The 72,089-nt window shown below is 44.8% G+C and overlaps 2 protein-coding genes across 2 annotated transcripts; both read left to right on the top strand.

The window, feature by feature from the left end:
• Positions 1 to 39,477: 39,477 nt before the first annotated feature.
• On the top strand, positions 39,478 to 50,470 carry LOC125539087 (putative sphingolipid transporter spinster homolog 2). Its single transcript, XM_048702457.2, has 16 exons — positions 39,478 to 40,394; positions 41,444 to 41,572; positions 42,108 to 42,209; positions 42,422 to 42,526; positions 42,621 to 42,696; positions 43,618 to 43,692; positions 43,819 to 43,921; positions 44,058 to 44,126; positions 44,861 to 44,924; positions 45,181 to 45,278; positions 45,873 to 45,949; positions 46,146 to 46,259; positions 48,320 to 48,439; positions 48,773 to 48,901; positions 49,264 to 49,342; positions 50,119 to 50,470. Exons 1-16 carry the CDS (start codon positions 40,051 to 40,053, stop codon positions 50,241 to 50,243), a joined length of 1,809 nt encoding a protein of 602 aa, XP_048558414.1. The 5' UTR covers positions 39,478 to 40,050; the 3' UTR covers positions 50,244 to 50,470.
• Positions 50,471 to 51,986: 1,516 nt separating this feature from the next.
• On the top strand, positions 51,987 to 53,159 carry LOC125533747 (uncharacterized). The gene has a single exon (XM_048697107.2). It carries the CDS (start codon positions 52,108 to 52,110, stop codon positions 52,723 to 52,725), a length of 618 nt encoding a protein of 205 aa, XP_048553064.2. The 5' UTR covers positions 51,987 to 52,107; the 3' UTR covers positions 52,726 to 53,159.
• The last annotated feature ends 18,930 nt before the right edge of the window (positions 53,160 to 72,089 follow it).

Raw genomic sequence — 72,089 nt, 5'->3', positions numbered from 1 at the left:
ACGTACATACGGGAAGGGTCTCAAACGCCTACTCGCGCATACGTACGGCCAGGGCTCATGTACATGGCTGGGTCAGAACAGAGAAATTGCATCATCGTCGTGTTCATGGGGAGCCAACCGGCTGGGTCGGAACGGAATGAGTCATCGTGTTCATCGGGAGGGCTTGGACGGAACAACCCATGGAAACGAGGCTTAGCGTACCGCAGAACGGAGGAAACGGCCTTGTGTTTGACCGGCCACGTTCGAAACGGGATCCTGTTCATAGGGAGGGGTCTGGCGTACCACAAAATGGAGGAAACGGACCTCCTACGGTCGAAACGGGGGTCCTGTTGATCGGGAGGGGTGTGGCGTACCGCAAAACGGAGGAAACGGACTTGTGTTGGAGCGCTACGGTCGAAAACGGGGTCCTGTTCATCGGGAGGGGTGTGGCGTACCGCAAAATGGGACTCCATGGGATACAGTTCAGCTCCACCGTCAACCCCCTCCAGCCTCCACGGGCTACTGTTCATCCACCATCAACCTCCTCCAGCCTCCACCTGCTCCTGTTCATCCATGGGCTCCTGTTCATACAGCCTCCACCACGCGCTACTCCACCGGCTACTGTTCAACTAGCCCTCTCCACAGGCTCCCGTTCAACCACCCCTCCATAGGCTACTGTTCATCCAGCCCTCCACCGTCTACTGTTCATCCTGCCCTCCACAAGGTGGTCTTGTTCATCCTGCCCTCCACGGGGTCCTGTTCATCCAGCCCCAACCGGCTCGATCGATCGAGGTCCTGTTCATCCAGAGGCAACACCACGAGGGCTTGTTCATCCACCCCCACCAGGAACAGTTCATCCAACCCCCCCAGCAACGCTCACTGTTCATCCAGAGGCAGCATCGATCGGCTTCAGTTAGCAGCAGTAATGAAGGAATCGCTCGATCGGGAACAGTTAACAGCCATCGATCAATCGCTCGGGTTCAGTAACGCGTAGCCTGCAGTGCAATCGCTCGGGTTCAGTTAGAGCCCAACGCCTTGCACCCACGTGTGTGCGTGTACGAGAGAAACGCGCATCGCTCGGCCCCGACCACCCACCGTAACCGGGAACACCCCGATATTTTCCTTGCCCTCGCTTCTACCACGGTTTTTTCCGTCATGGACGGCCCAAAGAATGTCATGCAACTGCGTCTCCGGCCCGCCCAGGACAAAAAGCCCATTTTCTGTCATGATTTTTTGTCATAGAAGTAGGACCCCACCAAATCTATGATGATACCATGTTTTGTCACAATTATTGTCATAGAAGTGTCATAAGTATGACAGGAAAAAAATTCGTTCGGCCCAAAATGTCATGGATGTGGCTTTTTTGTAATGATATGAGCATCTAGGTTATTGACCGTAGATGTGTCTCAGTCATGTCTACATAGTTCTCGAACCCGTAGGGTCCGCACGCTTAACATTCGATGACGATTTGTATTATGAGTTATGTGATTTGATGATCGAAGGTTGTTTGGAGTCCCGGATGAGATCACGGACATGACGAGGAGTCTCAAAATGGTTGAGACATAAAGATTCATATATTGGAAGGTTACATTCATACACCGGAATGGTTCAGGTCGTTTCGGATGAGTTTCGGAGTACCGGGGATTACTGGAATCCCTCCGGGAAGTTATTGCGCCTCATGGGCCTAGTGGTGGAAGAGAGGAGGCCGGCCAAGGAGTGGCGCGCCCCCCAAGCCTGCTAGGAATAGGAAAGAGGAGGGGAATCCTACTTGGACTAGGGAGTCCTAGTAGGATTCCCCACACCTGGCGCGCCCCCCTTGGGCCGGCCACCTCTTCCCTCCCGTCCTTTATATACGTGGCCAGGTGGCACCCCATAGACACACAAGTTGAACTTTTAGCCGTGTGCGGTGCCCCCTCCATAGTTACACACCTCGTCATATCGTTGTAGTGCTTAGGCGAAGCCCTGCGTCGGTAACTTCATCATCACCGTCACCACGCCATCGTGCCGACGGAACTCTGCCTCGGCCTCAACTGGATCAAGAGTTCAAGGGACGTCATCGAGCTGAACGTGTGCGGATCACGGAGGTGCCGTGTGTTTGGTACTTGGATCAGTTGGATCGCGAAGACGTTCGACTACATCAACCGCGTTACTAAATGCTTCCGCTTTCGGTCTACGAGGGTACGTAGACACACTCTCCCCTCTCGTTTCTATGCATCTCCTAGATAGATATTGCATGATCGTAGGTAAATTTTTTGAAATACTGCGTTCCCCAACAGTGGCATCCGAGCCAGGTCTATGCGTAGATGTTATATGCACGAGTAGAACACAATGAGTTGTGGGGGATAATAGTCATACTGGTTACCAGCACGTCTTACTTTGATTCGGTGGTATTGTTGGATGAAGCGGCCCAGACCGACATTACATGACCGCGTTCATGAGACTGGTTCTACCGACGTGCTTCGCATACGGGTGGCTAGTGGGTGTCTGTTCCAGCCTTAGTTGAATCGAGTTTGACTATGCCCGGTCCTTGTTGAAGGTTAAAACAACACACTTGACGAAAAATCATTGTGGTTTTGATGCATAGGTAAGAACGGTTCTTGCTAGAAGCCCGTAGCAGCCATGTAAAACTTGCAACAACAAAGTGGAGGACGTCTAACTTGTTTTTGCAAGGCATGTTATGATGTGATATGGTCAAGATGTGATGAACTATAATATGCAAGGGATGGATAAGACAATTCCTGAGCTCTTCGCAATGCTAAAGGCTACGGAGGTAGAAATCAAGAGGGAGCATCAAGTGTTGATGCTCAACAAGACCACTAGTTTCAAGAAGAAGGGCAAAGGGAAGAAGGGGAACTTCAAGAAGAACGGCAAGCAAGTTGCTGCTCAAGTGAAGAAGCCCAAGTCTAGACCTAAGCCTGAGACTGAGTGCTTCTACTGCAAAGGGACTGGTCACTGGAAGCGGAACTGCCCCAAGTATTTGGCGGATAAGAAGGATGGAAAAGTGAAAGGTATATTTGATATACATGTTATTAATGTGTGCCTTACTAATGCTCGCAGTAGCGCCTGGGTATTTGATACTGGTTTTGTTGCCCATATTTGCAACACGAAACAGGGGCTACAGATTAAGCGAAGATTGGCTAAGGAGGAGGTGACGATGCGCGTGGGAAATGGTTCCAAAGTCGATGTGATCGCGGTCGGCACGCTACCTCTACATCTACCTTCGGGATTAGTTTTAGACCTGAATAATTGTTATTTGGTGCCAGCGTTAAGCATGAACATTATATCTGGATCTTGTTTGATGTGAGATGGTTATTCATTTAAATCAGAGAATAATGGTTGTTCTATTTATATGAGTAATATCTTTTATGCTCATGCACCCTTGATTAGTGGTCTATTTTTATTGAATCTCGATAGTAGTGATACACATATTCATAATATTGAAGCCAAAAGATATAAGTTTAATAATGATACTGCAACTTATTTGTGGCACTGCCATTTAGGTCATATTGGTGTAAAGCGCATGAAGAAACTCCATGTTGATGGGCTTTTGGAATCACTTGATGCTTGCGAACCATGCCTCATGGGCAAGATGACTAAGACTCTGTTCTCCGGAACAAGGGAGCGAGCAACAGACATATTGGAAATAATACATACTGATGTATGCAGTCTGATGAGTGTTGATGCTCGTGGCGGGTATCGTTATTTTCTGACCTTCACAAATGATTTGAGCAGATATGGGTATATCTACTTGATGAAACATAAGTCTGAAACATTTGAAAAGTTCAAAGAATTTCAGAGTGAAGTGGAAAATCATCTTAACAGGAAAATTAAGTTTCTACGATCTGATCGTGGAGGTGAATATTTGAGTTATGAGTTTGGTCTTCATTTGAAACAATGCGGAATAGTTTCGCAACTCACGCCACCTGGAACACCACAGCGTAATGGTGTGTTCGAATGTCATAACCGCACTTTATTATATATGGTGCGATCTATGATGTCTCTTACTGATTTACCGCTATCGTTTTGAGGTTATGCTTTAGAGACAGCTGCATTCACATTGAATAGGGCACCATCGAAATCCGTTGAGACGACACCATATGAACTGTGGTTTGGCAAGAAACCCAAGCTGTCATTTCTTCAAGTTTGGGGCTGCGATGCTTATGTGAAAAAGCTTCAACCTGATAAGCTCGAACCCAAATTGGAGAAATGTGTCTTCATAGGATACCCAAAGGAGACTGTTGGGTACACCTTCTATCACAGATCCGAAGGCAAGATATTCGTTGCTAATAATGGATCCTTTCTAGATAAGGAGTTTCTCTCAAAAGAAGTAAGTGGGAGGAAAGTAGAACTTGATGAAGTAACTATACCTTTCCCTTATTGGAAAGTAGTTTGTCACAGAAATCAGTTCCAGTGATTCCTACACCAATTAGTGAGGAAGATAAGGATGATGATCATGAAACTTCTGATCAAGTTACTACCGAACCTGTAGGTCAACTAGAGCAAGATCCGCACCAGAGTGGTACGGTAATCCTGTTCTGGACGTCATGTTACTTGACCATGATGAACCTACGAACTATGAGGAAGCGATGATGAGCCCAGATTCCGCAAAATGGCTTGAGGCCATGAAATCTGAGATGGGATCCATGCATGAGAACAAAGTGTGGACTTTGATTGACTTGACCGATGATCGGCAAGCCATAGAGAATGAATGGATCTTCAAGAAGAAGACTGACGCTGATGGTAATATTACTGTCTACAAAGCTTGACTTGTTGCGAAAGGTTTTTGACAAATTCAAGGAGTTGACTATGATGAGACCTTTTCACCCGTAGCGATGCTTAAGTCTGTCCGAATCATGTTAGCAATTGCTGCACTTTATGATTATGAAATTTGGCAAATGGATGTCAAAACTGCATTCCTTAATGGATATCTCAAAGAAGAGTTGTATATGATGCAACTAGAAGGTTTTGTCGATCCTAAAGGTGCTAACAAAGTGTGTAAGCTCTAGCGATCCATTTATGGACTGGTGCAAGCCTCTCGGAGTTGGAATATACGCTTCGATAGTGTGATCGAAGCATATGGTTTTATACATACTTTTGGAGAAGCCTGTATTTACAAGAAAGTGAGTGGGAGCTCCGTAGCATTTCTGATATTATATGTGGATGACATATTGTTGATCAGAATTGATACTGAATTTCTGAATAGCATAAAAGGGTACTTGAATAAGAATTTTTTTAATGAAAGACCTCGGTGAAGCTGCTTATATATTGGGCATCAAGATCTATAGAGATAGATCAAGACGCTTAATTGTACTTTCACAAAGCAGATACCTTGATAAAGTTTTGAAGAAGTTCAAAATGGACCAGTCAAAGAAAGGGTTCTTGCATGTGTTACAAGGTGTGAAGTTGAGTCAGACTCAATGCCCGAGCACTACAAAAGATATGGATAAAATGAAAGTCATTACCTATGCCTCAGCCATAGGTTCTATCATGTATGCAATGTTGTGTACCAAACCTGATGTGTGCCTTGCTATTAGTTTAGCAGTGAGGAACCAAAATAATCCAGGAGTGGATCACTGGACAGCGGTCAAGAACATCCTGAAATACCTGAAAAGGACTAAGGATATGTTTCTCGTTTATGGAGGTGACAAAGAGCTCGTCGTAAACGGTTACGTCGATGCAAGCTTTGACACTGATCTGGATGACTCTAAGTCACAAACCGGATACGTATTTTTATTGAATGGTGGAGCTGTCAGTTGGTGCAGTTCTAAGCAGAGCGTCGTGGCGGGATCTACGTGTGAAGAGGAATACATAGCTGCTTCAGAAGCAGCAAATGAAGGAGTTCATATCCGATCTAGGTGTAATATACCTAGTGCATCGGGTCCAATGAAAATCTTTTGTGACAATACTAGTGCAATTGCCTTGGCAATGGAATCCAGATTTCACAAGAGAACCAAGCACATCAAGAGACGCTTCAATTCCATCTGCGATCAAGTCAAGGAGGGAGACATAGAGATTTGCAAGATACATATGGATCTGAATATTGCAGACCCGTTGACTAAGCCTCTCTCACGAGCAAAACATGATCAGCACCAAGACTCCATGGGTGTTAGAATCATTACTATGTAATCTAGATTATTGACTCTAACGCAAGTGGGAGACTGCTAACTCTTGAGCATGCGTTGGTTTTCCCTTGAAGAGGAAAGGGTGATGCAGCAAAGTAGGGTAAGTATTTCCCTCAGTTTTTGAGAATCAAGGTATCAATCCAGTAGGAGACTACACGCAAATCGCCTAGTACCTGCACAAACAAATAAGAACCTTGCAACCAACGCGATAAAGGGGTTGTCAATCCCTTCGCGACCACTTGCAAAAGTGAGATCTGATAAAGATAATAAGATAAATATTTTTGGTATTTTTGTTGTATATATTGCAAAGTAAATAGTAAACTAGAATTGTAGATCAGAAACTTATATGATGTAAAGTAGACCCGGGGGGCATAGGTTTCACTAGTGGCTTCTCTCAAGATAGCATATATTACGGTGGGTGAACAAATTACTGTCGAGCAATTGATAGAAAAGCGCATAGTTATGATGATATCTAGGCATGATCATGAACATAGGCATCATGTCTGTGTCAAGTAGACCGAAACGATTCTACATCTACTACTATTACTCCACACATCGACCGATATCTAGAATGCATCTAGAGTATTAAGTTCATAAGAACAGAGTAACGCATTAGGCAAGATGACATCATGTAGAGGGATAAACTCAAGCAATATGATATAAACCCCATCTTTTTTTCCTCGATGGCAACAATACAATACGTGCCTTGTTGCCCCTACTGTCACTGGGAAAGGACACCAAGATTGAACTCAAAGCTAAGCACTTCTCCCATTGCAAGAAAGATCAATCTAGTAGGCCAAACCAAACTGATAATTCGAAGAGACTAGCAAAGGTATCAAATCATGCATATAAGAATTCAGAGAAGAATCAAATATTGTTCATAGATAATCTTGATCATAAACCCACAATTCATCGGATCTCGGCAAACACACCGCAAAAAGAATTACATCGAATAGATCTCCAAGAACAACGAGGAGAACTTTGTATTGAGAACCAAAGAGAGAGAAGAAGCCATCTAGCTAATAACTATGGACCCGAAGGTCTGTGGTAAACTACTCACACATCACCGGAGAGGCTATGGTGTTGATGTAGAAGCCCTCCGTGATCGAATCCCCATCCGCTAGATTGCCGGAAAAGGTCCCCAGATGGGATCTCACGGGTACAGAAGGTTGCGGCGGTGGAAAAGTGGTTTCGTGGCACCCCCGGATGTTTTCAGGGTATAAGAGTATATATAGGCGAAGGAAGTAGGTCGGTGGAGCTACGAGGGGCCCACGAGGGTGGGGGCGCGCCTGCCCCCCCCCCCTGGGCGCACTGCCCTACCTCTTGGCCACCTCGTTGCTTCCTTGACCTCCACTCCAAGTCTCATGGATTGCGTTTGTTCCAAAAAGATCCTCGCGAAGATTTTGTTCCGTTCGATATTCCTTTTCTGCGAAACACTGAAATAGGCAAAAAAATAGCAATTTGCACTAGGCATTCGGTTAATAGGTTAGTCCCAAAAATAATATAAAAGTGCATATTAAAGCCCATTAAACATCCAAAATAGATAATATAATAGCATGGAACAATAAAAAATTATAGATACGTTGGAGACGTATCAGAGACTGAAGGAAATATGCCCTAGAGGCAATAATAAAGTTGTTATTTATATTTCCTTATATCATGATAAATGTTTATTATTCATGATAGAATTGTATTAACCGAAAACTTAGTACATGTGTGTATACATAGAAAAACAGAGTGTCCCTAATATGCCTCTACTTGACTAGCTCGTTAATAAAAGATGGTTAAGTTTCCTAGCCATAGACATGTGTTGTCATTTAATGAACGGGATGACATCATTAGAGAATGATGTGATGGACAAGACCCATCCATTAGCTTAGCATAATGATCGTTTAGTTTTCTGCTGTTGCTTTCTTCATGACTTATACATGTTCCTCAGACTATGAGATTATGCAACTCCCGAATACCGGAGGAACACCTTGTGTGCTATCAAACATCACAAAGTAATTGGGTGATTATAAAGATGCTCTACAGGTGTCTCCGATGGTGTTTGTTGAGTTGGCATAGATCAAGATTAGGATTTGTCACTCCATGTATCAGAGAGGTATCTCTGGGCCCTCTCGGTAATGCACATCACTATGAGCCTTGCAAGCAATGTGTCTAATGAGTTAGCCACAGGATGATGCATTACGGAACAAGTAAAGAGACTTGCCGGTGACGAGATTGAACTAGGTATGATGATACTGACGATCGAATCTCGGGCAAGTAATATACCGATGACAAAGGGAACAACGTATGTTGTTATGCGGTTTGACCGATAAAGATCTGCGTACAATATGTAGGAACCAATATGAGCATCCAGGTTCCGCTATTGGTTATTGACCGGAGATGTGTCTCGGTCATGTCTACATAATTCTCGAACCCGTAGGCTCCGCACGCTTAACGTTTGATGACGATTTGTATTATGAGTTATGTGATTTGATGACAAAAGGTTGTTCGGAGTCCCGGATGAGATCACGGACATGACAAGGAGTCTCGAAATGGCCGAGACATAAATATTCATATATTGGAAGGTTACATTCGGACACCTGTAACGCCATCGATGCGGCTATATCTCCCACGTGTCGAAGCACGACTTAGAGGCATAACCGCATTGAAAGCAATGTCGCAAGTGAGGTAATATTCACACAACCCATGTAATACATAAGGGAAAGAGATACATAGTTGGCTTACAATTGCCACTTCACGCAATACATGAATAAAGCATTACAACATCCAAATACAATCAAGGTCCGACTACGGAACCAAAATAAAGAACAACCCCAAAAGCGACAAGGTCCCCGATCGCCCCAACTGGGCACCACTACTGATCATCTGGGAAAGACACATAGTAACGACGAGAGTCTTCATTGAACTCCCACTTGAGCTCGGTCATATCACCTGGAGCGGTATCAGCGGTCCCTGCATCTGGTTTTGGAAGTAATCTGTGAGTTACGGGGACTCAGCAATCTCACACCCTCGCGATCAAGACTATTTAAGCTTATATGTAAGGCAAAGGTTTGAGGTGGAGCTGCAGCAAGCGACTAGCATATATGGTGGCTAACATATGCAAATGAGAGCGAGAAGAGAAGGCAAAAGCACGGATGAACAACTATGGTCAAGAAGTGATCCTAGAACAACCTACGTCAAGCATTACTCCAACACCGTGTTCACTTCTCGGACTCCGCCGAGAAGAGATCATCACGGTTACACCCGTGGTCGATGTATTTTAATTAAGATCAACTTCAGGTTTTCTACAACCGGACATTAACAAATTCCCATCTGCCCATAACCGCGGGCACGGCTTTCGAAAGTTCAATCCCTGCGGGGGAGTCCCAACTTAGCCCATCACAAGCTCTCACGGTCAACGAAGGATATTCCTTCTCCCAAGACAATCCGATCAGACTCGGCATCCCGGTTACAAGACATCCTCGATGATGGTAAAACAAGTCCAGCAACACCGCCCGAATGTGCCGACAAATCCCGATAGGAGCTGCACATATCTCGTTCTCACGGCACACTCAGATAAGCAATCCGTACAGCTAAAACCAGCCCTCGAGTTTCCCCGAGGTGGCGCTGCAAGGGGCTCTAGTTTGGACCAACACTCAGAGGAGCATTGGCCCGGGGGGGTTAAAATAAAGATGACCCTTGGGCAGGCCTACCCAAGGGAAAGAAAAGGCTAGGTGGCGAATGGTAAAACCAATGTTGGGCATTGCTGGAGGAGTTTTATTCAAGGTGAACCGTCAAGGGGTTCCCATTATAACCCAACCGCGTAAGGAACGTAAAATCCGGGAATATAACACCGATATGACGGAAACTAGGGTGGTAAGAGTGGAACAAAACACCAGGCATAAGGCCGAGCCTTCCACCCTTTACCAAGTATATAGATGCATTAATTAAATAAGAGATATTGTGATATCCCAACAAAATATCCATGTTCCAACAAGGAACAAACTCCAATCTTCACCTGCAACTAACAACGCTATAAGAGGGGCTGAGCAAAGCGGTAACATAGCCAAACAACGGTTTGCTAGGACAAGGTGGGTTAGAGGCTTGGCTTAACAATATGGGAGGCATGATAAGCAAGTGGTAGGTATCGCAGCATAGGCATAGCAAAAGAGCGAGCAGGTAGCAAGCAAAGATAGAAGTGATTTCGAGGGTATGGTCATCTTGCCTGAGATCCCGCACGGAAGAAGAACGAGTCCAAGAAGAAGACAAACGGACATAGTCGAATGGATCCTCACAAATGCGACATTATCAGAACCAACCCGAAGAAGCAACACCGTAAAGAAGCACACAACATAGTAAACAACCAACACATGAACATGGCATGATATGCGGGATGCGATATGTGATGCATATGCATGATTTGGAAAGGAATGATTGAACCTGGACTCAACTTGGAAATCCAAGAGTGCCACTGGAAAGGGGAGTGGATTTCAGTTGAAATCGATATAAAGGTCACCGGAATCGGATGCACGGTTTGGAAATGGCAAGCAAAACAAATATGGCACCGGTCTGCGAATATCAGCACGAAGCCATATAAATGCATCAAGATAAATATGCTACATCACTCAAACATAGCAACAAAATACATGGCAGGATCCACTCATGATGCTTGACAAAATATGAACACTGAGCTACGGCTAATTCACTCCATAGCAAGCTCAAACAAGCATGGAAAAAGTGCAAAAGATAACAGGTTTCAGACTTAGTGAAATAACAAGACAGGAATTTATCATTAGGAAGCAATCTTTAGGGCATGAAAACTACATGCTACAGGAACATAACATGGAAAAGCAAGGCATGTCATAAAGCTACTCAAAGCATATAACAAAACTCCCTTAGCGACCATGAGCCAAAAGGGGTCAGAAAATACAATTGCAAGCATGTGAACATAGCAAAAACATAAACAGATTCAGACTTTGAAAAACTGGAGCATGCAAAACAGATTAACAAGTAGGCATGTTTATGAGCTCGATGCACTCACTACATAGCATTTCATGACAAGCTAAGCATACATCCATCAAGAAGACATGGCATAGGAGCTAGACATGGCAAGAACAACAACATAGCATGCACGGATCAACAACAACAAGCTTGGCAAAAATGCTAAACAAGTTAACAATCTGCCAGGAACATTTTATAGCGAAAGTAGAGCTCGATTGACTCAAGGTAGGTTGCTCCATAATTGCAAACAAATACATGGATGGATAGAGCAACACAATATTAACAAAACATCCTTACTGGTCATCCTCAAAAGAGGCACGGATCACTAGGAAACAACATGAACATATGACATAAAAACAATAACAGGACAAGGACAGTGAAATTCTAAGTCCCTGAAATCAGCATCATCGAGTAAGCTACTTTGCATGCTTGTGCTAGTCATCACAAAGATCACAAAAATACATGGCATATACCCCTGTAAAGATGGCATGGCATATAACAAAACATATGTAGAGCTTAGGATCATAGCATGCACACATTGATCATGGAAAAAATGAAAAAAGGCCATTTGCTGAAACAGATCTGCAACTTTCCTCACATAGCCCTCTTTCAACAGCATTTCGGGCATCAAGATGAGCTCAAATGAAAATGATGCAATGAGATCAAATGATGTACTCGTCGAGACGAATATTTTGATATGCTACACACACGAATCGGAGCTACGGATGCAAAGTTATGGCATGCGGAAATGTGCTAAAAATTAGGGTTACGGGATGAAAAAGTCAACCGAGGAGATGTCCCAGATCTAGATCTGGCCGGGCGGTACTGTAGCAGCGGCGTGCGAACCGAGGTTCACCGGGGACGGGGTTGACGCTGGAGCTGCAGGAGGTGGCCGGAGACGGAGGAGCCTCGCCGGAGGGGCTCGGTCGCCGAGGAGCGTCGCCGGACTTGGGCAGATCGAGGAGGCGGCGGCGCGGGGCACTGGAGGCGGCGCGCGGTGGATGGAGCTTTTCTAGGGTTTCGCCCGTGATTTCAAAAGGGGGGTCTATATATAGAGGTAGAGGGAGCTAGGAAGCTCCAAGTGAGGTGCGGTTTTCGGCCACGCGATCGTGATCGAACGCTCTAGACAATGGAGGGGTTTTTGGTGGGTTTTTGACGAAAATGGAAAGGTGTTGGGCTGCAACACACACGAGGCCTTTTCGGTCCCTCGGTTAACCGTTGGAGTATCAAACGAAGTCCAAATGATACGAAACTTGACAGGCGGTCTACCGGTAGTAAACCAAGGCCGCATGACAAGTCTCGGTCCAATCTGGAAACGTTTAACACCCGCACACGAAAAGAGGTAGAAAGGGACACTGTGTGACATAGGAGCGTCGGAATGCAAAACGGACAACGGGGAAAATGCTCGGATGCATGAGACGAACACGTATGAAAATGCAATGCACATGATGACATGATATGAGACGCATGACAAAGACAAAAACACACGAAGGCAAAAAACCCGACAACGATGAAATAAAATAACTTAATGCCGGAAACGGCAAGAGTTGGAATTCAAATAAGATAAATTACATCCGGGGTGTTACAACACCGCAAAGGTTCGGGTCGTTTCGGATGAGTTTCGGAGTATCGGGGGTTACCGGAATCCCCCCCCTCAGGAAGTTATTGGGCCTCATGGGCCTAGTGGTGGAAGAGAGGAGGCTGGCCAAGGAGTGGTGCGCGCCCCCCAAGCCCAATCCGAATTGGGTTAGGGTGGGGGGCCTTTCCTTCTCTCCTCCTTCTCCTTCCCTCCTTCTCCTACTAGGAACAGGAAAGAGGAGGAGAATCCTACTTGGACTAGGGAGTCCTAGTAGGATTCCCCACACCTGGCGCGCCCCCTTGGGCCAGCCACCTCTTCCCTCCCCTCCTTTATAAACGTGGCCAGGGGCACCCCATAGATACACAAGTTGATCTTTTAGCCATGTGCGGTGCCCCCCTCCATAGTTACACACCTCGGTCATATCGTTGTAGTGCTTAGGCGAAGCCCTGCGTCAGTAACTTCATCATCACCATCACCATGCGGTCGTGCTGACGGAAGTCTCCCTCGGCCTCAACTAGATTAAGAGTTCGAGGGACGTCATCGAGCTGAATGTGTGCTGATCGCGGAGGTGTCGTGCGTTCGGTACTTGGATCGCTTGGATCGCGAAGACGTTCGACTACATCAACTGTGTTACTAAACGCTTCCGCTTTCGGTCTACGAGGGTACATAGACACACTCTCCCCTCCCATTGCTATGCATCTCCTAGATAGATCTTGCATGATCTTAGGTAAAAAATTTGAAATACTGCGTTCCCCAACAAGAACAAGGTTGTATAGCACACGAACTTCAAAAAGAAGAATGACAAGAAGAAAGGTGTTTGTCATGTGTGTGGAGATCCTGATCATTGGGCTCCTAGTTTCCCTAATCGCTATGACAAGCATCATCTTGGAAAAGGCGGCAAGACCGCTAATGTTGTCATTGGAGACACTGACATGAAGGATGCTGGGTATGGTATATTACCACTATTCTTTCAGTATGTCATTCTCCTGATTGGTTAATTGACACGGGTACTAATGTGCATGTGTGCGGTGATATTTCCATGTTTTCATCTTATCAGACCATAGGGACTTCAACCGTGCTGATGGGAAATGGTTCAAGTGCTTTTGTTCGTGGTGTTGGCATGGTCGATCTGAAGTTTACTTCGGGGAAGATCGTGCGGCTGAAGAACGTGCATTATGTCCCCTCCGTCAATAAAAATCTTGTTAGCGGATCTCTTCTGTGTAGAGATGGCTATAAGCTTGTCTTTGAGTCGAATGAATTTGTAATATCCAAGTATGGAACCTTTGTTGGTAAAGGTTATGAGTCAGGAGGCCTATTTCGTTTATCCTTATCAGACGTTTGCAATAAAGTTGTTAATCATGTTTGCAACAATAGTGAATCAAATGTGTGACATTCACGTCTTTGTCATGTTAACTTTGGTTGCATGTCGCGACTAGCGAAGTTGAACTTAATCCCTAGTTTCACCACTGTCAAGGGATCTAAGTGTCAAGTGTGTGTGCAAGCTAAGCAACCTCGTAAGTCTCATCTGACTGCGGAAACGAGAAATCTTGCACCACTAGAGCTCATACATTCAGATCTATGTGAAATGAATGGTGTTTTGACAAAAGGTGGAAAGAAATATTTTATGACATTAATTGATGACTCCACTAGATACTGCCATGTGTATCTTCTGAAATCTAAGGATGAGGCTTTGAACTATTTCAAGATCTATAAAGCTGAAGCGGAAAACCAACTTGATCGAAAGATCAAAAGGCTTAGGTTCGATCGTAGTGGAGAGTATTTCTTGAATGAATTTGATTCCTTTTGTGCGGAACATGGTATAATCCATGAGAGAACGCCTCCCTATTCACCTCAGTCAAATGGGGTAGCCGAAAGAAAGAACCATACTCTAACTAATTTGGTTAACGCCATGTTAGACACATCGGGTCTCTCCAAGGCATGGTGGGGGAGGTGATATTGACTGCATGTCATGTCCTAAACCGAGTTCCCACAAAGAACAAAGAGATAACTCCATTCCAGGAATGGGAGAAGAAAAGGTTAAATATCTCTTATCTACGAACCTGGGGTTGTTTGGCGAAAGTCAATGTGCCAATTCCAAAGAAGCGCAAGCTTGGACCAAAGACTGTGGATTGTGTTTTCTTGGGATATGCTTTTCATAGCATTGGTTATAGATTCTTGGTTGTAAAATCTGAGGTACCTAACGTGCATGTCGGTACGATCATAGAGTCGAATGATGCGACTTTCTTTGAAGATATCTTTCCCATGAAGGATATGGCTACCTCATCTAATCAGGAGATGCCTAGTTCATCGAATCAGGAACCTGTTACAATTATTGAACTTGCCATTTCGATGGAACACTTTGAAAATCCTGTGGAGGAGAACAATGAAGTTCCTACTAGGAGCAAGAGACAGGGGACTGCAAAGTCTTTTGGTGATGATTTTCTTGTATATCTCATAGATGACACTCCCAGTTCTATTTCAGAGGCCTATGCATCTGAGGATGCTCACTACTGGAAGGAAGCGGTCCATAGTGAGATGGATTCCATCTTGACAAATGAAACTTGGGAGAAAACTGATCGTCCTTATGGGTGCAAACCTATAGGGTGCAAATGGGTTTTCAAGAAGAAACTTAGGCCTGATGGTACTATTGAGAAATACAAGGCACGTCTCGTGGCCAAGGCTTATACCCAAAAGAAAGGTGAAGACTTCTTTGATACTTACTCACCTGTGGCTCGACTGACCACTATTCGAGTACTACTTTCTCTAGCGGCCTCACATGGTCTTCACGTTCATCAAATGGATGTTAAGATTGCTTTCCTAAATGGAGTGTTGGATGAGGAAATTTACATGGAACAACCAGATGGGTTTGTAGTAGATGGTCAGGAAGGAAAAGTGTGCACGTTGCTGAAGTCTTTGTATGGACTTAAGCAAGCACCCAAGCAGTGGCATGAGAAGTTTGAAAGAACTTTAACAGCTGCATGCTCTGTTGTAAACGAAGCTGATAAATGTGTGTACTATCTCCATGGTGGGGGCAAGGGATTTATCCTTTGCTTGTATGTTGATGACATACTAATTTTCGGAACAAATCTGAATGCTATTAAGGAGGTCAAGGATTTCCTATCTCATTGTTTTGAGATGAAGGAATTAGGAGTGGCTGATGTCATTCTGAACATCAAGTTGTTGAGAGACGATGATGGTGGGATTACATTGCTTCAATCTTACTATGTGGAAAAGATCTTGAATCACTTTGGTTATAGTGACTGCAAGCCCTCTCCAACACCATATGATGCTAGTGTGTTGCTTCGAAAGAATCGAATAATTGCTAGAGATCAATTGAAATATTCTCATATTATTGGCTTGCTTATGTACTTAACCGGCGCTACAAGATCTGACATCTCTTTTGCTGTTAGCAAACTGAGTCGGTTGGTCTCAAAACCAGGAGATGTGCATTGGAAAGCTCTAGAGTGAGTTTTGCATTATTTGAAAGGCACTGCGAATTATGGAATTCACTACACTGGGCACCCAAAGGTGCTTGAAGGGTATAGTGACTCAAACTGGATCTCAGATGCTGACGAGATAAAGGCCACGAGCGGATATGTATTCACTCATGGAGGTGACACTGTTTCTTGGAAGTCTTGCAAGCAGACCATCTTAACGAGGTAAACTATGGAAGCAGAACTCACAACACTAGATACAGCTACAGTCGAAGCAGATTGGCTTCGTCGGCTCTTGAATGACTTGCCGGTTGTTGAGAAACCTGTATTGGGTATCCTTATGAACTGCGACAATCAAACTGTGATCATGAAAGTGAGTAGCTCAAAGGATAATATGAACTCGTCAAGACACGTTCGGAGAAGGTTAAAGTCTGTCAGAAAAATGAGAAACTCTGGAGTTATTGCATTGGATTATATCCAAACATCTAAAAATTTGGCAGATCCTTTTACTAAGGGTCTATCACGTAATGTGATAGATAATGCATCAATGGAGATGGGTATGAGACCCACAATATAAGTTGTTCACAGTGGTAACCTAGTCTATGTGATCGGAGATCCCGTGAATTAGATGTGGAAGACAAGTTGTTAGTCAACTGAGAGGAGAGTATCCTTACTACTAACAATACCACTCCATGAAGATGCAATACTCTTCTAAATCTGCATGGCAGGTTGATGTATATCTTAATGTGTTCTAAGTGGCTCGTTGAAGCAAAGATATCGTCTTGTAGAACATCTTTTGAAGAACACACCTATATGAGTCTGATTGTGAAACGTCGCAATCAATGAGAGTAGGGTTCTCTCTAGTAAACTCATGAAAGGTCTCGGAGTATGACGCATAAGCTCCACCCACGGGAAAGACCCACGGTAGCCACGTATCGGTCAAGGCTTCGTGTGAAGCTAGATTCTCAGAAAACTTGCAGTTCAAGGCCCAGTCCACTGTTCAAGTTGCTTACTGGTGTAGCATAGAGTTCTTGGTGGAAGTTCAACTTAACAGTCTCCACTGCAATACCGGTATATAAAACAGTGTTTGGGAACCAAAGGCAAATGTTGTGTGCCTCTGGGATCTGGTGGGGGATTGCCGGAATTTTGTCTATTTTGGGCCAGCCTAATAGCAGTTTCAGAAATTCCTAATAAATCTTAGAGGCCCACGCAGCCCATTAGTGCAAGGCAAGAGGTGGAACTAAAGTTTAGTCCCACATTGCTAGTTTAGAGGGATTTGGACCTCTTGATACGTCTCCAATGTATCTATAATTTTTGATTGTTCCATGCTATTATATTATCTATTTTGGATGTTAATGGGCTTTATTTTACACTTTTATATTATTTTTGGGACTAACCTATTAACCGGAGGCCCAGCCCAAATTGTTGTTTTTTGCCTATTCAGTGTTTCGTAGAAAAGGAATATCAAACGGAGTCCAAACAGAATGAAACCTTCAGGAACGTGATTTTTGGAACAAACGTGATCCAGAGGACTTGGAGTGGATGTCAAGCAATCAATGAGGCGGCTACGAGGCAGGGGGCGCGCCCTCCCCCCTCGTGGGCGCCTTGTTGCTCCACCGACCTACTTCTTCCTCCTATATATGTTCACATACCCCGCAAACATCCAGGAGCACCACGAAACCCTATTTCCACCGCCGCAACCTTCTGTACCCAAGAGATCCCATCTTGGGGCCTTTTCCGGAGCTCCGCCGGAGGGGGCATCGATCACGGAGGGCCTCTACATCAACTCCATGGCCCCTCCGATGATGTGTGAGTAGTTTACCTCAGACCTTCGGGTCCATAGTTATTAGCTAGATGGCTTCTTCTCTCTCTTTGGATCTCAATACAAAGTTCTCCTCGATTCTCTTGGAGATCTATTCGATGTAATCTTCTTTTGTGGTGTGTTTGTCGAGATGCGATGAGTTGTGGGTTTATGATCAAGTCTATCTATGAACAATATTTGAATATTCTTTGGATTCTTTTATGTGTCATTGGTTTATCTTTGCAAGTCTCTTCAAATTATCAGTTTGGTTTGGCCTACTAGATTGATTTTTCTTGCAATAGGAGAAGTGCTTAGCTTTGGGTTCAATCTTGCGGTGCTCGATCCCAGTGACAGAAAGGGAAACGACACGTATTGTATTGTCGCCATCGAGGATAAAAAGATGGGGTTTATATCATATTGCATGAGTTTATCCCTCTACATCATGTCATCTTGCTTAAGGCGTTACTCTGTTCTTATGAACTTAATACTCTAGATGCATGCTGGATAGCGGTCGATGTGTGGAGTAATAGTAGTAGATGCAGGCAGGAGTCGGTCTACTTGTCACGGACATGATGCCTATATACATGATCATGCCTAGACATTCTCATAATTATTTGTTTTTCTATCAATTGCTCGACAGTAATTTGTTCACCCACCGTAATACTTATGTTATCTTGAGAGAAGCCACTAGTGAAACCTATGACCCCCGGGTCTATTTTCCATCATACAAGTTTCCAATCTATTTTATTTTGCAATCTTTACTATCAATCTATATCATAAAAATACCAAAAATACTTATCTTATTATTATCATCTCTATTAGATCTCACTCTTGCAAGTGGCCGTGAACGGATTGACAACCCCTTTATCGCGTTGGTTGCGAGGTTCTTATTTGTTTGTGTAGGTACGAGGTGACTCGCGCGTGGTCTCCTACTGGATTGATACCTTGGTTCTCAAAAACTAAGGGAAATACTTACGCTGCTTTACTGCACCACCCTTTCCTCTTCAAGGGAAAACCAACGCAGTGCTCAAGAGTGTAACACCCACGATGCGGCTATATCTCCCACATGTCGGAGCACGACTTAAAGGCATAACCGCATAGTAGGCATGTCGCAAGAGGGGTAATCTTTACACACCCCATGTACTGAATAAGAAAGGGATAAAGAGTTGGCTTACAATCGCCACTTCACACAATACATAAATATAGCATACATCATCCACAATACAATCAAGGTCCGACTACGGAACCAAATAAAGAAGGACAACCCCAAATGCTAGATCCCCGATCGTCCCAACTGGGCTCCACTACTGATCGAAAGGAAACAAAACAAAATAAAACAACGACCAAGATCTTCATCGAGCTCCCCCTTGAGCTGGGTTGCGTCACCTGCACTGGTATCATCGGCAGTTGCAACTGTTTGGAAGTATTTGTGAGTCACGGGGACTCAGCAATCTCACACCCGTGAGATCAAGACTATTTAAGCTTATGGTAGAAAAGGTAGTGAGGTGGATCTGCAGCAAGCACTAGCATGTATGGTGGCTAACTTACGCAAAAGAGAGCGAGAAGAGAAGCAACACAACGATCGAAAAGCTAGATGTGATCAAAAAGTGATCCTGAAACTACTTACGTTCAAGCATAACACAAGAACCGTGTTCACTTCCCGGACTCCGTCGGAAAGAGACCATCACGGCTACGCACATGGTTGATGCATTTTAATTAAGTTAAGTGTCAAGTTCTCTACAACCGGATATTAACAAATTCCCATCTGCCCATAATCGCGAGCACGGCTTTCGAAAGTTCAAAACCCTGCAGGGGTGTCCCAACTTAGCCCATCACAAGCTCTCATGGTCAACGAAGGATATTCCTTCTCCCAGGAAGACCCGATCAGACTCGGAATCCCGGTTACAAGACATTTCGACAATGGTAAAACAAGACCAGCAAAGCCGCCCGATGTGCCGACAAATCCCGATAGGAGTCGCATGTATCTCATTCTTAGGGCACACCGGATGAGCGCTCCGTACAACTAAAACCAAACCTCGAGTTTCCCCGAGGTGGCGCTGCAAAGGACTCTAATTCGGACAAACACTCAAAGGAGCACTGGCTCGGGGGGGCTTAAAATAAAGATGACCCTTGAGTCTGCAGAACCCAAGGGAAGGTATATGGTGGTAGGTAGGCAAATGGTAAAACCAAGGTTGGGCCTTGCTGGAGGAGTTTTATTCAAAGCAAACTGTCAAGGGGTTCCCATAACACCCAACCGCGTAAGGAACGCAAAATCTAGGAACATAACACCGGTATGACGAAAACTAGGGCGGCAAGAGTGGAACATAACACCAGGCATAAGGCCGAGCCTTCCACCCTTTACCAAGTATATAGATGCATTAAAGTAAACAAGATATAATAATTATATCCCAACAATAATCATGTTCCAACGAGGAACAAACTTCATCTTCACCTGCAACTAGCAACGCTATAAGAGGGGATGAGCAAAAGCGGTAACATAGCCAAACAACGGTTTGCTAGGAAAGGTGGGTTAGTGGCTTGACATGGCAACATGGGAGGCATGATATAGCAAGTGGTAGGTAGAGCAGCATAGCAATAGAGCAAACAACTAGCAAGCAAAGATAGAAGTGATTTCGAGGGTATGGTCATCTTGCCTGAGATCCCGCAAGGAAGAAGAACAAGTCCATGAAGAAGACAAACAGACGAAATCGAACGAATCCTCACAAACGCACGTTATCGGAACTAACCCGAAGAAACAACACCAGAAATAACCAAACAACATAGTAAACAACCATCACATAACCAAGGCATGATGCACAACCAAGTATGATGCATGTCCGGTTTAAATATGCATGACATGGCAAAGTGCACAAACAATACTACAAATTAAGTGGAGCTCAATATGCAACGAGTTGCATATTGACGGAACACCACATGACTTATTTAGTTCCCTCTCGGTTATGTACTCAACAATATTAAATGTTGTTAAACATGGCAAGAGATGAAACATGAGTAGAATACACAGTTAGGCATTTTAAATGAGGCCGGAAACATCAAACAACAATTCCAGTAAATCCCCATAAGCATTTAGCAATTTAAAGCAACAACAATTTTTTTAACCATTTTAAATGTTGTTATCATGATGCGGATGACATGTGCAAGTTGTTATGAAAATGTTTACAAGCATATTATGAAGCATTAGTCATTGTGGCGGAAACGAAAGGGGTGCCACGGCGACGATAACGAAATGGTGCCACGGCAACGTTCCGGTTCCGACAACTCATTGAGACATCGATGCAAAAGAAAGTGACGGGAGCGTGTCATGCAAGGATGGTGGGGTGCTCCCGGTAACCGGGTTCCCACGGGTCGACGACGGTGCCAAGCGAGGGAAACAACTAACATTCACGGGCGGATACAACATCTAAACATGCATCTCATACAACACATGCATTCGTTCACGTGCGTCGTTCCGGCGGTTATACCTTCCAAGGGTGCATTCGGGACGGTTCAGATTCGATGGTAGTTGTCCATGGTTCGTCGCGAGATGTAGTCATTCTCGCGGGGGTTGTGGTACACGGTCGGAGAGGGACTTGACGCATCCGAGGACTCCGGGCGCTGTGGTACTTGTGAATCCGAGTGGTCGAACGGGTTCACGAAGAAACTTATGCGACACCATGGAACTTGGTGCATCCAAAGGGAACTTGACGGGTCCGAGTCCTCCGGGGGTCAACGGTAGTGTCGTGATACTCGGTGTCTTATCGAACCCACATGACGGTATTTATTCACTCGACGGTCTTTGGCGACGGTAGTCGTACACTCTCCGTAGATGTTCTAGGTCATCACTGATCGTAGTCGATGTAGTTGAACTTGATGGTCGTCGACGTCGTGGTACTTGGTATCTTGGCACCCTCTTGGGCTTGACATAGACGAAATGGACGTGACGATGGATACTCAGTGTCCAGCGACAACAACAGGATGGTACACGGGGCAGGGGTCTTCACCGGTCATTGTTGCACTTCAGGTAGCACTTACTGAAGGTGACCCCTGAGGATTCGACGAAGGCACTAACCACGGATATGCATAGATGGTTCTTGGAGGCAGCAGCGGGTGGCAAACAAACGAGCAAGGCAGGCAGCATAGGAGGTGAGGGAGAAAGCCTGCTGCTGGGGGTAGCCACGTCCATGGCGAGGGGGAGATCGAACGGTGGTGGAGCTCGGTGCAAGGCGTGCACAGAGACAAAGCAGGCGCGGTGGCGGCCTCCTGCAAGGTCACATGGATGACGACGGGGTTGGGGCGGTCCGGCGAGGTGGAGATGGGGCCGGCGACGATGTGCAGAAGGACGGCGAGGTGGAGCTCGGGGAAGGAGCACGGCGCGGCAGAGGAGGGTCCATGGCATGCGGGGTTGCTGCCTGGAGTTGCTCCGGTGACCTGCGGCTCACGGCCGATGGCTGAAGCGAGCGCTCCGCTCGAGAAGAGATCCTGCTCGATCCAAACGAGAGGAGGCGAGCGTGGAGGCCGGGCATGGTCGGGGTGGTGTAGGAGAGCGAGAGGAGGGAGGAACGGGCGATGGGGCCGCCGGAGTTGGCTGCCTGGAGGATGAGCGGGGAAGGGCGAGGAGAGGGGCTCCTCTGGCGGCGTGAGGGGAGAAGGTGAGGAAGGGATCGAGCAGAAGGGAGAGGCGGCGCAAGGGAACGAGGGAGAGGACAAGGGTTCGGGGAGATGGGGGTTTCAGTCTATAGGGTTGAGGCCTTCAAGGACATGGGCCTACGCTGGGGTGGATTGGGCCTAGAGAGGCCTAGGTCTCTCTTCTCCCTTAAGTCTTTAAAAAAACTTTTTAGAAAACAGAAAACCGCAAAGAAAGAAAGGAGAGAAAAGAAAGGATTAGAGGAAGGATTTGGGCACGCGGATTATTTTCCTGGACTCGCAAAAAGGTGCATGGTCCAAGAATATTGAAGTGGGCCAGATTGCAAGGATTAAACTCAAAAGCATTTGAATTTAATTCAAATGGTTTGAACAAGGGGTAGGATTTTGAAGTGCCCAAAAATGTTCGGATTTTTGGAGGAACCTCGGTAAATGGGAAGAGAAATTTTGGCAAGGTTTTGAAGTCAAGCTTGAACTAGAAAAGACATGGGAAATATGCAAGTGTGTTTATGGGTGATTCTGAAAAAGGAATATTTATTATAGCTCCCTAATATTGGGAGGGTATGTTCTAAAGAGAATCACCATGTGACTTCCCTCGGTTTAAATGGAGCAAAGATCCATGCAATTTATTTAGTTGAGTTTTAAAACGGGTTGCATGATGACATGATGTAATGCACATGATGCAAAGATGGATGCAACAGACAAAACAAAACACATGACGAAACTCGGAAACCATGGAAGGCATCTGAAGCTCCGGTCTTGGGGCGTCACAAAGAGGTAGCAAGAAGGATTTCTGGCGCCGTTGCCGGGGAGATCTACGCCAAGTCAAGACATACCAAGTACCCATCACAACTCTTATCCTTCGCATTCCATTATTTGCCATTTTCCTCTCGTTTTCCTCTCCCCCACTTCACCCTTGCCGTTTTATTCACCCTATCTTTTCCGTTCGCCTCTTTTTCGCTTGCCTCGTCGTTATGGCTAGTCCTTTATCTACTCCCTTGTCTCCCGAGAATGAAGTTCTTAATTTTAAACAAAGGGAGGGAGAAAATCTAAAAGATGCTTGGTACATAATTTGCAATGCGCAAAATAGATCTACTAGGAAGCAATCTACTTCCGTTCTTCTTCGCAATTTTTATGTAGGCATCACGCCTTGGAATAGATATATTCTTGATACCATTATCGGAGGAAATTTCTTGGGTAGCCATACTTTTGATTCTTATAATGCTATGATAGATTTGTTTGGCCCACCACCTCTTTTGGTTAATGGAACTACTTTAACTTTGGAACATGTGATGCAAAGGCTTGAAATTATTGAAAATAAAGTTGCTACTGTAGAGTTGATTGAAAATTTGGATAGAAAGATCCACAACCAAGTTACCCAATACGGATCTAAGGTAGGAGTGGCTCTTAATTTCTTTTAAAGAAAAGGAACCTATGGTTAATGAAAAGATAGATCAAGATTCCACTAGAATTGATAAAATTGAGGATATTATTACCAACCTAGGATCTGCCTTTTGTTCTATGAAAAACACACCTTCTAATGCTAAGATTGCCAAATTGATGTATGTTCCTAAAATTAAGGGTGAAACTTCTAGTAAGGGAAATGCGGACCTCAAATCCATAAGTGTTCACCCCAACTTTCTTGCTATCCATAAGGAACCTTGTGCTACAAATGATTTTCTTGATTTTGTGCCTAGGAGTTTGATAATTAATAAAAAGAAAGAGACTCCTAGGGGTTATAGGTGTCTTATTGAAGAATTGCCTACCAAAGATGGCAATACCTAGATCTATCCTTGCTTTTATGTCTAGCTAAGGGCGTTAAACGATAGCGCTTGTTGGGAGGCAACCCAATTTTATTTTTATTCCTTACTTTTTGCTCCTGTTTAGTAATAAATAATTTATCTAGCATCTTTTTTTGTTGTGTTTTTTGTGTTTAATTAGTGTTTGTGCCAAGTAGAACCGTTGGGAAGACTTGGGGAAAGTCTTTTTGATCCTGCTGTAAAAAACAGAAACTTTAGCGCTCGCGAGAATTGCTGCCATTTTTTATTGGAGAGTGATATTTAGTTAATTCTTTTTGAAGATGAGTAATAGATAAATTCCTCACATCTAGCAATTTATTTTAGAATTTTTGGGGTTACAGAAGTGGTCTAGACCTACAGATTATTACAGACTTTTCTGTTTTTGACAGATTCTGTTTTTCGTGTGTTGTTTGCTTATTTTGATGAATCTATGGCTAGTAATAGAGTTTATGAACCATAGAAAAGTTGGAATACAATAGGTTTAACATCAATATAAATCAAGAATGAGTTCATTACAGTACCTTGAAGTGGTGGTCTGTTTTCTTTTACTAACGGAGCTCACGAAGATTTTCTTTTAAGTTTTGTGTTGTGAAGTTTTCAAGTTTTGGGTAAGGATTTGATGGATTATGGAACAAGGAGTGGCAAGAGCCTATGCTTGGGGATGCCCAAGTCACCCCAAGGTAAAATCCAAGGACACCAAAAATCCTAAGCTTGTGGATGCCCAGGAAGGCATCCCCTCTTTCATCTTCGTCTATCGGTAACTTTACTTGGAGCTATATTTTTATTCGCCACATGATATGTGTTTTGCTTGGAGCGTCTTGTATGATTTGAGTCTTTGATTTCTAGTTTACCACAATCATCCTTGATGTACACACCTTTTGGGAGAGACACACATGAATTGGAATTTATTAGAATACTCTATGTGCTTCACTTATATCTTTTAAGCTATATAGTTTTTGCTCTAGTGCTTCGCTTATATCTTTTAGAGCACGGCGGTGGTTTTATTTTATAGAAATAATTGATCTCTCATGCTTCAGTTATATCATTTTGAGAGTCCTTTAGAATAGCATGGTAATTCACTTTGGTTATAAATTTTAAATGCTAAGAGAAGTTGGATGCTTGATAGATGGTTTTGAGATATAAAGGTGGTAATATTAGAAGTGTGCTAGTTGAGTAATTGTGAAATTGATGAATAATTGTGTTGAAGTTGGCAAGTCCCGTAGCATACACGTATGGTGAATGTTATGTGACAAATTTGAAGCATGGGGTGTTCTTTGATTGCTTTCCTTATGAGTGGGGTCGGGGACGAGCGATGGTCTTTTCCTACCAATCTATCCCCCTAGGAGCATGCGCGTAGTGCTTGGTTTTGATGACTTGTAGATTTTTGCAATAAGTATGTGAGTTCTTTATGACTAATGTTGAGTCCATGGATTATACGCACTCTCACCCTTTGATGTAGGGTGGAACCCTAGATGGCCGATCTTTCACGAAAGGAGCGGATCCCTACGAGGAACACGAAGAACACGAGGGGGGAAACGAGGGGAAACACAAGAGAAACACTCAACCAACAAGAAATAGATCACACATGTGCTAGATCCTCGAAACACAAAGAGAGATACAAGATCCAAAGTCAACAACGGACGATACACGGTAATCGGTTCTTCTCCGTGAGGAGGTCTTGATGGGGCCACCCAAGAGGGGGTCTTGAATCCAAGGGGATCTTCTCCGTAGAGGGGCCGCGGTCTCTCTCGTGGAGTAGATCCGTAATGGATGAGTGTAGCTCTATCTCTCAAATGAGCTATCACAACGCTACCCTAGCTAGGATGAATAGGGGGTCTATTTATAGTCTAAGTGCAAAAGGGGGCGAAGTGAAAGAGTACATGGGCCTCGGGCCCGAATCTGGACGCAGCCAGGTACCGGACGTCCACTGGGGACCGGTCGTCCGGTGTCTCAGGAGCTGCCGGACATCCGGTGTCCTTCGGTCGTTCGCTGGTTCTGCTCTGTGATGGGGGTGTCGGACGTCCGGTAGCTCCGGACTTCCGCTGATGTTGGCTCGGGTGCTGGTGCGCCGGTCGTCCGGTCCGGACCGGACGTCCGCTCGTTCGCTTCGGGTGCAGGGGCACTGATCGTCCGGTCTGGGCCGGACGTCCGCTCGCTGGGGTTCGGCTGAGGCTTCAGGCGCCGGACGTCCGGTCCCGGTCGGTCGTCCGGTGGCTGGGACTTTTCCTGCATCCCTTCTTCTTCTCCGTCTTCTCGTCCATCTTCCTCTTCTTCTTGTCCTTGCTCCTTAGCTTCTCCATTGTACCTGAGTATGCACAAAGTATCCATATGAGGTAGTAGCCATGCTTCATGCGCATCGAAGTGGAATTGTGAGAGGAGAGGTGTCACCTCGGTTTCAAGGGCTCTTGCACGTGATCGAGTCATGGGTCCGGTAGGCACTTGATGAGACGATGGTAGGTCCATGGGGATGACCTTGGGATGCTCCGCATCATCTCCCCTCCCTTGGGGAAGATCCGTCCTCGGATCAAAATCTTCATCACCATGGAAAGGAGAGAGATCTTTGACGTTGAAGATGTCGCTCACGTTGTACTTGTCGCGTGGAAGGTCGATCTTGTAAGCGTTGTCGTTGTAGCGTGCAAGCACCTTGAAGGGTCCATCCGCTTGTGGATGAAGCTTGGATTTGCATTCTTGTGGGAAGCGGTCCTTGCGAAGGTGTAGCCACACTTGATCACCAATGTTGAAGACCATAGGTTGCTTGTTTAAGTTGAGCTTGGTTGCAAGGCATTGAACTTGGCGCTCGATGGTGTTTCTTGTATCTTCATGCATCTTCTTGAGATGTGTCACACGCGCACTTGCGTCCAAATTTATGCGCTCTTGGAGTGGTAGAGGAAGAATATCCAATGGTGACAAAGGATTGAATCCGTAGACGACCTCGAAAGGGGACTTGCCGGTTGTTGAGTGTCTTGCTCGGTTTTATGCGAACTCAGCGATGGGTAGACACTCCTCCCACTCCTTGATGTTCTTCTTGATGAGTACTCGAAGTAGAGCGGAGAGTGTGCGGTTTGTCACCTCCGTTTGGCCGTCAGTTTGAGGATGGTATGTCGTGGAGAAGAGTAGCTTGATTCCGAGCTTGGCGCATAGAGTCTTCCAAAAGTAGCTAAGGAACTTGACGTCGCGGTCCGAGACGATAGTCTTTGGCACTCCATGAAGGCGCAAGATTTCCCTACAAAACAAATTTGCAATATGTGAAGCATCGTCTATCTTGTTGCAAGGAATGAAATGAGCCATTTTGGAGAAACGGTCCACGACAACAAAAACGGAATCCTTGCCATTTCGAGTTCTAGGCAAACCAAGCACAAAGTCCATGCTAATATCTTCCCATGGTTGGTATGGAATCGGTAGAGGCATATAGAGGCCATGAGATTGAGCTTTGGACTTAGCTTTGCGGCATGTCGAACATCGGTTGGTGAAGCGATTGACGTCCCGAAACATCTTTGGCCAAAAGTAGCTCTTCGAGAGCGTGGCGAATGTCTTATCGCGTCCAAAGTGTCCCATTAATCCTCCTCCATGCGATTCCTGCAAAAGCAATAAACGAAGGGACGACTTGGGAATGCAAAGTTTGTTAGCTCTCATAAGGTAGCCATCTTTGATGTAATAGCGTTCCCATGATGTATGCGACAAACACTTGGCATAAGGAGTGGCAAAAGTCTCATCATGTGCATACAATTCTTTGATATGCTCGAAGCCAATGACATCTAACTCAAGTTGTGTTACTAGCATGCGTATGTGGGAAAGAGCATCCGCGACGATGTTTTCTTTACCCTTGATGTACTTGATGACATAGGGAAAAGACTCAATGAATTCACTCCATTTAGCATGATGCTTGTTCAACTTAGTTTGACCCTTGAGATACTTGAGGGTCTCATGATCGGTATGAATGATAAACTCATGGGGACGAAGGTAATGTTCCCATTCATGTAAAACACGGACTAAAGCATATAGCTCTTTGTCATAGATGGGATAGTTGAGTTGCGCTCCGAAAAGTTTCTCACTAAAGTAAGCTATGGGGCGCTTCTCTTGCGTTAACACTCCTCCTATGCCATTACCGCTAGCATCGCAATGAATCTCAAAAGGCTTGTCGAAGTTGGGTAAAGCAAGCACGGGAGCATGAGTAAGCAAATTCTTAAGCTCATTGAAAGCAATATCTTGAGATGGTCCCTAAACAAAAGGCGCGTTCTTCTTGCTCAAAGCATGCAAAGGTGAAGCAATAGTGCTAAAATCCTTCACAAATCTACGGTAGAAACCGGCTAAACCAAGAAAACTACACACTTGTTGCAAATTGGTTGGTTGGGGCCAAGTTTTAATAGCATTGATCTTGGACTCATCTACATGAACACCCTTAGAAGAGACCACAAAACCCAAGAAAACGAGCTTATCAACACCAAATAGGCATTTCTCCATATTAGCATAGAGACGCTCTTTTCTAAGAGTTTGCAAAACGGTGCGGACATGGGTGACATGTTCTTGGATAGATTTGCTAAACACAAGAATGTCATCGAAGTAAACCACAACAAATATACCAATGTAAGGGCGAAAGACATGATTCATAAGGCGCATAAAAGTGCCCGGTGCTTCCGAGAGACCCGTAGGCATGACTAACCACTCATACAAACCAAACTTGGTTTTGAATGCGGTTTTCCATTCATCACCCTCTTGTATGCGGATTTGATAGTAACCACTCTTAAGATCAATTTTGGAAAATATAGTGGCACCGCTAAGTTCATCAAGCATATCATCAAGGCGTGGAATGGCGTACCTATATCTAACGGTGATAGCATTGATAGGTCTATAATCGGAGCACATGCGAAAGCTACCGTCACGTTTTGGCACAAGAATGACCGGTACGGCACAAGGACTCAAACTTTCACGCACATGACCATGGTCTATGAGATGCTGTACTTGCCTTTGTATTTCTTTGGTTTCTTCGGGGTTGACGCGGTATGGAGCTTTGTTGGGAAGCGGCGCTCCGGGGATGAGATCAATTCGGTGCTCAATGCCTCGTAGTGGAGGTAGACCCGGAGGTAGCTCATCGGGGAAAACATCTTGGAATTCCTGCAATAGAGAAGATAACACCAAAGGTAGATCGTGAGAGTTGTTAGTTTGTGTGACCTCGTCCTTGCACAATAGGACATAGTGTAGGACACTTGATGGGTTCTCACACACTTCTCTCATCTCATGTTTGGTGGCAATGAGAACTAAGTTTTTCTTGTCGCTCATCGTGGAGTCACTCAATTTGGGCTTGTGGCGCTCACTCTCTTTTTGGTGGATCGCTCTCTCACTATTTTCTCCATGATGGGTGGCTTGCTTGTCGGCGAGCACTTGGCTTGGAGACATAGGACGTGGCACGAACTCTTTCCCTTTCATCTTGAAGCTATAGTGATTTGTACGCCCATTGTAAATGACACCTCGGTCAAATTACCATGGCCGTCCAAGGAGGAGGTGGCAAACGGTCATCGGAAGGACATCACATTCCAATGTGTCTTCATAGGCGCCGATCTTGAAAGAGACTTGTACTCTATGCTCGACTTGTGTGGTGCCGGTGTCGCTTAGCCATTGAACCTTGTAGGGGTGAGGGTGCTTCATCTTGACCAATTGGAGCTTGGAGCATAGTTCTTCACTTGCTAAGTTGTGGCAACTCCCTCCATCGATGATGACCTTGACGGATCGTCCATTGATGCCGGCCTTTGTGTGAAAGATATGGCATCTTTGATCTTCGTCTTGTTGATGTTGAAGAGTCAAGACCTTGGAGACAACAAGAGCGGGTCTTGAATCTTCATCGCAAAATACTTGGTCATCTTCATCTTCATTGTTCACTTGTCGGTGCATGGCCACTTGCTCAAGAGCTTCCATTTCTCCTTCACTCATGGAGTCATAGGTTCCGTCGTCGTTGAGGATCATGGTGCGCTTGTTTGTGCACTTGATGAGACGATGGTAGGTCCATGGGGATGACCTTGGGATGCTCCGCATCATCCTTCCACCATTGCTAGCCTCTTCGGTACCGTGCATTGCCCTTTCTCACCTTGAGAGTTGGTGCAAACTTCGCTAGTGCATCCAAATCCCGTGATATGATACGCTCTATCACACATAAGCCTCCTTATATCTTCCTCAAAATAGTCACCATACCTACCTATTATGGCATTTCCATAGCCATTCCGAGATATATTGCCATGCAACTTTCCACCGTTCCATTTATTATGACACGCATCATTATTGTCATATTGCTTTGCGTGATCATGTAGTTGACATCGTATTTGTGGCAAAGCCACCGTTCATAATTTTTTTCATACATGTCACTCTTGATTCATCGCAATCCCGGTACACCGCCGGAGGCATTCACATAGAGTCATGTTTTGTTCTAAGTATCGAGTTGTAATTCTTGAGTTCTAAGAAAATAAAAGTGTGATGATCATCATTAGAGAATTGTCCCATGTGAGGAAAGGATGATGGAGACTATGATTCCCCCACAAGTCGGGATGAGACTCTAGAAGAAAAAAAAGGAAATAAAAGAGGCCAAAAAAAAGAAAGAAGGCCCAAATAAAAAAGAAAAATAATAATAAATAAATAAATGAGAGAAAAAGAGAGAAGGGACAATGTTACTATCCTTTTTCCACACTTGTGCTTCAAAGTAGCACCATGATCTTCATGATAGAGAGTCTCTTATTTTGTCACTTTCATATACTAGTGGGAATTTTTTATTATAGAACTTGGCTTGTATATTCCAATGTTGGGCTTCCTCAAATGCCCTAGGTCTTCGTGAGCAAGCAAGTTGGATGCACACCCACTTAGTTTCATTGATGAGCTTTCATATATTTATAGCTCTAGTGCATCCGTTGCATGACAATCCCTACTCCTTGCATTGACATCAATCAGTGGGCATCTCCATAGTCCATTGATTATCCGCGTCAATGTGAGACTTTCTCCATTTTTTTCTTCTCACACAACCTCAATCATCATATTCTATTCCACCCATAGTGCTATGTCCATGGCTCGTGCTCATATATTGCGTAAAAGTTGAAAGAGTTTGAAAAGGCTAAGTATGAAACAATTGCTTGGCTTGTCATCGGGGTTGTGCATGATGAGAGCATTTTGTGTGATGAAAATGAAGCATGGCCAAACTATATGACTTTGTAGGGATAAGTTTTCTTTGGCTATGGTATTTTGATAAGACATGATTGTTTGATTAGCATACTTGGAGTATTACTATTTTTATGTCAACAATAAACTTTTATCTTGAATTTTTCAGATCTGAACATTCATGCCACAATAGAGAAAAATACATTGAAGAATATTCTAGAAAGCATTCCACGTCAAAAATTCTGTTTTTATCATTTACCTACTCGAGGACGAGCAGGAATTAAGCTTGGGGATGCTGATATGTCTCCAACGTATCTATAATTTTTGATTGTTCCATGCTATTATATTATCTGTTTTGGATGTTAATGGGCTTTATTTTACACTTTTATATTATTTTTGGGACTAACCTATTAACCGGAGGCCCAGCCCAAATTGCTGATTTTGCCTATTTCAGTGTTTCGTAGAAAAGAAATATCAAACGGAGTCCAAATGGAATGAAACCTTCGGAAACGTGATTTTTGGAACAAACATGATCCAGAGGACTTGGAGTAGACATCAAGCAATCAACGAGGCGGCCACGAGGCAGGGGGCGCGCCCTCCCCCCATCATGGGCCCCTCGTTGCTCCAGCGAGCTACTTCTTCCTCCTATATATGTTCACATACCCCGCAAACATCCAGGAGCACCATGAAACCATATTTCCACCGCCGCAACCTTCTGTACCCAAAAGATCCCATCTTGGAGCCTTTTCTGGAGCTCCGCCGGAGGGGGCATCGATCACAGAGGGCCTCTACATCAATTCCATGGCCCCTCCGATGATGTGTGAGTAGTGTACCTCAGACCTTCGGGTCCATAGTTATTAGCTAGATGGCTTCTTCTCTCTCTTTGGATATCAATACAAAGTTCTCCTCGATTCTCTTGGAGATCTATTCGATGTAATCTTCTTTTGCGGTGTGTTTGTCGAGATCCGATGAATTGTGGGTTTATGATCAAGTCTATCTATGAATAATATTTGAATCTTCTCTGAATTCTTTTATGTATGATTGGTTTATCTTTGCAAGTCTCTTCGAATTATCGGTTTGGTTTGGCCTACTAGATTGATCTTTCTTGCAATGGGAGAAGTGCTTATCTTTGGGTTCAATCTTGCGGCGCTCGATCCCAGTGATAGAAAGGGAGTATTGTATTGTTGCCATTGAGAATAAAAAAGATGGGGTTTATATCATATTGCATGAGTTTATCCCTCTACATCATGTCATCTTGCTTAAGGCGTTACTCTGTTCTTATGAACTTAATACTCTAGATGCATGCTGGATAACGGTCGATGTGTGGAGTAATAGTAGTAGATGCAGGCAGGAGTCGGTATACTTGTCACAGACGTGATGCCTATATACATGATCATGCCTAGATATTCTCATAATTATTCGTTTTTCTATCAATTGCTCGACAGTAATTTGTTCACCCATCGTAATACTTATGCTATCTTGAGAGAAGCCACTAGGGAAACCTATGGCCCCCGGGTCTATTTTCCATCATACAAATTTCCAATCTATTTTATTTTACAATCCTTACTTTCAATCTATATCATAAAAATACAAAAAATACTTATCTTATTATTATCATCTCTATCAGATCTCACTCTTGCAAGTGGTCGTGAAGGGATTGACAACCTCTTTATCGCGTTGGTTGCGAGGTTCTTATTTTTTTTGTAGGTACGAGGTGACTCGCGCGTGGTCTCCTACTAGATTGATATCTTGGTTCTCAAAATCTGAGGGAAATACTTACGTTACTTTACTGCACCACCCTTTCCTCTTCAAGGGAAAACCAACGCAGTGCTCAAGAGGTAGCACCTCTTTATAAGGGAGGTTCTTTCCCCACATGTATGAGTATGAGAACAAGAGGGACATCCAAGCGCGCTCCTCCTCCGCCGCCCACCTTGCCACGCCACGCCTCGTCACGACGCGTCGCGGGTTGCGGGAATGAGCCGAGACGATGTCTAAATTTTTACCACGCACGACGGGTATACGAAAGGTCATGCGAGAGTTGAAACGTTTTTCTGTAGTGGACACTGAATCTGAACGGCGTGCCTCTTCGGCCGAAGTCTGTTCGCTTCGTCTCCCTCTGTTGCTTCATCTCTCGTCGCTGGCCTCTCGCCTCCTTCTCTTGCGCCTATAAAAGGGAGGTCGCTCCTCTCAGAGAGACGCACCAGAACAACACAACCCTCTCGCCTCCGTTCCTGACCACTGAGCTACCGCTACGATCTTCCCCATCCCGTCTTGCGACGTGCACTGCAGGTCGGGACAGTAGGCCTCCGAAACCGCACCTCTTTGAGTCCTGTACGAGAGAGGGGTGATAAGGATTTTGGGGAGCGCTCCGCGCGACTACTGACTTCTTCATCACAGTCGCCTCGGACTCCGACGACTACTTCCCCGACGATGACAACCTCATCGACGACATGGTTGGCGAGGATGTCGACCCCAAGGGCCTGTTCGGATGTCCTCAAGCTCCACGCTTCGCAAAATTCTGGAGCGGGAGCGGAGCCGAACGGAATAGGCCCGAGAAGCTGGCTTCGGGAAGCTCAGCCCGATCGCAGTGTAAAAATTCGAAGCTCCAAAAGCCCAGCTCCACGAAAAACAGAATGAGAAGTTGCCCGATATTACAATGGAAGTGCCACCGCCAAGTGAAGCCGAGCGAATCGGTACACTCGCCAAAACAGGTCGCTGGTCGTTCCCTCGATGGAATCGGTACAGGGGCTCGTTCCCTGGATGTCTAGTCCAAACCGGGTTGCCTCCAACGGCCCAAACTAGAGCCCAACAAGGCTAGCAGCCTCCCCAGCGGGCCAAATCGCTGGGAGAAGCTACCACGTGCAGAACGCTTCGCTGATTGCTACGTGGAGTACGAAGCCAGCTTCTGAAGCAGATTTTGAGAAGTTTTGTAATTTTGGAGGATATCAGAACATGCCCCAAGTCCAGTGCTTCTGCTCCTGCTGCAGTCCCGTACGTGTTCTTGCTCTCTTTGTTAGAAGTCCTGTCATAGTTCTTTGCTCTAGTGTCTACCTTACATATGTTAGGTTCTATTTCATATATGCAACTTGATCTAGTGTTTGTTCTAGATGTGTTCAGTTCAAGTTCATATATGCAGACGCTATTTACCTTCTCTCTGTCAGATTGTATGACTTGTTTTATCTCTGTTATATTAGTCATGCTTTATCTACTATTTTCGTTAGTAAAATTATTCGGTAAATTGCTCATATTTCCAGCACCCATGGCGTGTCCCAGCCACTAGTCCGGTTATAACGGGAAACAAACAAACAAATTTTCTAAGAGTATTTGGTGCTTACCCCAAGTGGGTACTTTTCTCTTAGAGTGGTAGCAAGTCTAAGAGCACTTTGAAATGGGATAGGAGCACTTTGCAAACGGGGCGCTCCAAAACAGCTTCAGGTCGAGTCTACAAAACAGCTTCATGTAGACATCGGTTTTAGGAACCTTCTGAAAGTTTTCGGTCAGTTTTTTTGTCAGTTTTTTTCAGATTTTTAGCCTTCTCTTCGGTTCACTTTTTGTTTTTGATTTATTTTGAAAAAACATATGATATTTTTAAATTTGCAACCGACTTTGGAGTCTGTTAACATATTAGAGTTTATAAAAAAATAGATCTTGTGATTAAAATATTATGATTTTCTTAAAAAAATTTAAAATCACATCTTTTTTGAAAATAATGAACATTTTAAATTTTATTAAAAAATTCTGTGCTGGTGGATATTTTTTCCACATGAAAGAACGACAAAGAAAACACAAACTTAGATCGTGCTTAGCCAACGGGCATTTCCTATTTGGTGCTCCCAGCGCCCGTTAAAAGGCTATTTTACTAACTGGCGCATACTCTGCCTCCGGCCTGGATTTGCCCGTTTACGCTTTTTCTTTCCAGATGATAAGTGCCAGACGTGTGGCATAAATAACACCGGCCTGACGTTTTTACAACTAAAATTGCCATCCAAAAAGACTGAAACTTGCCATGGTTTACAACTAAAATTGCCATCAAAAAAGACGAAATAAAAGTCTAATGGATTTAAAGCCCTCATGGTATGGTCATCACAGCTATACACCAAAAAACTCTTTGTATTCTACTTTATGGGTTGATGGCTCTCGATCCATCAACATGTCATCTAGTGCTTTAACCCGACTTGATAGTGGCAGTTACGATGAGTATGTTACACTTGGTGGTTCTTCCTTGTTTTGTGTTTATGGTCTTTTTCTCCAACCATACGACAAATAAATGATTTCGGTAGCCCGCCTTACAAAAGGTGTATCCATAGTGCATTCTACGATCTAAGTTTCTCAAATATTGCGGTGAACGATTTATGTGGCTCTTGATTTTTTTATAGCCAAGGTTGTGCATGTTGGGCGTTTTGTAAACTTATCACCAGGAGACAACAACTTCAAAGGACCTAGAGTAACTTTTGGTTTTTTTCATGGATCTTTGATGTTCATATTTTCTCAGTTTGTTAATATGATGTACCCCCTTGTGTTATCTGTGAAGTTCGATGGTTCGGTAAATGAAAGCCTATGTGCTTAGTTATATGGATGTGTTTCAGGGAATGAAAAGGATTTGTTTATGTTGAGCTGGACCGGTGATCGTTATTTTGGACACGAACGCCAGGGCCTGCAAGTAGGTAGTTGCAGATACGTGCTGCCACCCTCTGCCTAGGGTCTGCAGGACCGGGACCGGCATTTTGGAGAGTCTGATGCAAGCTGGGTACAATGGCCCAATGGCTATAACATAATGAAAGAAGTATGGGCCAGTTTGGTTGGCTTCCACACGTCTTGGTGCCTGGCTGACCCTTGCCTGGAAGCTGCCTGGCTCTTGTTTTGTTGGTGTCCACGAGATGAGTCAACAGCCTAGGCCTGGAACGTGGTTAGCCAGACAACATAGTTAGCCCGAGAGCCAGGCGACCCATTTTGGACGCCTAGGACGTGTCTAGAGGAGCTGACTGACACAAATGGCAGTCATTAATTGCGTGGCTACAGAAAACGAGGGGCTTGGGAGAAGAATTAAAGCAGAAACGCTCCACCAGGCCAGGTAAGGAACCAAACGGTGCTAGCCTGACCAGGCAAATAATTTCGAACACTCAGGCCCAGGCCAGGCGTGAAGAATATCCAGGCTTGCTGTCCAGGGCACCAACCAAACTAGCCCTATGTCCACGAGTATATATTGCACTATGATCGTCATTATAACAAAATATACATAGAAATGTAATTTGCATGTACAAATAATGTCAGAATACATCATTTATATGTGATGATATGATACAAATGATAGTTAGAGGGCGTGCATGTATTGAAGTTCAAATTTAAGTAGCTAGTAAAGAAATTTAGTGCATTGTCACCAGGGGGGGGGGCAGAGCTCCCTGTGCTATCATAAGACGGGTCAGGGTTATCAGTTAGATGTTCATCGGTAAAGTTATTTTTTATGTTCATCTTTTCTGATGGTGGTAGTGAAGTTATTTTGATAAGCTTAAAAGGATCATTAGTTCACTTATTTTCCAAACAAGGACCATTTTTGCAGCCCCAAATTTTGGAGAGCATAAAGGCAATACCAACAGTGATCAGAAGTCTCTCATGTTTCGAGAATTTCTTAAGCCAAACATAAAGAGACTATGCAAGCATCATACACATAAGTAGAATTTGAAAGCACATCGAATTAAGCTCGATTGCAAACTAGTTAACCAACGGAGCATTTACCCGCAAAAAAAAACAAAAAAACTGAGCATGTAAGAAACAATACAAACGTTTGGGTTAGTTGTGCATGGTACACAAAACGTATGGTCGTGCATGGACGACGCACTCTTGGTCAGCCTCAAATGCTCCGTAGGTTAGAAAAAGCACATTTCGTGTAGGCAAATCGGGAAAATAGGTAGTGTGCAGCGTAGGTGAATTGGGCGTGACTGCCGGAGATAAGTGGACACAAGTAATAAGAAACAGTTTTTTTTTCGGAGTGGCATCTTCAATGGTAATCCATAAATTTTCTCCCACATTCATCCGCGGGTGAGGGTACCAGTTTGTGGACATGAATGCGTTAGGACGCTATCCAATCGTAATCGCATACATATGGCCTTTCTTATTTTTTTCAAGTCCGCACGATCAAAAAACCGCATGCAAAAGGTATAGATGTTCAAATAGCCGCATGCAACACTAGTTCAAATTTAAAAAAAGTTCAAATATTACATCCCAGCATTGTTGTCCCCTTTCACCGCCCACTGATACTTAATCAAATTTTCCTTCTGCAGCTGCTCGTGAGTTGGTCGATGCCGAATTTGTTGATGCATTTGAATAAGCTCTTCAAATGTGGTTGGATTCTGCTCCGGAAGTTGGATATGATCACCCATGTTCTCAAATTTCAGAGCTGCATCAACATCGTCACCGTCATCCTCGACGATCATGTTGAGAACATGCTCCTCTGCGTCTTCAAGGACTGTCTACATCATCACGTCTCATTGGAGTACTCTTCCTCGTCAGATGACTCAGCATACTGCTCGTATGTGTACTTCAAATCAGAATCCATTGCTAGAAAGAAGAAGAGATAATTGTTTTTAGTTTTGATGATTCATCGAACAGTTGTCGGGCATGTTGAGAATAGTAGTAGCGGATGGTACCTGGCGAGGCGGTCGGAGGACAAGAGTTGAACGGAGACGGAGGAGAAGCGGGGTGGAGCCTTGCTGGAGTGGTAGAGGTGACGGAGACGCAGAGTTCTTGCAGGGGTGTGGCATGGTGGCCAGGGTGGTGGAACGGCGGCGAAGGCAAGAGAGAAATAAGGAAAGAGGGAAAACGGGAAGGATGGAGTCGCGGGGTCCGGAAGGGTTTCGGGTGGGTCAGGGGTGTTGAACTCGTACGTTTCGCGTGTCCGACTCCCACAAAGCTTCCCACTTTTGTCTCCAGAGGTGCTCGACGTTGGTCGAGACGCGATATTGTTCTCAGTTAGGACAATCGCTTTTGTTAGCTGTTGGTGGTTGTATTTGGTCTTACTTAATGTGGTCTTCGTTCTACGCTCGTTGTTCATAATGAGTGGTAGTATTTTTGTACTTACGATTCTGTTTTCTATAAAGCTATGGTACGTCTAAATATATTTTTAAAAAATTTATCTCTGGTTTGCAGGAGAAATCGTGTCCGAACATCCCAGGAACCGATACAATCCTGTGTTGGATGACTTCCGCGGTCCGGATAGATAAGGGCCATATTGCCTGCAAGCTGCTACTGAGCCATCGGGAGTATGGGATACCACGAAGTGATGGAGCAAAAAAGTTTCCAAAGCAAAATGTCGTAAACAAATGGATGCCATGCGTGGAAGATGGGGATGCTGCTCGCCTACTGAAACAGAAAGCGAGCAAAGGCAATATCCAAACGGTGGAGCGGCCGTCACGTGCGACGTGAATGCGATTGAATGTGGAACAGAAGATGGTGGCGCGCCGTTGGAGTGGAGGGGACGAATGATCAGGGATCAGGGGTGAGCGCCTCGACCCAACAGCTAATCTCCGCCTGTCGCTGGTCCAAGACGAAGAAGATCGCACGCACAAGGATAAACTAACGCCCGGAGAAGGAGAAAAGGCGGCATTCGCGAGAGAGAGGAGCGCCCCACCACGGGTGTGAATTGGGAGAGATGCCTTTGTGAGCCGGGCCCATGGAGGCATGATCAGCGCAGCAGGCCTTCATCATTGACCCACTGACGTGACGGTGCTCACTCGCAGGCGCCCAGCGGGAAACAAAGACGGGAGGGACCCTCGCAAAAAAGAAAAAAACGGGAGGGGGGTAAAACCGTCAAAACCTAGAGCCTGCAGCCGCCTGGGAGAAAACGATTCTCGCCGTCTTGCACGCACCGCACGGACTCCACCAAAATTCGATGGATGGATGGATGGAGACCAGCGCGCAAAGTAAAGAATTGTCCGTCCGTCGTATATCCAGGCGAAAAAAGCGATCTCCCAAATGTAGGTCACCAACCACGGCTACTTTGCAGGACCGAGCATTGAAGGGCATCTCGGATGGAGACACCAACGTCAGTCAGTCCAGATAAACCAGTCCGTCCATGAGCCAGGTCCACGGCCCGCCGCTCTGCTGCCCCACCCCTCCACCACCGGCTGCCGCCCCCTTTCCCCTCACCACCACCACGCCGGCGTCCAGATCACGGCGCCGGGGAAGAAGAAGAAGAAGAAGAAGAAGAAGGAGAGCCGCGGTGCACGGGGAACAGGGAAGTAGATAGAGGAGAGGGGAGGAGAGGAGAGAATCTCCCACCACCCAGCAGCAAAGCAACCCACGACAGACGTTGCGTCGTCGCCACAAACATCTTCACCGAATATCCATCCGCCCGCCAGCCACCAGCCTTTACTGTTAAACCAACTGCCGCCCGCCCCGTATTATCCGGTTTCCCGTTCTCGCACGAGTAATACTACTGTCGAGACAGACTGTTTATAAACCCCATCCCGTCCATGGGATAGATATTTGGGAAGGAATCCCGGTAGGCCACGATTTCTCCCCCCGGCCGAAAACCGATCGCGAGTCAAACTCCGGGCGCATATATTTTTTGTAGTATATGGGCGGATCCGACGCAGCCCCAGCCGCAAGGGACGACGCCCAGGTCGTGGTGGTTGTGGGATCCCCCGTCGACGGCCCCCCCGCCCCCTCCGCCTCCGACCCCCCTCTCGCTGCCTCCGCGCCGGCCTCCACGCCACCGGCGCCGGAGGAGGCGGAAGCTAAGCGGGAGCTCTCGGCGGCTGCTCCGGCCGAGAGTTTAGTGGTGGAAGGTAAGCAGGTGGAGGCGGCGGCGGCGGCGGCGCAGGCCATGGCGGTCACCGTGGTGCGGGACGTCGAGGCGGGCCCCGAAGCGAGCACCAGCGGCGTGGCCGACGAGAAGCCCTCCTGGTTCACCCCGAAGAGGTACTACTGCTTACTGCTACCACTAATCCCCCGGCATAGCGAGATTGAGCGGCAGCTTTGGCTTGGTAGTAGGTTTGAACTGTTGGGTGCACGGGTTTTTCCCTCTGCGGACCTCTGGGACGGGTTTGATATCGAATTGGGGCGATTTGGCTGTTTGGTTTGAAAATTCTGGGTTCTCGCGAGCTCCAATTGAGCTGCCATTGCGTTGATTTGAGCTGCGAGCCTTCAGCGATGCCAGGTTGAGGTCAGATGCGCGCTAGGAGATTTGGCCAGTTTTTTTACGCTTGATAACAAATCATTGCTCATACTACTAACAATCATCAGTGATATGTGCTGTATGGTTCCATCTCCTTAATCGAAATTTCTCTTGAGTCTCTGCTTGTTCCTTTCGTGACTTCTGGTTTTAGTACTTGTCCGTTTCTCTATGTTGGCTTGCTTTAGTGGCGTGGACCTGCGTCTTGTAGTACTAGTTTGGCGTTGGCGTGATGCAGTTTGTTCCCGTTTGTAGTGGTCTTAAAACCGTTTGTGCGCGCGTGGGCGTTATTTGGTAACGGTGGCCCAAGCCTTTTTTTCTGGCGAGATAGTCTCTATACTCTTTTGATATGCATTGCAAATTGCATAGTAGATTTGTTCTCAATTTCGACAAGATGGAGTGGTGATTTGGTTGTTCTCCTCTTGTTTGGCACAGCTCATCTTGTTAGTATATTATGTGCTCACCGTGGTTCCGATTTTTTTCCAAGTTTTGGGCCTCTTCAGTGTGACATTTTGAGGAATTGGAGGACATGGTGATGCAATGTCAATAATTCCACGTTGTGTGTGGGTCTTGAGTTCAAAACTTGTTGTTTATGCAGACTGCAGTAGCAGTTTAGTGCATGTGTGCTCAGTATCCCCCTGGGCATTGCCATTATCTGAATTTAGTCAATAATTTCATGTCAGAAGCTGTAATTTATACAGATTAAATTAGCATGACATACTCTGTCAGGTTTGTGTGTTCTCATTGTAAGGAGTCCATTATGCAGTGGTTGATTAATTACTTATTATGGTTGCAGATTACTTGTGATGTTCTGCATAATCAACATGCTAAATTATGTTGACCGGGGAGTAATAGCAAGTAATGGTGTCAATGGCAGCCGTGGCAGTTGTTCTGGTGGCACATGCTCATCAGGTTCTGGAATTCAGTAAGTCCCACCAGAAACTTTTCTACAAAATGTGACATCTCTTTTGAACTCAATACACTTTTTGCATGTCTTGGCTACTATAGTTCAGGAGAAACGCTCATATAATTTAATTCGTTGCAAATTGCAAGTCGTTATATACACATTAAATTTGTATGCAAATTCTTTTTTTTAATCTTCTCTTCTATTTGTTTTCCTGCATGTCTTCACTCTATAGTATTTTTCCGTTAATCATGTTGGCCATCTTAATTTTATCATCATATCTTTTGTTTATTCCTGATTGGCCTTCGTTATACCCATTTTACTTTACTTTAATTGATCTCATCACTAGTCCCCATAAAGAAGAAAGAAGTAATAGGTAGGGATGACAGGATTTGAACCTGTGACGTTTTGTACCCAAAACAAACGTGCTACCAAGCTGTGCTGCACCCCTTCTCCAAATTAAATTGCCGTACAATGCCATTGTACACAATTCATGTCTTCTTTTCCACACATAAGTTTCTTCTTCTTTCTCTATCTCATGCCATGTTCTCTACAGGGGTGATTTTAATCTGAGCAATTTTGAAGATGGCGTGTTGTCCTCGGCATTTATGGTAGGGTTGTTGGTGGCTTCCCCGATATTTGCGTCATTGGCAAAAATGTTAGTATCCTATGGTCCTCTTTTAATGTACTATACCTTTATTTCTATATATTGCTCATTGCAGTAGGAAAAAGATATTACAAATGGAAAACTATTCTTCAAACAACAATACACACTACAGATTAACATTGTTTTAATAGGTTCGATGCAAGCCTTTAAGGGTGCTGTTTTTTTTTTTTTTGCATGTGATAGATTTTTTCCCCTCCTTGCAGACACAATCCTTTCAGGCTTATTGGCGTCGGATTGTTAGTCTGGACTATTGCAACAGCTGGCTGTGGGTGCGCGTTTGATTTCTGGTCAATTACTGTATGTCGCATGTAAGTACTTTCTAAATGTTAATGTTTCAGATCTGTGTAATTTTTTAATAAAACTCTCCTAATCATGTGATCTATTCTACAACATGTTAATTAGGTTAGTTGGTGTTGGTGAAGCTTCGTTTATAAGTCTCGCAGCTCCTTTCATTGATGACAATGCACCAGCAGCACAGGTCCTGTTAATCTTGTGATGCCTTTAGATTTCTTAAGACTGATTTCTGTGTACTATATGTCAACATATCTTGTGTTTGCTTGGATTTATTTCTATACCCAAGTCCTATCATGAAGCAACATTCTTCTGGAAATAATCTACATCTTTGCACATGTGTCATGTTTATGACGTGTCAAGGATATGAATGATCTTACTCCGAATCATTATATGTCACTAGAAGGAACAAATTGTCAAACGCATGTCACTGAGGCAAAATTCTGCAGGGCATTCAAAATATGTTAATCAATACAGTACATAAAGACCATGTAATCCAGGATTGTAATGGATTACTCAGCCGGTAATTGCTTTGGGAGCCCGAGTTCATATACTCCCGCATGAACATTTTTTTAAAATAGAAAAAAAATCTGAATTTGTTTGGCACCAAAGATGCTCGAGTATTCTAGGTGTGTGCAAAATTTCGTGAAGAAATGTCATCGATGGTGCTCTGGACAAAAAAAAAAGAAAAAATGGTGCTCCAAAGAAACAGACATTTTGGAGCACTGATTGTTTTTTCCTTTTGGTCCAGAGCACCACGAATGCCATTTGTTCACGAAATTGTGCACACACCTAGAACACTAAAGTGCCAAAAAAATCCGTTATTTTACTTTTTCTTCGAATTTACTGTTCATGCGGGAGTAAAAATGCTGTCCTCATCACTCATTGCTGTATTGAGCTGAGTAGCTTAGGTTAAAAAAATTCTTCACCAATTGCTTCTAGTTGTTAAATCAGGTGAATAAATTGCTCCTTGATTAACTCATACATCCATGGATCATGATGTTATGTAGTTTTATGTTTGCTTAGGAGGTTTTGTTTACATAGTACTGTTTCTTCCTTTTGTATTATTTTAATCAAAAACTAACATTGCTGCTAATTATGTTACCAGAAAACTGCATGGCTTGCTATGTTCTACATGTGTATACCCACTGGGATAGCACTGGGTTATGTTTATGGTGGGTTGGTAAGTCTTATGCTACACTTCTTTCTTGCTTCTTGGTTTTGCCTCAAATTATACGGGTTGAGTAACAGGTGCATTACCAGTGTAACTTGACCTTGTATTGTTCAAAATTATGTTGCATCTCATCAGGTTGGGGGTCATCTGCACTGGCGTGCTGCTTTCTGGGGAGAGTCAATTTTGATGCTTCCCTTTGTCATTCTGGGCTTTGTGATAAAGCCACTAGAGCTCAAAGGTGTGGCTTTGTATTATGTATTATTTTGCTTATTACCAGTGTAGACAGCACTACTAATTTCTATTTTGGTATTCTGGCACTCTGACTTTCTTCCATTTGTTTTCTCTTTCTTTTGGGGTGGTGACTTGTTTACCAGGATTTACTCACAACAAAAAGACAAAAGAGTATGGTCAAATGCTCAGTCCGGAGCTTCAAGATGAGACAAGTACATCCCTTCTCTCTTTACTTAGTTTGACGTTGTCACACCATCCTTGCCTTAAAAAAATGCTTGAATATTCCCTTCAAAGGTTAAAATCGTAATTTGCTTCATTCAGTTATTAGAAGAACTCACTGTTTCTCTACACTGATTTGCTTACAGTACATGAGTGAAAAGCACTTCAGAAAACATCTTCCTAATTAAATTCCTTCTCTTGACTTCTATCTCCATGCATGTTATGCTAAATTTTTGAGTTACAGGGCTACTACTTCTGTGATGAGTCGAACCGTGGTAATATGCCTGACATTCTATGATCCTAGGATCTTAAGCATTTTCAATAGGAAAACAACCTAAGGGCAGAACTGATGATTTGCTTAGCCTTCTCGATTGTTTCGATGTCCCCTTGTATTTGAAATGCACAAAAGCAGCGAACTTTGTTTTAGGGAAGAAAATAGTCCCATAATATAAGAGTGTTTTTGACACTGCACTAGTGTAAAAAACGCTCTCATATTATGGGACGGAGGGAGTAGTAACTAACTTGCAATCATGTATCCTAGATGACCTTGTTCATTTGCTTAGGGCTTGTTCATCAAAGGCTACTTTCATTGACATTTCTGGATACAACATCATACTGAATATAATTTGCCTCCTCCTGGCTGCTGGGGTGTGTAACTTCACAGAAGCTCAAGCGCCAGTAAACACCACCTTGTTCAATTGCTCATTTTTCTTCCAACTATTTCCAGATAATAACGGAATAAAGCAGGGTGTGCCTGCTGTAGTTGAGGGCCTTGCAGAAAAGTCTTCCCTGTAAGCACCTCCTTTGTGTTTTCTCTTTTGCTAGATTAGAACTTTAGATCAGTGCCTTAATTTTATATCTTCATACAGTGCTATTTCTTTCTTTTTTTATCGGAATATACAGCCCTTTTCCTTGTTGATGATCTAGGTAAAAGTCAATATTGTAGTTACTTGTCTTATGTGCCTATTGCAAATAGAATACTTAGTAGCTTACTTTCATTAACGTAATATACAAAATCGTTTGAATATTCACATTTTCATCATGCAGCTCCAGTTTCGGGAAGAAAGTTATGATTGAAATCCATCATTTTGGGGTAGATATGAAAGAATTGCTACAAGAGAAAGTCTATGTTTTCAATGTGGCTGGTCAGATTTTCTTTCACATGTTATGCAATCGTTTTAACTCTATTATGTTAGATACTTCCCCTTTATACTGAACATGAGCTTTTTAAATGCTAAACTCAGTTGTGTTCAATGCATTATACTTCATCCTTAATGTTAGACAAGAAGATCTTCCATATATAGTGTGCATTTAAATATAGTTGAAACAACATGTACTCTGATCCATTGTTGTTTTCTAACTCAAGTTAAGCCCAATTGGTTCAACTTTTGTGGCAGATTCAGCATAAAATGTTACTGTTAACCCATAGGAGTAAATAGCCAAGTCTTAAGAGTAAATAGCCAAGCTAGCAACTACTTTTGGGAAGTAAAAAACATCTTTTCTAAACAAAGTCTTGCTGTGGCTATAGATTCTTCATTCAGCATTCAAAATTAGGGCAGTAAGGTTCTCTCGCGGTACATTACTTCCAATGGATCCTTGTAGTTAGTAACACGTGTCTTTCACACCCAAATTTGAAGTTTGATTGATACTACTTCTGAAATACATTTCATTTGCAACTCTTTTTTGCGGGGTATAGTCTTCTGTTTGTAACCGGGGTAAATTTAATTGTGCGATTCCAGGTTACATCTTTTACAACGCTGTCATTGGTGCCTATTCATATTGGGGCCCCAAGGCTGGTCAGGATATCTACCACATGGTAATTCCTTGTAGTCTGTTTTTCCGATGTATAGGGCATGCGATTATTTGAGCATTGATTTTAATTTAGTTATCTGTATGAAAGCCCAGGTCTTCTGGTTTAGTGTATCTTAGTCCTAGCATGATATTTATATTATCATACTTCAATATATTGCCATTTCACTGGATAACCTTTCATGCTGAACTTTTCATACCAGGCCAGTGCAGATCTAATGTTTGGCGGAATAACAATAGTGTGTGGAATAGTTGGAACCCTTGCAGGGGGTTTCATCCTTGACAAGATGGACTCTACAATTTCTAATGCTTTCAAGGTAAGAGAAAAATTTACATGTAATATTTCGATAAATCACGAGTGAACGCGGTGCCACGCGAGGATGTAATCCTGCCGGTCAGCTCCCTCATGATTCGTGCAGTTTTAATACACAAAGCGCGTATACTAATATCTTGTCACCGTATCCAGGGAGTATAGTTTTTCCTATTCGCTCTGAGCGCATTAAGTTTTTGTCAGGCTGAATGGGCAACTACAACACGCTCCCTGCCGCTTTGTGCAGATCAGTACGCATTGAGTTACTGTCCATTTATGTGCTACCAGCTTCAGGCAAGAGGGAAAAATTTTAGATGCTACCACACATTACATGCTATCATGCTACCATTTTTCAAAAACATGTTTAAATGTTTCACAAAATTCCGACAAAATTTGTGAGTGTTCAAAAGGCATGTGTCTACAATCTGTAAAAAGTTCAAATCAAAATTCGAAACACACATGGAGAAACAAAAAAGACAAATTCAGTATGAATAGTGCCACAAAAGGACAAAAGCCAGAATGACATTATTTACATTCTGATTTGTCCTTTTTGTTTCCCCATGTGTATTTCGAATTTTTGAGTTGAACTTTTTACAGGTTGTCAACATATATCTTTTGAACACTCATAATTATTTTCAGAATTTGTTGAAACAGCTAAATATGTTTTTTGAAGAATTGTATCATGGGAGCACCTAATGTGTGGGGGCATAGGAGATGGACAGGAGTGGCAGTTGTGAAAATAATCCAAATTAATATGTCAGTGACTAGATGTATGCTGGCCTTTCGGCAGCAATGATGATGTCTGGCCTACATCCCGTTTGCCATTGATCCCACCATAATGATGTTGATAATGGCTCATTATCACAACCCACCCTAGCAGATTTACTCACGTTCATGTTAATTTGCTAGTATTATTTGCATAATTATCAAGTACCTTTAGTATAGTAATAAAGACCACAACCCAGCTGCCCCTAAATGTAATACTAGTTTCTTGCAATCCAATTTTTAAAGCTTGGCATATATAGATGTTTGTGTTAACATTTTTTATTTCAAGTAAGGTTAAATCTCCTCCTCAATAAGACTACTAACTAAATTGTCTTAGGCCCCTAACATCATGTATATGACGTTTGAAAAATGAAAACATCATATATATGCCGAACCCTACCATCTCCACTAGGGAGGCATTATTACAATCCCAACAAGTACAATATATGAAGAACTTAAAAAAACACCTAGTATGAACAACGGTTGACCAAAGAAGAAAAAATGAGTCGTTAACCCCACACGGTTTAATTACCAACATTCAAGGTGTACAGGGAAACCACTAGCGCAACACTTCACATTGATCTCTCAAGTATGTATCGGCTTCATTTAAGATGCCCAACCACCAGCCCATATACATGTATTTGCTGAATTAACCTAGCATAGTGTTGGCGTATTCATTTAATCGCTATATAAAGTGCTAATCACATAGCATGCATGGACTGCCCAGATTACATCCTCGCGTGGCACCATGTCCCAAAAATTCGCGTCCGTAATATTTGCATTATTTACCTTCTAACTTGTATTTTCAAAGAAACAACCCAGCCTTTTAGTCCAATTGTAAGGTATGTTTTCAAATAGCTTGATAGGTGGTTATTCTATTAGCACGAATATCTACCAACATCTTAAGTTGATGATTTTACGCTAGTTTTTAATTACTGATTCTAGGCTTTTGTTCCTTCTTTTGCAGACGACATGCAATCAGTAGTTAATGTGTCGTTCTTTTTGAGCATGTTCCTAGGATTTGTTCTTATCATTGCCTGTTGCCTTATTTGTTCTTTAGCAGAATGGCACTGGACCATTAAGTAGGCATGGCCATTTTCCTTCTTATATACCAGCCAGCATGATGTTTAACATGGATGTGTTGTACTTAACTACTTATGTCTACTGAGTAGTACCTTCCAGTCATATAAGTCTGGAGGCTGGAGCAATGAAGCTAAAGGAATCTGTATATGCTGCTTACTACTGTATAGCTTTGTAATTATGTAATTCTTACTTCCGTTGACATGATTTCTTTTCTTGTAGCTTCTTTCTGGCGCAACTTTCCTCGGGGCAATATTTTGTTTCAGTGCCTTTTGTTTCAAGAGCCTTTATGGATTCATACCCTTCTTTTCAGTGGGGGAGCTATTGGTTTTTGCAACTCAGGTAAATATTTCCTTTGCTTAACTATTTTCACATCACTTTAGATTCTTACTCCTATTACGTAACTGAGCTCTGAAACTATCGTTGCTCATTTAGGAACACAAAGAAACACTACTCTTACTTCATTATGTTTATCTTGGTTACCACTTCTGAGAATCTTCACATTAGAAGTTACTCGAGTTGCTGTATGGGTATTGGATGTAAAACGGACATCGTTTTTAAACAAGTTGCTTACTTTTTATGTACTTGCCATGCTGATAAGCATTTCAATATATGGTAAATGTACTCATATGCCTAGTTAAATTCTGCACATATACTTATCCTTTGTACTTGCAGGCTCCAGTAAACTACATATGCCTTCATTGTGTGAAACCAAGTTTGCGGCCATTATCAATGGCTATGTCTACTGTTTCGATACATATATTCGGTGATGTGCCTTCTTCACCCATTGTTGGGGCTCTTCAGGTACTTGTCCTTTGTGCTTGTTTCCAATGGATCATAGGCAAAGAATTACTTGCTTAGCAACTTAATTGCTCATGTTCTCTGTACGTAACCAGGTCCGTTCTTTTTGTGTAAATGAGATTACCCTTGTTTGTTAGGTTGATGTCTCAATGATTGTCATAATGGATTTTTATATGTCAACACATTATTTTAGATCCCAATATTTCTATGCCCCTCAATTACTCTATTATTGCCCTAGCAGATGTTGATGTATTATAGGCCTTACATTTTAGCTGCATCCAGCACCACTTGGATGGTTATACTTTTCAGTATTGTTGAATCGTTGAGTCTTACATTGTGTTTTTACTGTTGGAACTTTGATGCAGGACTATCTCCATAACTGGAGATCAACTGCGCTTTTATTGACATCCGTCCTCTTTATTGCGTTTGGATTTTGGTTTACCGGTATGTTCTCTTAGTATAGTATAAATTATATAACTCCATATAATGTCTGGGCAGTATCTTATGTTTTCACTGTGATTAAAAGGACTACATAATGCTTGCCACTCTAGGAGCAACTGTTTCAACCTCATGTTTAGAAGTCATATGCACGCATGATTTGAAACCAAGCCAAATCACTACCATGCCTTAGGGGCTGTTCGGCAATCCTCCCACTCCATGAAATCTCAGGATCTGTGGAGCACCTCCTTCCCCACTCCGCGATTTTGAACTGCTGCTCCACCAGCTCCGGGAGCGGAGTTGTGGACGGGAGGGAATCCGAACAGGCCTTTAGTGTGTACTTTGAATACGTGCTTGGAGAATGAGATTCATTTTATTTGCATGAGCCTAACAAAGTTACCTACTTGAAGGGTCTAAAGCATTTCTTGTGTTCCCCTTTGGTCGCAAATTGTTTAGCCTAGTTAGCTGTTCCAAGCAATAGAGAATAATTATAATAGGAGAAATCCAGTCATCAACTACGAGCAGGTCATGTGGTTTGGGGAAAATAGTTTTGAGGAAACCTGTAGGAGCAAATGCATTCATTAAGGAGAGTATTTTGGAGATTTAAGGGTACAGGAAGAGTTGGGATGTCTAGAAATAATCAACTTGCATTGTTTGTTCACTACTAGTATTACTTAATCATATGAACAATGCATTTTGTGCCAGCTGACCACTATAAGTAATGCATTTTAGTGCGTGCTTGTGATAGTTGACTGAAGCTGAGACATGTTCTCCCTTTGCAGCCATATTTTTCCGCAGCGTTGATCGTTCGAATGAGCAGAGCGAGCATGATGTTCCTGCCACTGAGAGATCAAACCTCAGGCCATTGCTTGATGATGGAAACGATGAAGCGCACACTTCTCAATGATCAAGGAAGTCATCAAGCAAGATGTCTTTTTCTTTCTTAGCTGGATTATTTCGGCCGTGCCAGCAAACATGTGAAATGTAAATTTGCATGTCCGTTGGCTGTACCTGTACATAAATCGTTTGCTCTCTTGGTCTTCTTGGCTTTTGTGTACAGACTGCAGATACTGCAAACAGTATGTATCAATGGTGTAACTTGGTTGATTAGAAAGGGTGGGTAATGTTTGCACATGTCAACAAAATTTCTTCCGAATTAGTCGGATCTGAAGCTAGAATTGCTTGTCCGGTCTCTGCTTCTCTAGCGTGGTTGCCAAAATAGATCATGTGGATGGATATCCCATCTATTTGCTGAGGTACAGTGGTTCTTCCTTCAATACGCGAGGTTATTGGAAGTAATAAACATTATGAATTGCTTCAGCTACAAAGAAGGTACACTGAATGCACATGGGATTGAGCGCCCAGGGTTTATGGTCCCAATCATTCTCCATGCCGCTCGTACATCTGGTAGGTCATCGGAATAAAAGGAACGGGCGCCCAACTGCCGACTGGAGCGGCGATGTACGCTGCACAAGGAAGAGGAAAGAGGGCTGTAGCGCAATCATGACCCTGAACAACCAATGTGGTCCAGGCTGGGCGCAACAGCAACATGTCGCGTCTGGCGAGCCGTCAATCCCCCCGATGATCCGGTTGCGCAGCCGCCGCTCCACCACACATGTAGGCGAGCAGCGCCCCGCAATCCAACTACTACATGGATCGTTGCTACCACTCTCAGCGCTTCATGGACAATCGCCGTCCGTCTGCATCGCACCATCTGCTGCACCCGTAACCTGGCCTTTTGTTTGAAAATGACTCGTACAAATCTGTTTATCAGTCTCGCTGAATATCGGCTGAAAATGACCTGATCCGTAGCTGGGTCTCCATCAGGCTATCGCCATTTCCAGGGGAATAGCATCCATGCAACTATGCAAGTCTTTTTTTCCCCCTTTCTTTGCATACGGACGCTTTGCATGAGCTAGGCATGACAAATGACATTTCATGATTTCAGCATTTCAGAGGGCCTACCGGAAGCCAATGGAATGCAATGCGACACCACAAAAAATTTGCAAACCTCGAAAGCTCTCTCTATGCAGATCAATGTTACAGAGGCTTGAGCAAGGTGAGATAGATAATAGAGCCGTCCGTAGAGGCGAGAGCTACCGGACGAAGACCCCATGTGGCCTGCCCCCCAATGCCTACAGTGCACAGTGCTGTCTGCACAGCGCTCCTGCTGCAGTGCTCCATGCCTGTTCCTGCACGGCTGCAGTGCTCCTGTCCTCTCCACTGCACTGCAGACTTCTTGAGCCAAGTGCTACATTCAGGTTTTCAGGGTCAGAACTTCAGATACCTCCATCTGTTTACGTACTTCCCAATAATTGCATATGGAGCTCCCCAAAAGCTGAAAACCTCATCTTCAAACCCGCAAAAAACCTCATGTTCAAGTTGGACTCACTCATAATTTTCGTCACAATTGCTTTTAAATTATTTTTCATCATGTGAATCAACTTCATATGTGCAATTTCGACAAAGTCAAAGTCTGTGTATTTTCCTCATGCAGAGTCAATGTAAAGCAGCTTCATACGTGCATTTTTCTGACATCTACCCTCTGAAATGTGTATGCCTTTGTGGTACATACTTGTGACGTATCAGAGCGCATAAAAAGAATATACAAAGAAAATGAACGTGAAACCTGAGGCCCCTTTATAAATTTGCACTCCACTGGGTCAGGGACCAAGCGGACAAGGCCCTATCCATCCATCCATCCCCATCAGATCACCTCCCCACACATCTGTGCGCCACCCGAACGGAAGCTCAGCCACCAGCAGCTAGCCATGGCATCTCGCGACGCCGCCACCTTCCAGCTCTACCGGCCCATGGCAATGCCGACGGCCACGCCCATGTCCCAGACGATGGCAATGCCCGGCTTCTCGTCGGCCGAGGCCGCGGACGACGCCGTGGTGGCGGTGCCGGTGCCGGCGCCGAGAAAGGCCGGCGCGGCCAAGGGCGCCAAGGACCGGCACAGCAAGGTGAACGGGCGCGGGCGGCGCGTGCGCATGCCGATCGTGTGCGCGGCGCGCGTGTTCCAGCTCACCCGCGAGCTGGGGCTCAAGTCGGACGGGCAGACCGTGGAGTGGCTGCTGCGGCAGGCCGAGCCGTCCATCCTGGCCGCCACCGGCTCCGGCACCACCCCGGCCGTCTTCTCCTGCTCCTCCGCGCCCTCCACCGCCGCCGTCTCCCTCCTCGGGAAGCGGCCGCGCGAGGAGCACGAGCACGAGGCGGCGCCGTCCTTCTGGGAGGCGCTGCAGGCCCGGCCCGTGCCCTGGGGCCTCTCCCCGTCGCTGGAGGCGCAGGCGTACGCGTCGTCGGTGGCGCAGGGGCACCACCACCACCTGAACCTGCTCTCCGCGCTCTCCGGCGCCTCCAGGCGGCCAGAGGAGGAGTCCCGGTGACCGCCGCCGCGGAGCCGCTCGCCTGTCTACGTGATCGCATGCGCTAGCTGACCGCCCGTGGCTAATTCTTGGAGTCAGCTGTTCTTGTTGCTGTGTGGCTTGCCCTACGTACTTTCTTTTGCTTCCTTTCTCCTTTGCGTGCACCGTGTGTTTTCTTTTGCGTGGTTTTTGGTCCGGGAAGAAAGAATTAATCGAGAATCTGAGCAGCATCAGAGATTCCAAGGTAGCAACTGTAGATACAAGCCTGTTATGCTAGATCTTACCACCGCTCCATCTCGTCGGATTTGTGATTGTGCTTGTCACTAGTTGTTACTACAGTGTATTACGCCACTGCCACTCCCTGCTGTCTGTGAGTGACGATTGATCTATCTAACACAGTGCCACTCTTGTACCACTCGATTGTTGTTTTGCTTCAATGGAAGCCTCTCCCTCTATCTGTAGGAATCGTTTTGCCGATGCAAAGGCTCTCTATCTATCTGGTGTGGTGTGTCTGGCATCTGCGGTAACTGTCGAGCAATGATGGAACGAGATGACCCATTTGGCGCACGGCCATCACACTACGTAGTACTACTACATGGCAGGGCTGCGCTTTGCTGCGAGACAATGATCTAGATTGATGTTTAGCAGATTTACTTTAATCGTGGGTTCGCTTTTATCTCTGCGATACTGCTGCTGCCGGGGCAAAAGCTGCCGCTGCCGCCGCTGCTCTGCTAACGGCCTCTGCCACTTTGCCCTGATGAAAGGCTCGGGCTGTTTTCTCCGGCCATTATTGGTGCCAAGCTGTAGGCCATTTGGCTGAAAGAGAGCTGCCCTACCTCACCTGACGGAATGCAGATCTCTGCACTCTGTCTGCACCCCCAACGGTTTACGTTGCCATGCTCGCAGATACCCCCTCTGTTCCAAATTACTCGTCGAAGAAATAGATGTATCTAGAATTAAAATATATCTAGATACATCCATATCTACGACAAGTAATTCGAAACGGAGGGAGTAGTATTAAATGCTCCACGTAAATTTTAGAAAAAGAAAAAGAAAATAGTGCTCCACGTTACAGAATACAGCGGTGCATCCAGCATTGCGACGCGGAGCATATTTTTGCTGCGACTCAAGAAGCATGCTATGCTCGGTGAGGCTGTGACTGTGACCGTGACGGCCGGTTACACCAACCTGCCTGTCCTTGGCGTCCGGGCTGGTTGGTGGTGGCCAGCTGCGTGCTCTGATAGGCTGATCTGAGGTCTCTGGACTGAATGGATATGCCCGGTGACTTAGAGCAACTCCAACACGCCAATACATTTTGTCTGCGCGTGCTTATTTGGGTCGGCATGGACTAAAAAACCGGCTCAATGCACCGATCCAAACGGACATGTGTCTGCTTTTGTCCGACTGCCGATCCATTTCCGATCCAATTTTGAGTCTGATTTGCGTCGGCGCGGACACGCGCCTATTCCTCTCCTTAGCCCGCTAGTCGGTGGCACATTGGCTATCCTCTTCCACCCATATCAACAAGTCCTCACCCGCCCCGCCCCGTCGCCACTGCCACCCATTTACGGTGCCTCTGCCAGCAGCCCGTGCCGACACACCTCCTCCATCACCGCCACCTCCCACGTCACCGCCACCACCGCCTCACCATCAGGCCACCACAGCCTCCCACCCCCTCCCAGTCCGACGTCGCCGTGAGCAGGAAAAGCCGCCTCCCCGCCCCCGACCAGCTCCTTCGTCCGACACCGCCCGCTGTCCTGACGCCGGCATGCTCGTCCCACGCCGCCAGGCCAGCCACCTAGTTCAGGGGAGGCGCGCATCTCTTCGCCGGCCAGCTTCTTCGTCGATGCCCACAAGTTGTTCGATAGTTTGCCTCAAGGTACAAAAATGGACTCCGCCGCCGAGTTCTTTTTCCATAATTTCCTATGCGACTCCGATGATTCCTCGTTCGATGATGAGGAGGAGATGTTGGCTGCCGTGTTAGTCCATGACCACCTTAATAGGCAGCGCCGGTTGTTCCGAGGCTCGATCCTGGGCCATATTCCGGCACTGAATCGCAACCGAGAGAGCGGCCATTTCCTTCTTTGGAAAGACTACTTTGGCATAATTAACCAACATGTTGTTCAAACATCAGAAATTCCATCGGTGTTTCCGTATGGCTAGGCATCTTTTCAACCATATTAGAGAGGGGTGGTCGGATACGATAATTATTTCGAGTGCAAAGAGGATGCCCTTGGAAAGATTGGCTTCTCATCTTATCAGAAATGCACTGCTGCCATCCGGATGCTTGCATACGGAATGCCCGGTGATCTCATTAATGAGTACGTTCTTATGAGCGAGTCTGCATCCCCAGAGTCCATGTACAGGTTCTGCAAAGCTGTGATTGCCGTGTTTGGCCCTGAGTACTTGAGAGAGACGACTGCTCAAGATACAGCCCGCTTGTTGACGATGAATGCTAGCAGGGGCTTAACAGGGATGCTTGGTAGTATAGACTGCATGCACTAGGAGTGGAAGAACCGCCCTTCTGCTTGGCAAGGGCAGTATAAGGGCCATGTCAGGGCATGCACTATCATACTTGAGACAGTGGCCTCACAAGATCTCTGGATCTGGCACTCTTTCTTCAGCATGGCCGGATCGCACATGATATCAACGTGCTTCAACGCTCGCCGGTGTTTGCAAAGCTTGCCGAAGGAAACAGCCCGCCAGTGAGTGTTACCATCAACGGCCACAACTACAACAAATGATACTACCTAGGTGACGATATCTATCATCAGTGGACCACTATTGTGAAGACAATCCCTGACTCTGTCGGAGAGAAGAGGATTTTCCCAAAAGCAAGAGAGTGCTAGAAAGGTTCTCGAGCGTGCCTTTGGTGTTCTGCAATCTCCACGGGGAATCGTTCAGTATCCTGTTATAAATTGGAGCACCAAAAAGTTGTGGAAGGTGATGACTGCTTGTGTGAGCATGCACAATATGACCATAGAGGATGAACGCTCGGAATGTATTTACAATCAAGGGTTTCAGTTTTAAGGTGAGAGTGTTGTGCGGCTTGTACCTGAGCACGGAGGAGGAGCCGCAATGTTGCACAGTTCATCCAAATTCATCATGAAATGCGTGATTAGAAAACTCACATGCAGCTGCAAAATGATTTGGTTGAGTATATATGGGCTCATGTTGGCAACCAATAGATGTATCTTTTTTAAAATGTATTTGAGACAATTTAATTTTTATTTGACTTGTAAAACTATGTTAAATTTATTTGCTTGTGAAACTATGTTATTTTTGTTTGCTTGTGAAACTATGCAAAATGTGTGTATATTTGTTCAAAACCGGCGGCAGGCTGGTCACGCGGGTAAATATGGGTCGGCGCGTTAGACGCATTGCTAACCCAAATTATAAACAGAATGAATATCGAGCGGGCGGTCGACTCAAACAGATAAAAAGTGACAAAATCATCGTCCATTTGAATCGGCATGTTAGAGTCTTACCGATGTTTTTATTTTTGGATGGACTGGGGCTGGTGACTTGGTGTTGTACGTACACTCCTTGCAAAACCACATGCCACTGCCAGCTTCTCGCTGGGTCTGGGGGAAGATCCGCAACATCTGTTGCTTTCGTGCACTGTTTTTTTTTTTCTTTGTTGTGTGCCTGCTGCGGGACTTGCCGATGGGAGGTGAAATTAACGGAGAGCGCGCTGCTATCGTACACATCCACTTGCCGCCTGACGGCCTGAGTGACGAAGGAGACAGGACTACTTAGAACAGTCAACGCGTATGCCTCTACTTAGGAGCAGAATACCGGTATATTTACGCTTTTCAGGCGTAGGTTGCATCAAGCAGGGATAGCTCAGTTGGGATAGCGTCAGACTGAAGATCTGAAGGTCGCGTGTTCGATCCACGCTCACCGCGTACCACCACCGTAGGCCACTATAAATAGGACTTACCCACCACCGTAGAAGGGACGGATCATTCAGGTTACCCGCTCAACCACAGCTCATCGAGCTCAAGAACACCTCACCTTCTGAGGCTGCTCATCCACTGTACTAGTTCATCCTCAGCCCCTCGAGGCAATCCACCCACAAACTGAAGTAGGGTATTACACCGCAAGGTGTCCCGAACCAGCATAAACCCCCCGTGTCTCTTGTTCTTTGGGTTCGTCGAGTTAGGCCGTGAAATCGTTGAGCGAGCGAGTCGGGAAGAGAGTGTTCTTCGTGAGCACCCCAGAATTTGAACCTCTCAAGGGTTAGCCGGAACCCATAATCCGACATTTGGCGCGCTAGGTAGGGGCGCGCTGAAACCTCTCTTCCATCGATCGACACCCCTCAGCCCCTCGAGGCAATCCACCCACAAACTGAAGTAGGGTATTACACCGCAAGGTGTCCCGAACCAGCATAAACCCCCCGTGTCTCTTGTTCTTTGGGTTCGTCGAGTTAGGCCGTGAAATCATTGAGTGAGCGAGTCGGGAAGAGAGTGTTCTTCGTGAGCACCCCAAAATTTGAACCTCTCAAGGGTTAGCCGGAACCCATAATCCGACATTTGGCGCGCTAGGTAGGGGCGCGCTGAAACCTCTCTTCCATCGATCGACACCCCACTGCTCCACCGCTTCCATGGCTGACGCTCGTCGAGCCCGCGCTGAGCGCCGAGCCGCTCTCAATGCTCGCGTCGCCCAGACGGCGCCCGTCGGCGGGCCTCCCCGTCACTCTCCATCACCCGCAGTCAACGCCGCCACCGGTCCGGCGAAGAACGAGCAGCAAGCTTCGTCGATGCACCGCTCCATGCGGAGAGACAGACGCATCGCCACCCCGTCGTTGACTCTGGCCGGCTCGTCGTCCCACGCTCCTGCGCTACCGCCCGGTCGACGACCTCTCCGAGGATTGGCTGGACCGCATCGTCGAGCTCGTCAGCGCCACTGGGGGCTCCCCTGCACCGCCCCTTTCGCTGCCTCGTCCGCCTCCTGTAGCGGGCGACGTAGCCCATGGAGCACCTCCACCACCACCACATCAAGACGTCACCCTCGCACCAAGGCGCACGGCCCCGCGGCACGACCCACCGCGTAGGGCACCCGCGCGTGAAGAAGGAAGCTGCCAGGAAATCCCGCGGCCGCGAGAAGGTGCTCCTGCGCTCCCAGCACCACCGCGTCAAGACCACGCGCCGCTGGCAGCGGCGGCGCGTGGATACCAAGACCAGGCTCCACCTCCATGGTGGGTTCCAGTCACCACCGTGGGCTGTCGAGCCTTCACCCCTGAGCTGCACAGCATTGTCTGGCCCAACAAATTCAAGCCCGATCTGCCTCCATGCTACGACGGCACCCCCGACCCTGCTGAGTTCCTGCAGTTCTACGAGCTGAGCATCGAGGCGGCCAACGGCGACGAGAAGGTCATGGCGAACTGGTTTCCCATGGCTTTCAAAGATGGCGCGCGCTCGTGGCTCCTGAACCTGCCCGCGGGATCGATCTCCTCCTGGGACGAGATGCGCGAGCGTATCGTCTCCAACTTCCAAGGCACTCGCGACCACCCACCTGCCGCTGATGACCTGCGGCGCATCAAGCAGCAGCCAGGGGAAACGCTGCAGAAGTACATCCAACGTTTCAACAGCGTTCGCCTCAAGATCCCCAAGGTAACGGACGAGGCCATCATCTCGGCATTCTCTGATGGCGTCCGTGATGTCAAGATGAAGGAGGAGCTCACCGTACACGAGGACCTGTGCACGGCTCTGGAGATGTTCAATATGGCGACCAAGTGCGCGAGAATTGAGGAGAGACGCCTTTCCCTCCTCGAGCTTCCAGCTACCGACCCAGAAGACAAGAAGGAAAATACCAAGGACGTGAAGCGCAAGGGGACTGCCATGCTCGTGGCGGAGCCAGAGATGAAGCGCAGCTGCGACCACCCAGAGTCATCCAAGGCCAACCGCCCGTTCTGCGCCTTCCACAACGTACACAGCCACAACACCAACGACTGTCAGGAGCTCAGGGCCATCCGCGATGGGCGCTTCGGACGACGCCCTGAGCGTAACGACCGTGGCTACGACCGTGGAGGAGGCAGAAGTGGAGGGCGCTGGGATGACCACGGCCCGTGCCAGGAGTGGCGCGACCGCCCTCGCAAGGACCGCTGGCAGGATCAGCCTCGTGAGGGCGCTTGGAGGGCCAGCCTCCTGAGGACCGCCCTCCGGGCAACGCTGGCCTCCCTCCGCTGCCGCCACCACCAAGGAGGAACAATGACCACCACCTGGACGAGGGGGGTGGGGGCTTCCAGGAGCCTTGCGCCATCGCCTGCATCCCGGGTGGCGCTCAGGCCCCAGCCACCCAACGCATCTCAAGCAGTTTGCTTGTGAGGTGAACGCGGCCCATCCCAGGCTCGAGGCCACGCGCCCGCTCAGGTGGTCCAAGTACACCATCACCTTCAGCTCGCCCGACCAGCTCAAGTGCGCGGCAACTATCGGCGCCCTCCCGATGCTCTGCTTGCCCATCATCAGCAATGTCCTTGTGACCAAGACCCACATCGACGGTGGCGCATGGCTCAATGTTCTCTCTGTCGAGACGTTCAATCGCCTCCAAGTGCCATATGATCAGCTGCAGCCCACCAAACCCTTCTCAGGAGTGACCGATGGCTCCACCACCTTGATAGGGAAAATCAGCCTCCTTGTCACCTTCGGCAAGCGCGACGACTACCACACCGAGCTCATCGACTTTGACGTCGCCCACATCCGCCTTCCGTACAACGCCATCCTTGGGTATCCGGCCCTGACCAAGTTCATGGCAGTGACCCATCATGGTTATAACGTCCTCAAGATGCCAGGGAGCTGCGGCGTCATCACGGTCGCTTGCGAGGAGAAGGATGCAGTGTGCTCTCTAGAGCGCGCCTACCAGGCTACAGCGACCGAAGACCCAGACAACGAAGGTGCCATCTACCCACCTGAGGCTGTCCCCAAAAGAAGAAGCAGCTGCGTATCTAGGAGCTTCAGGAGAACGGTGTCTCCAACGGCACCACCTCAGGACCTATGCCGACAGACGGGGCGCCTCCCTCCCTCGCATAGGATGTGATAACCCACAAGTATAGGGGATTGCAACAGTTTTCGAGGGTAGAGTATTCAACCCAAATTTATTGATTCGACACAAGGGGAGCCAAAGAATATTCTCAAGTATTAATAGTTGAGTTGTCAATTCAACCGAACCTGAAAGACTTAATATCTGCAGCAAAGTATTTAGTAGCAAAGTAATATGGAAGTAATGGTAACAATGGCAAAGATAATAGTAATAGTTTTTGTAGTGATTGTAACAGTGGCAACGAAAAAGTAACTAAGCAAAGATCAATATGTGAAAAGCTCATAGGCAATGGATCAGTGATGGATAATTATGTCAGTGCGATTCCTCATGCAACAGTTATAACATAGGGTGACACATAACTAGCTCCAGTTCATCAATGTAATGTAGGCATGTATTCTGAATATAGTCATATGTGCTTATGGAAAAGAACTTGCATGGCATCTTTTGTCCTACCCTCCCGTGGCAGCGGGGTCCTATTGGAAGCTAAGGGATATTAAGGCCTCCTTTTATTAGAGTACCGGAACAAAACATTAACACTTAGTGAATACATGAACTCCTCAAACTATAGTCATCATCGGGAGTGGTCCCGATTATTGTCACTTCGGGGTTATCGGATAATAACACATAGTAGGTGACTATTGACTTGCAAAATAGGATCAAGAACTCACATATATTCATGAAAACATAATAGGTTCAGATCTGAAATCATGGCACTCGGGCCCTAGTGACAAGCATTAAGCATAGCAAAGTCATAGCAACAACAATCTCAGAACATAATGGATACTAGGGATCAAACCCTAACAAAACTAACTCGATTACATGATAAATCTCATCCAACCCATCACCGTCCAGCAAGCCTACGATGGAATTACTCACACATGACGGTGAGCATCATGAAATTGGTGATGGAGGAAGGTTGATGATGACGATGGCGACGGATTCCCCTCTTGGGAGCCCCGAACGGACTCCAGACCAGCCCTCCCGAGAGATATTAGGGCTTGGCGGCGTCTCCGTATTGTAAAACGCGATGAATCATTCTCTTTGATTTTTTCCTCCCCGAACGTGAATATATAGAGTTGGAGTTGAGGTCGTTGGAGCATCAGGGGGCCCACGAGATAGGGGGCGCGTGTAACATCCCAAATTTCCTATTTGGAATGTTATACATAGGTCATCCATGCATATCATATTTTATTGCATTTTGTTTTGCGATCCTCGAAATTCTAAGCAACTTAAGGACCCACGGAGAGAGTTGGGGATTTCACTGTTTTCATATTTGAATTTTCTCAAATATTGAAAAGTGGATCACTTTCGTTTTATTGTTTTTCCTCTCCAAAAATATTTCATATTAAGAACTATATGAGAGGAGATAATATGACTTCTCCAAAATAAACGAAATATTGGAGGAAAAATATTAAAATCAAATAAATAATTTTTTTTTCTGAATTTTATTGCTATTTATTTGAATTGAAAAAAAATTCATCTTTCAAAATTGCATTTTAGACCAAGAAAATGTTCATTTTGTTCCAAAATTTTCTATTTAGAAGGTGAAAATTTGTTTTGGTATTTTTAGATTTTTATTTTATTTTTTAGGATCTTTCTGGACGAATCTGTTTTTTTAAAGTCAACCGACCTAAACGGGCCGTGACCGACCGAGTCTCCTGCCGGGTAGGCATTATAAGTCGCCGCTCGAGGCCGCCCTAGCCCACCAAGCCGCCCCGCCCCGCAAACCCCAACCCTAGCGCCGCAGCCGCCGCGCACGCCACCCGCGCCGCCGCCGCCGCCCGCGCCGCACGCCACCCGCGCCGCCGCCACCCGCCGCCTGCGCCGCCACCGTTCGCCGGATCCGCCGTTGGTTTTTTTTGGTTTAGGTAAAAACCGATCGGTTTTTTTAAAACCCTATATGCGTTTTTTATCGGTTCGGTTTTCTCGGTTTAGTTATTTAGCGGACGTCCGTTCGTTCGTTCGTTTTTACGAACGCTTTTCGCCGGTTAGGATCAGAAAGCGAACGTTCATTCGTTAGTCTTTTCCTTTTATTTTATTTTCGGCCAGGGACCTATCCGCGATTATTTTTATCGCAAATTAGCCCATGATCTTCAAACGCTCGCCGTTTCTTAACCGTTTGTCCAAATCCAGTGAAACCAACGCCAAAATGTTCGTCTCGAACCCGTCTTTCTGTTTAATCAACTTGAACAAGGTTTTTGACAAATTAAAATTTGGTTGCAAGCAGATTTGATTTTGAAGTTCTTTTGCCCGTAGTTTCAGTTCCATAGCTCCAATTTGATTGATTCTTTTTGCAGATCGAATCACTTTAGTTGAATTTTCAGATTCGATCTTCTTATGAGTTTTACCCGTGCATATTTGCTTGATTGCTTATGTATGCTATTGTTTGTTTGCGATAGAATTCCCGGAGTGTGCAACGTGCTACTACGAGTCACTAGGTTTTGCGGATCGTCAGCAAGGAAAGTAACAATTTGATCATATCCCTTATTACCCAGTTTTTATGCATTAGTTTGAACCCCCAAACATTGCATGAGTAGGATCTCTTAACATGTGGGTTTTGGGAAGTAGATGATGAGGTAGAACCTATTTCCCTTTTATTATCAAACCCTTGGGAGTTACTTCTACGTTATGCTTATATCGCCATGCTATGCTCGTAGACGTGGATTGGGTTTGAGAGTATCCATGACAGATGTGAGATTGTTAATTAAAGGTTAACTTAAGGTGGCTACTTAAACACACATCTGGGTGGATTGGTTGCGGGCACCTAGAGAATCCAATGTTGTCCTAGGATATCCCGGAGTACCCGTGTGATCATCCTATGGTTCGCCACCTAGGCTCAAAGGGGTCATAAGATTATTCATGCTAGAAACTTCCGTGTGCAGCCACAAGCTATTATGGGCTCTAGCATAGTGGAGTAAGTTGCATGACCTCTTCCAGTGATAGGCTAGCAGATGTAGGGGATGTAGGTTGGTACTGTCTACCCGGGGTTAGAGTTAATGCTACTGAAAAAATGTGTCTCGGTCATCCGTTTCTCAAACACCATGTAGTGCGAGAAATCCAACGGAGGAGATTGAGTCTTGTGGGGAAAAGTGCGCAAACCTCTGTAGAGTGTACATACTAATCATGGTTAGCCGTGTCCCCGGTTATGGACATCTTGAGTATCTGGATCTTGGATTTTCATATTGATCTCATCACTCTAATACTTAATTTGTTGGGTTGTTAATTACTTTCTAATTGGGATTGAGTTTGAGGAACCTTCTCAATGTTTAACAACTACCATGATAGTCAAATAAAATATATTCCTTTGTTGTAGGAAAAAATTGGCTTTTCACAAAAAATATTATAACCATAGAGCCTCCACCAGCCATATATGCATGTAGTGATAGCATTTACCTGTTCATTGCTCTATTGTGCTATATTGTCAGCATATTCCATGTGCTGGCCTGTTTTCGGGCTGCAACATATCATGTTGCAAACTTTTCAGACGAAGAGTAAGGTGTGCTAGGTCGTTTGTCGTGCACTCAGCTATGCCGTTGGAGTTGATGGACTCACTTTATCTTCCAAGCCTTCTGCTGTTATCTTATTTAAATGGTCTTAAGCCATATTATTGTAATAAATTCTCTTTTGAGACTATCGATGTAATAAGTGTGTGATTGCTACTCTGTTATAAATCCTTCGAGTACTATGTGTGTCAGCATTACCGACCCAGGGATGACACTTATGCACAGAGACTTGACCATCTGAGGTCGGGTCGCTACAAGATGGTATCAGAGCACACGCTGAATGTAGGACACGACCACTAAGATGAGCCATAGGTCACTCTTCTCTACTCATTTCTGACTTCTCTCCATCTTCTACTCTATAGGATGGCGGACACAAGGAATAAGTTTACACAGCCGGATGAAGACACACCTTTTGGACGACACTTGAAGGAAGTCACTAGGTACCTGAACATTGGAATACTAAGCTTCACCGTGACCTACACCGCCACTTTACCAGAAGAGGAGCGTTGGATGATTCAAGTTCAAGTTCCCAGAAGGACATTCACGCCAGTCACTGAGCCCATAGAGTTTTCCTTTGATGCACCAACCTGGAGTCTAGGCAAGAGCATGGTAGCCCACATCGCCATGGGACGCATCGGTGAAGTTTATCACAAGGAGCTTAAGGACCCTATCTACCAGATATGTGGGCGCCGAGATGAGCAATGGGAGATGATCAGCACCAGGAGGGACATGTCCATTGCAGCTTTCATCCAGGAGTTAAACCAGCACATTCGTCGACAGGAGAAGCAAATGTGCGCAAACATGATAGATTTTAAGAAGGCGATGACCAGTAACACGGAGATAGAAGAGGAACTCAAGTCTAGACACGATGGATATGAGGAGGAAATCGCAATACTAGTAGAGAAGAATGACGACCTCACAAGGAAGCTAGGAGTATTCATGGGAGACCCTGCGCCAGGAGGAGATGACGACCATCCCAAGGACTACATCATCATCGACGACACCGACTCCGACCCCGATAGTAGTGATGATGATTATGAAGACGAAGCTGGAGCAGATATCATGGAGTCTTCCACCGATCAAAATTTCTAGATGACCACCATATGATCAGTAGTATTCCCCCATGTAAATAGTATAGTCCGAGCACTGTAAAGATAGTTAGATCGATTGTATGCCCTTGTTTGAAATTGATTTGGTGTGATATGATTGTGTTTGACTCATGTGCATAGGGTAGTGCTTTCTCATTAGACCTCATTCTATTCTAACATCTCCCCTCTAAACCCATCAGATGCCTCCGAGACGTGACCCCGGATTTGTCTTCCCGCCGGAGCTCACTCAGTTGATCCAACAGCAGAATACACAGATGCAGTTGCTAGTTCAGAATCAAGGCAACAACAACAACAACAATAACAACAACCCATCGCCACCCCCTCCAGTTGACAACCTAGCCCGCTTTTTAAGGTTGCAGCCGTCGGTGTTTTCCAGTAGCACCGAGCCGATAGTTGCTGATGATTGGCTACGCAGGATAGGAAGGGAGTTGACCACCGCAGGTTGCACATATGCGGAGAAGGTGCGATTTGCCGCACACCAATTGGATGGACCTGCAGCCTTATGGTGGAAGAATTATGCAACCACTTTTCCTATAGCCAATGTCACATGGGAGCAGTTTCAGCAAGCATTCCGCACTGCTCATGTTTCAACTGGAGCTATGAGCATGAAGAAGCGGGAGTTTCGCAACTTATGCCAGGGCAACCGTACTGTGGGGCAGTACATGGATGAGTTTAGCAAGTTAGCTCGATATGCCCCAGATGACGTGGCCACCGATGCCGCGAAACAGGAGAAGTTTATGGAAGGGCTGAATGATGAGATGAGTATGCAGTTAATGGTGGCAACATTTAACAACTACCAGGAGTTGGTAGATAAGGCTCTTATGATTGAAGGGAAGCAACATCAGATTAAGAGCCGCAAAAGGAAGAATGGACAAAGGAGGTACAATTCAGGAGCTCAGCAAAAACCTCGTTTCACCCCGAACTCGGGAGGATATACCCATAATCATGGAGGACATAACCACAATGGAGGAAGTTCGCATAACCATAGTGGCCCCAAGAATGGAAACGGGAATGGAGTAGGCAGTAATTAGAACCACTCTAACCCAGCCACACCCGCCAAGAGGGATTTAAGTCATGTTACTTGCTTCAAGTGCGGGGAGACTGGACATTACGCCACCGAATGTCCTAAAGCAAATAATGGAAATGGCAATGGAAGCTCTGGGAAGAAGCCCAACCATCTCAACAAGGGACAAGTGAACCATGTGAACATGGAGGAGGTTGAAGAGCAGCCAGACGCAGTTATCGGTAAGTTTTTGGTTAAGTCATTTACCGCTCTTGTTCTTTTTGATACTGGTGCATCCCATTCATACATTTCAAGGGGATTTGTGGACAAGTTTAAGTTACCCACTGATACGTCTCAAACGTATCTATAATTTTTGATTGCTCCATGCTATTATATTATCTATTTTGGATGTCAATGGGCTTTATTTTACACTTTCATATCATTTTTGGGACTAACCTACTAACCAGAGGCCCAGCCCAAATTGCTGTTTTTTTTGCCTATTTTAGGGTTTCGAAGAAAAGGAATATCAAATGGAGTCCAAATGGAATGAAACCTTCGGGAACATGATTTTCTCAACAAACGTGATCCAGGAGACTTGGAGTGGGCGTCAAGAAACAACGGAGGAAGCCACGAGGCAGGGGGCGCGCCCTCCACCCTCGTGGGCCCTTCGTTGCTCCACCGACGTACTTCTTCCTCCTATATATATCCACGTACCCCCCAAACATCCAGGAGCACCACGAAAACCTAATTCCACCACAGCAACCTTCTGTACCCGAGAGATCCCATCTTGGGGCCTTTTTCGGAGCTCCGCAGGAGGGGGCATTGATCATGGAGGGCCTCTACATCAACTCCATGGCCTCTCCGGTGATGTGTGAGTAGTTTACTTCAGACCTACGGGTCCATAGTTATTAGCTAGATGGCTTCTTCTCTCTCTTTGGATCTCAATACAAAGTTCTCCTCGATCTTCTTGGAGATCTATTCGATGTAATCTTCTTTTGCGGTGTGTTTGTCGAGATCCGATGAATTGTGGGTTTCTGATCAAGTTTATCTATGAACAATATTTGATTCTCCTCTGAATTCTTTTATGTATGATTGGTTTATCTTTGTAAGTCTCTTCGAATTATCAGTTTGGTTTGGCCTACTAGATTGATCTTTCTTGCAATGGGAGAAGTGCTTAGCTTTGGGTTCAATCTTGCGGTGCTCGATCCCAGTGACAGAAAGGAAAATGACACATATTGTGTTGTTTCCATCGAGGATAAAAACATGGGGTTTATATCATATTGCATGAGTTTATCCCTCTACATCATGTCATCTTCCTTAAAGCATTACTCTGTTCTTATGAACTTAATACTCTAGATGCATGCTGGATAGCGGTCGATGTGTGGAGTAATAGTAGTAGATGCAGAATCATTTCGGTCTACTTGTTGTGGACGTGATGCCTATATACATGATCATACCTAGATATTCTCATAACTATGCTCAATTCTATCAATTGCTCGACAGTAATTCGTTTACCCACCGTAATACTTATGCTCTTGAGAGAAGCCACTAGTGAAACATATGGCCCCCGGGTCTATCTTTCATCATATTAATCTTCCAATACTTAGTTATTTCCTTTGCCGTTTATTTTACTTTGCATCTTTATTTCTCTTTATCATAAAAATACCAAAAATATTATCTTATCATATCTATCAGATCTCACTCTCATAAGTGACCATGAAGGGCTTGACAACCCCTTTATCGCGTTGGTTGCGAGGTTCTTATTTGTTTGTGTAGGTGCGTGGGACTTGAGCGTGATCTCCTACTGGATTGATACCTTGGTTCTCAAAAACGGAGGGAAATACTTATGCTACTTTGCTGCATTACCCTTTCCTCTTCAATGGAAAACCAACGCAATGCTCAAGAGGTAGCAAGAAGGATTTCTGGCGCCGTTACTGGGGAGATTCGCACCAAGTCAAGTCAAGATTTGACTCCTAACAACGAGTCATTTTTGGTGCCATTGCCAAGTCAAGACATACCAGGTACCCATCACAAACTCTTATCCCTCGCATTACATTATTTGCCATTTACCTCTCGTTTCCCTCTCCCCCACTTCACCCTTGCCGTTTTATTCGCCATCTCTTTTCCGCTCACCTTTATTTCACCATGTCAGAATCAAAAAGGGTTGGGGGTTCTCTCCCGAGTTTTAGTACTTTTGACAATCCTTCTATTCTCTCTAAACTCATAAAAAATGATGCTATGGAAAGACCTATCGAAGTTATCAATGAGAATCTTAATAATTTTGACGAAGATGATTCCGGAATTTTTCGTTATTTACTCGATGAATCTTTGAAAGATGCCTGGGATAGACTATTAAGGATCCGGGCCAGCTATGTGCCCCAATACCAAATTGAAATTTACTTAAAGAGCTTTTATGTTGCCCTACCTTCTTCATTTAAGCATGTCCTATTATTCTTGGTAGACCTTTCCTTAGAACGATTGGTGCAATTATTGATATGAAGGAAGGGAATATTAGATTCCAATTTCCATTAAGGAAAGGCATGGAACACTTCCCTAGAAAGAAAATTAAATTACCATATGAATCTATTATGAGAGCCACTTATTGATTGCATACCAAAGATGGAAATACCTAGATCTATCCTTGCTTTTATGCCTAGCTAGGGGCGTTAAACGATAGCACTTGTTGGGAGGCAACCCAATTTTATTTTTATTCCCCGCTTTTTGCTCCTGTTTAGTAATAAATAATTTATCTAGCCTCTGTTTTGGTTATGTCTTTTGTGTTTAATTAGTGTTTGTGCCAAGTAGAACCGTTGGGAAGACTTGGGGAAAGTCTTTTTGATCTTGCTGTAAAAAACAGAAACTTTAGCGCTCACGAGAATTGCTGCCATTTTTATTTGGAAGGCGCTATTTAGTTAATTATTTTTGCAGATGATTAATAGATAAATTCCTCACGTCCAGAAATTTATTTTAGAATTTTTGGGGTTCCAGAAGGTGCGTTAGCTACAGATTACTACAGACTGTTCTATTTTTGACAGATTCTGTTTTCTTGTGTTGTTTGCTTATGTTTTTTTTGACTGGGAACTGTGGGGCAAAACCCCCACAGCAGATCAAAACTTTATTAAAATAAAGAACAATTACAACAGGGTGATTACAAGGAGTAACCAGAAAACAAAAGAAAAGAAAGAAAGCTTACAAAAACTAGCTTAAGGGGGGAGGAAAGAGATCCATTTCAGCAAGTCATCCTTGTAAGCAGATTTGATTCTGTGCTGCATTAGCCTAATATCATGCATGAAAGCACATCTCCATTTATTGAAACTTGCCCTCTCACTTCTGAACACTTTGGCATTTCCGATGATCCAGATATTCCAGCAGGCAATGAACACCACTTCAGTGAAGAAAGGCTTATGAAAACTTCTCCTTGCCTGAATAACCAAATCTAGCATGGAGGTGCCAGCCGTCCAATCAATCTGCAGATAATTCCAGATCCTAATACTGAAATTGCAGTTGAAGAATAAATGATCCCTGGTTTCTCTAGTCAGTAAGGGGCAGAGCCTACAATGAACTCCATCTTCCATGTGCCAATGTCTTCTTTCAACCATATCCTTGGTGTTCAACCTGTCCATAATAAGCATCCAAGCAAAAACCTTGATCTTGAGGGTACATGAGGATTTCCAAATCCAACAGAGCAAAGGGTTGAAGGACTCAGACACAAAAGTGTGAGAGTAGAACATCTTAGGCTTGAAGACCTTGGATGAGCCCTGCCAGAACCATAAGTCCTTTGAACTGGGTACTCTACTGTGGGAGTCCATCAAACCCTTAATCAAGTTCAACTCATCAAAGGCTTGAGCAGATAAAGGAAGGTGGAAAAGTTGGTGCATATCCTGAGTATTCAAAATTTCCTTAACTGAAGCCCAGGGGTCCTTGGCAAAAGAAAATAGCCTTGGAAATCTTGTCTGCAAACTAGAAACTTCACTGCCAAGGTTCCAATTATCAGACCAAAAAAGAGCAGTGTCCCCTTCATTAATCTGCACCCAGGAGCAATCTCTAAAATTGTGCATTACTTTGCAAATATCCCTCCACCAGAAGGAGCCACAATCATTTGTTCCCTGGGGCATTCCTTCATAATAATATGAATCCCAAACTAGGGACACCCAAGGAATATCTCTTTTGTTGAGGAATCTATGCTAGTAAAAGAGTTTATAAACCATAGAGAAGTTGGAATACAGTAGGTTTAACACCAATATAAATAAAGAATGAGTTCATTACAGTACCTTGAAGTGGTGTTTTGTTATCTTTCGCTAACGGAGTTCATGAGATTTTCTATTTTGAGTTTTGTGTTGTGAAATTTTCAAGTTTTGGGTAAAGATTTGATGGATTATGGAACAAAGAGTGGCAAGAGCCTAAGCTTGGGGATGCCCATGGCACCCCAAGGTAAAATTCAAGGACACCAAAAACCCTAAGCTTGGGGATGCCCTGGAAGGCATCCCCTCTTTCGTCTTCGTCTATCGGTAACTCTACTTGGAGCTATATTATTATTCACCACATGATATGTGTTTTGCTTGGAGCGTCTTGTATGATTTGAGTCTTTGCTTTTTAGTTTACCACAATCATACTTGCTGTACACACCTTTTGAGAGAGACTCACATGATTTGAAATTTATTATAATACTCTATGTGCTTCACTTATATCTTTTGAGCTATATAGCTTTTTCTCTAGTGCTTCAGTTATATCTTTTAGAGCACGGTGGTGGATTTGTTTTATAGAAACTATTGTTCTCTCATGATTCACTTATATTATTTTGAGAGTCCTTTAGAACAATATGGAAATTTTCTATAATATAAAAAATTTCATAGAAGTGCATTGAATACTATGAGAAGTTTGATACTTGATAATTGTTTTGAGATACAGAGATGGTGATATTAGAGTCATGCTAGTTGAGTAGTTGTGAATTTGAGAAATGCTTGTGTTGAAGTTTGTGATTCCCGTAGCATGCATGTATGGTGAACCGTTATGTGATGAAGTCGGAGCATGATTTATTTATTGATTGTCTTCCTTATGAGTGGCGGTCGGGGACGAGCGATGGTCTTTTCCTACCAATCTATCCCCCTAGGAGCATGCGCGTAATACTTTGCTTTGATAACTTGTAGATTTTTGCAATAAGTATGTGAGTTCTTTATGACTAATGTTGAGTCCATGGATTATACACACTCTCACCCTTCCACCATTGCTAGCCTCTCTAGTATCGCGCAACTTTCGCCGGTACCATAAACCCACCATATACCTTCCTCAAAATAGCCACCATACCTACCTATTATGGCATTTCCATAGCCATTCCGAGATATATTGCCATGCAACTTTCCACCGTTCCATTATTATGACACACTTCATCATTGTCATATTGCTTGCATGATCATGTAGTTGACATCGTATTTGTGGCAAAGCCACCATTCATAATTCTTCATACATGTCACTCATGCATCATTGCACATCCCAGTAGACCGCTGGAGGCATTCACATAGAGTCATATTTTGTTCTAAGTATTGAGTTGTAATTCTTGAGTTGTAAGTAAATAAAGTGTGATGATCATCATTATTAGAGCATTGTCCCAAGTGAGGAAAGGATGATGGAGACTATGATTCCCCCACAAGTCGGGATGAGACTCCAGACGAGAAAAAAGAGGCCAAAAAAAGAAGGCCAAAATAAAAAAATGAGAGAAAAAGAGAGAAGGGACAATGCTACTATCCTTTTTCCACACTTGTGCTTCAAAGTAGCACCATGTTCTTCATATAGAGAGTCTCCTATGATATCACTTTCATATACTAGTGGGAATTTTTCATTATAGAACTTGGCTTGTATATTCCAATGATGGGCTTCCTCAAAATGCCCTAGGTCTTCGTGAGCAAGCAAGTTGGATGCACACCTACTTAGTTTCTTTTGTTGAGCTTTCATACACTTATAGCTCTAGTGCATCCGTTGCATGGCAATCCCTGCTCACTCACATTGATATCTATTAATGGGCATCTCCATAGCCCATTGATACGCCTAGTTGATGTGAGACTATCTTCTCCTTTTTGTCTTCTCCACAGCCACCATTCTATTCCACCATATAGTGCTATATCCATGCTCACGCTCATTTATTGCGTGAAGATTGAAAAAGTTTGAGAACATCAAAAGTATGAAACAATTGCTTGGCTTGTCATTAGGGTTGTGCATGATTTAAATATTTTGTGTGGTGAAGATAGAGCATAGCCAGACTATATGATTTTGTAGGGATAACTTTCTTTGGCCATGTTATTTTGAGAAGACATAATTGCTTAGTTAGTATGCTTGAAGTATTATTATTTTTATGTCAATATTAAACATTTGTCTTGAATCTTATGGATCTGAACATTCATGCCACAATAAAGAAAAATTACATTAAGAAATATGTTAGAAAGCATTCCACATCAAAAATTATTCTTTTATCATTTACCTACTCGAGGACGAGCAGGAATTAAGCTTGGGGATGCTTGATACGTCTCCAACGTATCTATAATTTTTGATTGCTTAATGCTATTATATTATCTATTTTGGATGTCAATGTGCTTTATTTTACACTTTTTTATCATTTTTGGGACTAACCTACTAACCGGAGGCCCGGCCCAAATTGCTGTTTTTTTGCCTATTTTAGGGTTTCGGAGAAAAGGAATATCAAATGGAGTCCAAACGGAATGAAACCTTCGGGAACAT

This window comes from Triticum urartu, chromosome 2A, assembly GCF_056163025.1.
Source record: "Triticum urartu cultivar PI428250 chromosome 2A, HENAU_Tu73, whole genome shotgun sequence".
In the NCBI taxonomy this organism is placed as follows: Eukaryota; Viridiplantae; Streptophyta; class Magnoliopsida; order Poales; family Poaceae; genus Triticum; species Triticum urartu.
Note: the sequence above shows the minus strand (reverse complement) of the source record. Positions and strands in the feature narration are given on the sequence as shown.

What these genes read in the sequence shown, in the direction of transcription:
- LOC125533747 (XM_048697107.2), top strand. Translation starts at nt 52,108, where the DNA reads ATGGCATCTCGCGACGCCGCCACCTTCCAGCTCTACCGGCCCATGGCA.
- LOC125539087 (XM_048702457.2), top strand. Translation starts at nt 40,051, where the DNA reads ATGGGCGGATCCGACGCAGCCCCAGCCGCAAGGGACGACGCCCAGGTC. An exon ending in CTTGCAGAAAAGTCTTCCCT is followed by an intron (nt 44,925 to 45,180) that starts GTAAGCACCTCC and finishes TTCATCATGCAG; the next exon opens with CTCCAGTTTCGGGAAGAAAG. An exon ending in CAATTTCTAATGCTTTCAAG is followed by an intron (nt 46,260 to 48,319) that starts GTAAGAGAAAAA and finishes CTTTTCTTGTAG; the next exon opens with CTTCTTTCTGGCGCAACTTT.